Source organism: Topomyia yanbarensis, chromosome 1 (genome assembly GCF_030247195.1).
Source record: "Topomyia yanbarensis strain Yona2022 chromosome 1, ASM3024719v1, whole genome shotgun sequence".
NCBI classification, from domain to species: domain Eukaryota; kingdom Metazoa; phylum Arthropoda; class Insecta; order Diptera; family Culicidae; genus Topomyia; species Topomyia yanbarensis.
In genome coordinates this window covers 208,881,015-208,941,962 of record NC_080670.1, presented here as the reverse complement: position 1 = coordinate 208,941,962, position 60,948 = coordinate 208,881,015, and the positions used below count along the sequence as shown (strand labels likewise).

Sequence of the window (60,948 nt, the reverse complement as noted above, 5' to 3'; positions counted from 1 at the left end):
GGATACTCGACGGACATTGACCGAGGAACTCTAAATGTGAGGTACGCTGGCTGTACCGTATGTACCGATCTTTAGTTCTAAGGTTTTCGTCGAAATGCCAGGAAAAAACTCACCAAACAATTCTCTGACGTGGAGTGGACTGCCGCGTGATGTGACGTGCTGTTTCTCGACAAAGACTCGATACTGGTAATGCAAGACAGGATTGCGGGGTAGACGTCCTTCTAGCTGGTGAAAATGATGGACGGTGGCGCAACGGTTGTCAACGAGGCTAGTCAATATGCTTCAATGGCAGTCAAACTACGTATCGACCTTCAGCGTGGCGGGTTACCGTGTGGCGGAAGTGTTCCTCGCAGGCAGCTTCTTCGACGGATTAGTACGTCGTTAGTGTTATCTTCTTCAATTTACCCATACCTCTCCATTAGATGCTGCATGTCGTTGACGGTGGCAACATTTGCGACGATTAGAGCAATGGGTTGATCGTGGGAAGACCTTCCTGACACTACCCGACCATGAACGAAATTCACGACTACCACCTGTGCCTTGAATGTTCTGGAGCAGTTTATCTCCATGGAGATTTCGTTGGAATCGTGCTTCCAATAGTCACCTGTCTGCCCAAAGCGAGACTTGGTTTGACCGAGGCTTAAATTCAGACATTAGCTTTTTTGTTTCTTCAGAGTTGGACTCTACCTCGGAATCCGAGTGGGATATCTTCAACTAGTATTAATGATATTGAGTTAGTGTAGTATGTCGAAGAGGTAGCGATGATTTTTTTTCGGTTTCGTCTTTGATAACTCTTGCGCAATCCAGGGATTCCTCACACCCTTTCAACCAGACAATTGTGGTAAACTGCAAACTGTGGGATCAACAGAAACATGGAACTGGCAGCTCTCGGTTGATGTTGACGTGATTTCCTTACGAAATAGGTAGCTTCCAGACTCCTTGATCTTGGGTTCCAATCTCTTCATACACCCGTCGTATGTGCCTCTCCCTAGATTACAGACGACTAGACAGTGCTGGGTCTACCCTGAAGTTGACGACATATTTTATGTTCTTTGTTAAATATGACGCTAACTCTTCCAGCATTCGCCATACACGCCCAGCCCAGTGTAGTCTGTTGTGCTTCATCAGCTTTCCGATATCTGCAGACCACTGAGTCGTCTACAGAATTTATAAGGATCAAAATTAAATGCGTTACGGACATTCTCCCAAAAAAATAAAACACCGGCAGCTGCCCATTTCTTGTAATGTCACTTATATAATTTGTCATGTTTCAATTTGTCTGTCTCCACCGGCTACGTTCGCCACCGAGCCCGCTCCCCTGCTGCTATTGTTCCTCCGGATAATGGATCTGACCCAGATCGCGGCAAAGATTCTGATTCGTGAATGCCGTATTATAGTTGAACGATCCGTAGCCAGGTGCGTATTGAGTGTATGCCGTCGGGAAGATCAGTTCCGGATTTGCTGTGAAGAATTAAAATAAGACAAGATCAACATCACTTAGCTTTAACAGAAAAGATCGCCGATCTTACCAGCGAATTGATCGGTGTTCTGCAGAAAGGCCGAATAGTTGGACGAACAGGCTATGTGCGGATTGAGGACGGCCGCTTCCGACGGTTCCCCGCCGCTGTAGCTGCCCGTTTCGTAGCTCGTCGTCGGGAAGCTCTGGTTCTGCGATATGTTGTTGTTCATGTCGCTGAGGAATTCGATCGACTGCGCTAACGGGGAGGCCTCCGATCGTTTGATGCCGACGGCGGCGGCCGCTGCAGCAGCCGCCGCCGATGACGCCAACATTTCGCTGGTTAGAAGCTTCTCGTACCCGCTTGGCGGTTTTCCTAGCTCCGAAGGATGCTGTGGATGATGGTGGTGGTGCGCTTGTTGTTGTTGTTGCTGCTGCTGTTTACGACCGGAACTGTCGTCTTCGATGATAACGCCGACCGAGAGAGCATCCTCGGCTCGATGGTATTTGTGCGGTTTCTCACCTACAACGAGAGCGGTTAAAGAATGTTTCGGCTGAACACGTTCCAGCAAACGAACCTCGAATGGTGAAGCTGGATTGATTATCGGAGTTGTCTTCGGACATTGCCATCGAGTTGACGAAGTCCACTCCGCCAACGAACATATCGTTGCCCTTGTCCTGATCATGCGATCGACCTTCGTGCATCATTTCCGGCATGTCTTTGTGGTCCTAGATGGGTTGAGGGGAAGACACGGTTTTAGTAATTGGGATTCGAGCGAGACAGAAAAATGGTCAAAATTACTGATTGATTCCATCCGTGGGGATTCAGTACCTTATCGCGTTTGATACAGCCCAGAATACCGGTTTTCATATCTACGAAGAAAAGGCAGAACACTCGTTATTTTCAAACACAAAGTTCAGCTTCCGAAACTAACCTGGATCCTCTTTGATTTTGCGTCGCTTAGAACTGGATGCCGAGAGTGATTTCTGCGACAACCCAAGCAAGCCGTTGATACTGTAGGAAGCTGACGCGACGTTGTCCGATGGTTGCGAACTCTTCATCATATTCTCCGGTTCGGCGGACATCGCTTGCTGATTCATGCATTCCTGGGCCCCAGCTGATTGCGGTTGTGGTGTGTGACCCTGGCCCGGTTGTTGTTGTTGTTGCTGTTGCTGCTGTGATTGTCCATGACCGCGGGACATAACTCGAGGACTACTGTCCATGCTGGAATCCATTCGGGAGCTGTATTTGGCCTTCTCGGCTGCCTTGTTGCGGACAATTCTACGGAAAGATAAATTGTTAGATTTCAGCTAAAGGCCTCTAGATTCCAACGACTACAAACCTATTGATGGAGGACACACTGGGTACATTATCGTGGACACATATCCCATCAGCAAGCAGCTTATCGCGGATCTCCCATGCGAACATGGTCGGATTCTGGAGCTTGTAGGCCGCGATCGCATCTACGACGGGAGGCGTGGCTACCTTTGGTTTTGAGCCGCCAATAACGCCGGCTTTGAAGCTGCCCGTTTCGTAATATCTGGGAATCGATGAGCACGAAATTAGCTTACTTTTCGAAGCGTGACACGATCATATTCACCTGGACAGTATCTTGGATACGCAACCGTGACTGACGCGCAGTTGTCGTGAGATATCACAGGGCCGAATACCATTGTGAGCCAGTTCCACGATGCGTTGCCGGACCAGATCCGGCAAGGGACGCCCATTCACGAAGACACCCCCGAGTTGATTGACTCCACCGTGACCTGTTTGTTGTTTCGTTGGGTAAAGGGAAATGGACAGAAATCGAACAAAAACGATTGTTGCGACAGAAACAAAAAATGGGGAAGAAAGTTCGATTAGTCAACGTTTAAAATTTGGGTTGGGTTCGGTCAAATAAGCTACACTGAAAAATAATTGTTGAAATCATATAAATGCAAGCGAACATATAGAAAATCTGATAATCATTAGTAGGCATATAAAATATAATGGTTCCAATCGGTTTCCTTAACGATAATAAAAACAGTAAAAAATAAAGCATTCATAAAAAGGCGGCTAGAAATAAAAGGTCAAAAAATTATTATAATGAAACACACATACAAGGGCGCAATAGACAAGATGTTTCATTACAAAAGCATAAAATTATGCGACGACGGAAGTGAGTTTGGAGCAAAAAGAGCACCGAACTTAAACGTGAATAAAATCAACATACACACACCCAATCCGGGCGTCGTCGCCATCGTCGCGATCGCGGTGGCAACGATAGGGAACAAAAAAAAACAGGAATCAACAAAAAAGGGGGATTTAAAGTTGGAACCTTTGCCGAATCGTGCACCTCTCAGCGCAGGTTCAATGCAGTTCGTAGTAGGCGAAGGTCCCGAAAAAATATGACCATCCGTCTTCCTCTAGGTGTTATTTTTTTTGTTTGTTTCAATGCGTATAGATCAAAATCTTCACCATCCAACAGCAACGCCAACTTTGATCCGTTGATGATGATGATGATCATTGACGTTGTCTGTTGTTGTAAACCGCCTAAGGACGGTGTGGTATTTTAATAAAGCACATCAACGGTGGCGGCGGCAGGTCCCCTCACCACTGTACTGCACCTTCAACGGATCGCTGTTGGGCAGAAGGTACGAAAAAGGGAAACGAAGAAACACGACAATAACCTCCGCCGTACGTACCGTGCTTTGCGTCTGAGTTGGTGGCTATGCCTACATGTTAGGTGTCCCATTGTGGGTCGTTACATGTTTCACAATTCGACGCGAGAGTACCTACATACTTACATACATCTACCCCGGCGCATTCACACATGCGAGTACGACGAGCTTGGGTAAGACCGCAACAGGTAGTGCTATCTCGAATCTACCGCTCATCGCTCTCTATCGTGTGAGTGTGTGGGAGGGTATATGTGTTGAAGCCGGTTATGTGTAGTGTTCACGGGAGATCGGTATAATTGATACGCTGAGACTCGCAGACCAACTGACTGGGAGGAACTGGTGAAGCCACAGCAAAACAGGGGTCTCACCTTGGCCTAAAGGGTCTGGATTCGAGCTTGGTTTCGAAGTGAAGGACTGAATGGTTTTTGCAAACTGGAAGCTACAGCGAAATGCTGACAGTTTTGCAATTACTGTTCTTTTAAAGTAAGACATAAAAAACCTTGAGACTTGAATGATTATATTGAGTTTTGAATTCTATCGAATAATAAAAATATTTAAAATTTCAAAAACGTCATTGAAAATGAGGATCACAATAAAAACCGATCACTATTATCAACAAAAAGACCCTACACATTATTTGCCAGCGACCACTATGATTTTAGTCTAAAATTTTTCTAAAATACCATAGCCCTTGAGGAAAGGGAAAACTGACCTTGACAAAATCTTATTTTGCGTTTGGTGTTCAACTATTTGTAGATTTTATTTAGAATGTCTCGATTAGCTTTATATTTTCAACAAATGTTTTGTTAGACTTAATGCTTACTGAGTATCGTAGAAATTCAGTTGTTTCAATAAGTTTCTAAACGAGACCTCTATTTGGAAAGTATACTCCCTCGAAACAGATTGGATATCTGTTTTGAAGAAGAATGCTTCTGCCGGCACAAAATAGGGGCCTTGTTTCAAAATTTCGAGAAAAAATAGTAAGTGAGCGATTTAAAAACGTTAATAATATTCGTCGAACTACACGGAATTGCAGTCGAAAAAATGTTTACCAATTTTATAGTAAGTTTCAAAATCTTTCCGTAAGCAACTAACAAACCTTTTTTTCTTTCAGAAGATCTATCGAAAAGGGCTTAAAAATATGAAAATTGCCATTCCATCGGTCTCGCGCAGAACCGTCAACATGGAGCATCAAACGGAGACCAAAATTTAAAGCATTTCTAAGTCAAAAGATTTTCTTGGAACCGTTTACAAAATAATATAAACAGAATTTGAAAAGAAATTACAGTTCCCGGCCTATCTCGAGCAGGGCCGTCGATATGGAGCATCAACTGGAAATCAAAATGGTATAGTTTGAGTTAGGGTAAGTTTAAGCTTGTTTAATATTCAGCAGTGATAACATTGCGTGTCAAAAGTTTTCCATAAAAATATCAAAAAAATGAAATAGAATTTGAAAGAAATCGTTATATTTAACATATTTCAGGCAGAGTGTGGAGCATCAACCGGAAACCAAAGTTTTGTGAAGTTGTTAGTAAAGGTGAGCTGTTAATAGTGTGCAGCTGCGGTGGAAAAACATTCAAAGTAAAAATAATATTCAGTGTTGATGAAATAGAGTATTAAAAGGTTTTCTTAAATTGGTTCACAAATAAATTGAAGTAGAGTTTGAAAGAAATAACAGTAGACTGGTATGGTGTTTGGATGGCTCTTCGAGATACTGCAAAAAGCTCTTTACAACATTCCCAATTTGAGGCAGTTCCCAGCCTATCTCGAGCAGGGCCGTCGATATGGAGCATTAACTGGAAACCAAAATGTTATAAAGTTTGAGTTAAGGTAAGCTGAAACTTATTTAATATTCAACAGTGATTAAATTAGGTGTCAAAAAGTTTCCGTAAAATAGCAAAAAAATGAAATAGAATTTGAAAGAAATCACTATTCTCAACATATTTCAGGCAGAGTGTGAAACATCAACTGGAAACCAGAGTTTTGTGAAGATAAAGTGGCGCTAATAGTAGTGTGCAGCTGCTGTGTGGTAAAACATTCAAAGGCAAAAATAGTATTCAGTGTTGATTAAATAGAGTGTCAAAAGGTTTTTTTAAAGTGGTTCGCAAATAAATTGAAGTATAATTTGAAAGAAATCACAGTAGATTGGTATGGTGTTTGTCTGGCTCTTCACATACGAATAGGAAATAGAAAAGATTGAGAAATATCAGTGAAACATGAATCCTGCTTTCGTCAAAATAGTAGAATTAAAACTTGAAACGAACTTTCAAGTTCGAAGTATACTGGTAAGTGATTGAATGCTACTAGCTCTCTTTTACTCAATCTCGGTTACGGTAGATACTACGAGAATCTCTACAACATTTCCACCAGGTAGTCAAACAAGTTTAGGGTTTTCTCATACTAAACGAACACAGATGTTCCAATTTCTGAATCAACTTTATTCGATATAGTGTTCTGCTCCGTTTTGTTGGACTACCCTTTTCCTTCTTTTACACAACAAAGATATGTCCCAACAGTAAAACTAATTTTTTTTGAGCAAAATACGATTTAATCGTCAATTTTGCAGTCGTCTATGAGAGCTCATTTTTTTAATCACTGTTGTAGGGGAGAGAGGGTAACAGTGGATCAGCAGGAACTATGAAACATTTGCAATAAAATCATAATGCATGATCAGAATCGTCTCATTCCCTAATATCTCACGATTTCTAATTCTTTACACGTGTTGCTATATTTTGGAAGAGATCTGCTAACTCTATCTCTTTTAATGGATATTTGTTTGTTTTGTGATAGCCAGAGTAAATTTGCAATGAAAAACATTCCATTTTTGTGAGTTACAATTCATTGAATAAATGTTTAGTCTATTGCTATTTATAGCAAATTTTATGCTCAACATTTGCCGCGAACAAAGTTTTTTGGTAACTTCTCATGGTTCAATTTCACAATTTTCATGAATAGACCCATTGGGTAACTGTGAAACGATGGCGTATAGGAAACAGTGATTTTTTTGTTTTTGTGGTCTGTCTTAAAAATGTGAATGGGTTCCGATTTTCCACAGTAAATACTACTCATATAGTGCAAAATTAGTAAATTTGGGCAAGTTTTGTAGAAATTGTCTCTTATTTCAGGATTGTAGCTAATATGCATATATGGTGGCTCGATGTTACGCGATGATATAGTGGATTCTTTCGTAAACAAACGACTTTCGCCTCAATATAACTTTAATTCAAAGAGTTAGGATCATTCATCGTCAAAACAAAAGAATAAAATTTATAAGTAGAATATTTCACTATAGACGACATCGTGTTTCATAGTTCCTACCCATGGGGCACACTGATACATTTTACCACTGGCTGTTCATTATCCAAAAAATGTTATTTCCCAAGAATTTTACCAGCTGGAAAAAATATATGTATTAGTTAACAACAGAGTGGCACTACGTATTACTTTTGGTTACACAAATAACATGTATTATCATCAAAATTAAATTGTAGAAAAAATGTGTTTCATTGTTACCTTCTCTCCCCTATACTGCATGTAGCATGGATATGGTGCCATCAGATTATCATTAGTTTCGTTCGCTACAATACTCTCTTGATGGAAAAAAAATTCTCTCCATAGTCAACTTTAAAACTCACTTAAATGAGTACTTCGACTAGCAATTTTATAATTTGATAGTGGAATATTAACTTTTATTAAAAGAATAAGAAAAGGTAATAGAATAAACACAGCGAATACTTGGATGAAAAACAGTTTTTCTTGACATTGAAAAATTCGTGCTCATTTCGTGTGACAAAAACTCTTAAAACTTTTTCGACTACCCAACATAATTACAGTGTGCTTGAATTTCACATTAAAAGTTCAAAATTTAAGGAAAATTAAAGAAAACACTATCTTGCATGTTGCAGTGCAATTTTGTTGAAAATTTCTGGTAGTCGCACGTTGGTTGCCCTGTAGCAAAGGGTCAGTCAAGGAAAAATGTTTAGCCCGACTAGTGGTGAAAGCCTTGCTTGCAAGTAGAAAGGTACACCATAGGGTTTTATAACTATTCGTTCACACAAATCACATGTTCCGTTCAGATTATTTGTGTTACTGGTTAACAAAATATTCGATTTTCGGAAACAAGTGTAGCACTTTTCATGTCGCTTACTTGGCCGAACAAAAGATTTTGGCCCAATTCTGTACAACGTTCGAGTTTTCGGTTAAGGCTCCACATCTCGGAAGGAGCTGACCAAAATTAGTATTTCATGCCAAGGTTAATTAATTTTATAGAATTGTTTACAGCTAGTTGGAAGGGACGTACGAAACGTTTAAACTCGTTGGCGTAATTCTTCACAAAAAAGAGTTCAGCTACAATCGGTCTCAGGGTATTGATTCTTGAAAAAACTAGGAAAATCTTGGAATATCAGGGTATTCCATTTGACCTGGGAAAACCTGAATTCATTAAAAAAAATTCAAACCGATGTTATTTTTTACACAGAAAACTGAAAACTTTTTACCCAACAATTCTATTGGACGCATACTATCGTCTTAACAGATTTTCTTCTAGAGAGAATAACAATATTCAATATCTCTGGTGTTTGTAATTTCTCACAATAATATTCATATATAGTAAATGATTTCAATACCGGGCCGTCATATCAGTCTTGCAGTGATTGGTCTTAATCTGCAAAGCAAACACGTGTGAGTAGACTTTTTGTGCACAGTCCGTTTACTTTAACATGGATCAATTTGTTAGCTTAACTGAGCCGTGGATATTTTCTATATTTAACAGAAAAAAAATGAAAGGTAGGCGAGTAATGTGAGACAGCGCACGAAGTGATATACAATACACTTAAGATTGGTAAATCAAATATATCCTACATTGAAAATTAGTAACAATATGCAAAAACCGCAAAAAAATATCGTCAATAAATTCTGTGGAAACTGTCGTTTCTGAAAACAGTCGTTTTTCACGACCGCGTAACAGTATATCACACTGTAGCGGAACTTTTGCTTGGCGGCAGCCTATTTCCTGCTTATACAGCCAACTTTTGGGTTTGAATGAATTTGTTCACAACGGTGCAAGCTTCTTTCAATCCAGTTCTCTCATGTACCATCTGTCGAATTAGTTCTTAACGCAACGCGGTTCCATTCGTGTTCCATGCTGTTTTATAGTGGCTTAAAGCCACGCACGGCCTACATTCTTCTCCTACGCGCACCTTGGTTGCTTCTGTACTTCGTCTAAAGATGAAAAGTCTTCTGTCACTTAAGGCCTCACGCATACCTGATCCGCAAAGATCGTTCCGCTGTTAAATTACCAGATAGGTTCATAATGATAATTACTAATCTGCTGAGGCTGTATCAAGTTTGACATCCATTTTGCTAGGATTCTATTGAACTTCACAAGTAGTATCCCACGAGATCAGGCATCCAAAATAGCTGGAAATCTGGTTTTCCAAATTCAATCTAATCTTTTTGGAAGGTTTTAAAAAAACATAATTTATTGATTTCAAACTATCTACAAATATTTGAATCGGTTAGAAATTTATATAGTTATAAGCAAAGTTTTGTCAGCCTGTTCTAGGGTACAAGCAGCTAACCTAAGTTGCACATTTTTTCAATATTTTGTGATAAACAAATTATACAATATACTTCTAATATAGCTTGATATGTTCTTAGATTTTTAAAATATTTCATGAAAAATTTCTCTTTTAAAAAATCTGCATATTATTAATGTGGAAAATCGTCCAATATTTGCACGATCTGGCATGGAAGAGATGTTAGATGTAACCCTCTGCTCCGATAGTATTACGCATGAGCTGGCAAGCTGACTAATATAAACGTCTCGCTAGATATCGGCACAGATCGTAATCCCAAATCTGCGAGCCGGGACATCTACGAAGAAGACTTGGTGATGGTATTTTCCAACGACGATTGAATCTTCAAGTGACTTGGATAAGGATATGGATGAAGCAAGCTCACTCATAGTAGCAGCATACCAAGAGACTTGTTTGTTTCGAGTTATACGTACTACTAGAGGAATCTCGACTTGCTAGACTCAATTTAGTTAGAAAAACTTGGAATCGCTGATACAGAGATGGGTCAGAGGTATTTAAGTTGGCTCGAGAAGCTTACGGAAATGTTCGTCGAGCATCTGAGCGAAAGGGTTGGAAAAGCTTTTGCGTAATTTCTCAACGAGACTAGCAGATTAAATAAGTTACTTTCGAAATCGAAAGACTTCCATGTCAGTTCGATTACAACTGCTTTGAATACTCGTCTGATGACGATGAAGTACTCAAGTAGTCTTTTTGAAACATACTTTCCAGATTGTTTCATCACTGACAACTTCAAGCTCTCACTTGTGGTCTTGCTACAAGATACAAAGCACCTGTTGCATGCAATGCAAATCAGTGAGGAGTTTTAAGGTGGCAACCTTTTTACATAATCCATTTTGGATGCAGCTCGAGGTCATGAAGTGCTTTTATATATCACCAACTGGACACACGCAATGCTTAGCAACCGGCATCTGTGCTTATCGTAGAGATGAGGTAGAGATGTGTGTGCGGATACCCTCGAGGTGGTATGCTGTCACATATTTTATGGATTCTGGTCGCCGAAGGCTTGTTGAGGAAACCTAATGAGCTCTGATTTCCGACATATGGTTTCGGCGATATTCGCAGTAACACCCTTTTTGTTCTGAAGTACTTAACAAGTTACCGATTAGTCTGAATCGCGCTTTGTTGGTACTTTTTCGTTCAGGGAAGTAAAAATAATCCTCTCTTGATTCTGATATAGTAGCCACAAACCAAAATGGGATCTTAAATTTGACATCGATTATAGAATTAAGACAGGTGGCAAGGTCTTCGACCAATACAGACAAGCTCTCTGGAAATCTTGGGAACTCAAACCCAAGCACCTGTATTGCATTTACAGAAAAAAAATCTAGAGCAATATAAGCATACGCTTTCCTTGTATTGTGGCAGAAAGCTGAAGTCGCAACACTTCGAAGCTAAACTATCTTCAGGGAATTGGTCTGATTGTGATGACTGGTACTGCTGCTTGGAGACTGAACTGAACAACAAGGAGCACTTTCCTTAACTCATCGTCTTAGGGCAGTAGGGCTCTGAACCGGTAACCCAAAAGATCCAGCAACTATCCATACGCGATTCTCTCAGTCACCTTACGCTCAAGTCTAGTTTCCATTTCTGAAATCTTCTTTGTTGAAGTGTCAATATGGTTCTAGTGTCTACTGTCGTGAAATAAGCTTGAAGTAATCTTATTCGCTTGGGAAGCACTGCACACAATTCGCGCACACCGAACTTTTTGTGATTCAGCACACAAAAAATCATTTCTTATTTATTTGATACGGCACAATGCGTGAGCCTATTAATTTTCTAGTCATGAAAACGTAACGAAAGATGATTATGAAATTCCCGACGAAATTTGTTAAAAATACTGTGCTTTGTAGTGTTGAAAATAACCAAGATTTGTTGATGATCAAACGAATCATTTAGCTTAAATTCAAAATTACACCGACCTTCCCACCTTTGTGTCAATTCCTTTCCCATCAGGAGGCTCAGATAATTTTAATAGATCAAGTCTAGCTACCGGACCAACGTTCGTGAAGTTTATATAGAACTCATCGACAATATGTATGGAAGAAACGTACTTGTTCACATTGTCGCCACTAGATGGCACTCCGGGCTGGGCTTCAAAACATCACTGAATTAAGGATTCTGAAAAATAGTTTTGTTGTCTACAACTTTGTCTGCTAATCGGTCTAAAACTATTTGGGGAAGTTATTAACGTTTGAGTTATTTTTGCACAGGCCCTTACAGCGGTTTTAGTTCAGGAGTCAAATACCATGAACTTACTTCTTTAGCTATAAAATAGTAAAATTTAATTGAAAAGTATATTCGTAAGAATTTTAATTCATAAAATGCGTCATCTTTGAGGAAGAACATTGAAGTTCCAAATCTTGCAACTAAGAGGACTCTAACTTACATATGGAGTAAGATAGAAAGTTGGTGTCTTCTACAAAGTTGTATAATGAGCTTATTGCTGTAATTCTTCTGAATATGCATCATGCGCTCTAAGGTCCTTAGGAAAAGTAACTCAGACAGTATTTCATTATAAATTTAATAACACCGCTGGCTGATTTTAGATCGATTGACAGTCTTCGACAAAGTTGTAAGAAATAATATTATCTTTCAGGGTCTCAATTTCAGTAAAACTTCGATGCCTACAGTGCCGCCTAGTGGTAGTAATGTGAACAAATAGTTTTTAGTAGTAAAATCTCATACAAATTTTATTATTGAGCAGGTAAAAACATCAAATTTAAAAGCAAATTTTGTAGATGTTGTAATGATCACTACCAATCAAAAGAATCTCTTCTACATTTTAGAAGATAGACTAATTGACACAAGAAAAAAACACGCCATGTAACACAAAACTCCGGTCTCCGGCGGCGGAAACCATCGCCACACAGACGCATCAGCGTAAAGTTCAAGACCCTATAGCCCATAAAAGCCTCACTAATGACCGACGCCCCCTTCAAACCTCTCCCCTTCCCCTATCCTCACACACATTCGGTACCGCACGGTTTCGACTAGTCCCCAGGTGGGACGTGCAGTATGCTTACCGAACTCGCGATAGATCTACCACTCGCTCGGAAGAAAAAAAACTCCTACATAGTACGATCCGTCGTACAGCAACAGAAACAACAAAAAATAGGCGAAGGGGCCTTCATCAAAGCCCCCCCTCATCAGTAGCGCAACCCGGAGAAGCTCAATATGTATGTATGAACAATCGAAACAGAAAGAAAAAAATCACTTCTCCGACAATGGTGCAGAAGATGGAGCAAAAAAAAAACGGCTTCCAGCTTAGCTCTAGAGCTGCCACACTGTGCACTTTGATCGGGTACTAGAAGCGGTAGCAAAAGGAGGCAGTGGCAGCGGCGGCGTCGGCGGCTTAGCATTAGGATTGTATGGACGGACCTTGAACTTGTAGCTGACCTGTTGATTCATCCACCAGCAGAACCAGAAGAACGAACGATCGCCTCGCAAAACCGAGAAAGGATTCGTTTCATGTACGTCGCAAAATGCAATATTGTTTCTTTATTTTTTCTCTCACATGTTAAAAGCAATATTTAGACCAAAATGTAACATTTACTAGACCTTGTTGCGCCGAGAGCAGCCAGGCCGCGGCTCACGCCGCAGCCATATGCAAATTAGACCACGAACAAACGAATGGAAATGGCTTCCTTGTGGTTGCAATCTTGCCGTACGGTGGAATCCCACGCTGGCGGGCACTTTTTCGCACGCATTCCGTCTCCTGTCAGTGGCACTTTTTCACACACTCATCCTGATTGTGGCAAACACAGGAAAAAAAACACGCACGCACGCACGGACCTGCTCGGTTCGAATCCCATCGAATTGGATCGGTTTGGAACGGATCGCAGTAGTAGGCTATAGCTAGCGGGAGCACAAGTACCGAAAACGCAGCAAGCGGAACGAGTGAAGCGATCGAGACTGACGGAGGGACTGCGCGAGAGCGAACTCCGAAGGTACGCCACGGACTGATCGATCGAAGGTGTGCTAAGATGGCGCTCTCAGCTCACACCTGAAATGCGCAGGTAGCCGTTGCTCCGTTTGGTATAGATAGGTACTCAACTCATCCCAATTCTCACACTCACGCACCCACTACCACCACCAAGTCAAACAACCGTCGCATGTGTGTGAAGGTATTATTAGGCAATTAACGGTAACGAAAGAGTAGTTAGGAACAAAAAAAAAGCATCAACAGAAGGTGGCTACAAAATAAGCGCGGAAAATGTTGCATATATTTAGTTGGGTGAGTAGGATCCATCGGGCAGGTAAATAGGACACAAAAGTCCGTTGGGAAAAAGAGCGCGATCGAGGGTCCTTGCACGAGAGGAATACAAACAAGTGTGAGCCATTCACTTGTTGAAACCCATCGTCTTTTAATTCTTTCATTTCTGTTTCTGCTCGGAATAATATACGTACAGGTGTAGTACTCCAGGATGTTCTGCTTACAATTGAACGAATTGTAATGCATGGTTTGCAGCTGTAAATGAAAAGAAGGGGGAAATTGTGGTTGACTACGAAGCTGTGGTGTGGGATAGAAGGGATCAGACGCGTTGATGTCTGATGTGCCCCGCTCCCCACGGATCAGACTTAGAACCTCAACAGGTACACACAGGAAATCGGATATTTCTCGTGTCGTTGACTTGCAGGGTACCCTCTGGGAGTGTGTGCAGTTGCGAGCTAAATGCGAACGAACTGAAATTTAAAGGGACGGTAAGGTTGCAACAGGTTATTTACAGATGATGTTTTTTTGGTGGAAGCGAGGATCAGCGAGTTTTTTTTCGGTAGTTGTTTTTGAAACAGTTCAAGTAAAGCTTTTTATCTCTTGCTAGATTGTGGGCAATTCCATGTAATAGCCTAGATAATTATTTTAATAGTTGATAAATGATCAGTTTAGCATACCAATTTTTTTTAATATCACACAATTTTTATCGTTATTTTTATTTTAATTAGAAAGAATACATACGGCATTCACACAGGGAAGCCACCCGGGATCTACCATAATTCTTCTGTACTTGAATGACACCCACTAATCCACTACAATGTGTAGCTGTAATATGCTTCCGACTTAATTTTTGTTCGCTCACCAAGTGCATTGAAGGCTTGAAGAGTTAGACTTTTTCACAAATAGGTGTGTAAGCACTAGAAAGGTTTTAAATTTAAAATAATCCGTAATCGTGTATAGAAGGCTTAGAAAAAATTGTTGAGATAGGCAAAATTCAAAAATACACAACTTCCTTAAAAGTTGTTAACATTCGATTTGGTTCAAAGTACCCGTCTTGGTAAAGTTGGATTTTTGTGTTTCGAGTTCATAAGTAGCGATTACAGACTTAGGGTCTGTTAAACTATACATCGAAAAAGTGATGGCTCGAGAAGCAAGCCCAGAAGCTTTAGTTTGCAACATATATTTTTTGCAAAGGAAAAAAAATGTGTGAACCAGTTTGCGCATAAGGGTAAAAACCTAAATCAGAAAAGTTGGATTTGAATGTTTCGTGGTCCACTCGTCAGTGACTGACGCCATGTTGTTACCAGTTAGACTATATATCCAAACTCATATGATGGAAGAGCGAATGTGAACCAATTAAGTTTACGAAGTACATATAGGAGAAATTGTTTTTGGACTGGTCAAATGCGTTTTTTCATGCAGGATGGTGTATGAACTTTATACTACGTTGTAATATTCCAGAATTAGTGTGACGTATGTATTGCATAGTGATTTAATTGTGTAAAGGTCTTCAAATTTATAGCTGAAGCGTTAAATGAGTCCCAGCATAGTATTGGCTTTATTTATTATTGTATTGTAATATTCAACAAATTCCACGACTTGGTTTTCTGAATATATGTCTATTAATAATTTAATACATCACATGAGAATGAGACTGATTCAACTCTGGAATCCAACAGCGTACTTATTTCATTAAAGAGACTCGATATTTGCATATTCAAGCACTTTTATACGCCTAAGCATAAAAGAATTGTCGTTTATGTATAATATAAAAAGAAGAGGGCATATGTGAAAGCCCTGGGGGATCCCAGAGGTGATTTCAATTGGTTCAAAAAGTATATTTTCGAATCAGGCAATTTGTTCGCGTTCTGCCTCACAAATTTCTATAGATTTCACTCAAGGAAGTCACATAAGGCAACTTTTTTTTGGTTCATTCATCAATGATCTCTGTTAACGCATCATGCCTGGTAAATCACCCCATGATGACCAGAAAATATTGAGTTTTATAAGTTTTCGGAAATGGGTCGTTCAAATTGACTTTCAATTTTGTGAACTTTTCAGATTTACAAAAATAATCGCAGCAAACCATTGAAAACAGCCTAAGATTCAGCGATTTCGCCACCTCCAAGAACATGGTCCTACAGAGCACCTTCTTCTAAAATCGTCTCCTGTATAGATGAACCTTGAGGTCGCCTCAACAAGCAGAGACTCAAGTCGACCACGCTCTGATTTGACGGACGGCACTACTAGTGATGGTTAAGCTGCGCCCAAAAGTATCCGCCGTAGTCAATGAAAGATACCGGCACCAGCCACTGTAGGGGCGAGCCATCGATCTTCTCGTGAGTGGCAAGATATTCATCCCAACTACGTCGAAAAGTATCAGGCAAGGATCCGGATCATAAGCAATTTGTGGTGTCGGATCGTCATAGTGTAACGCTAAACGCTCAATGGAGTCGCTCGCGTTCCCTACTAATTATGAAGCACCCGGAGACACCACCTGTTCTCGCTGTGGAGATAACTCTGGTACCAATACCAGATAATTTTCATTCGTTCGCCTAAAAATCGGTCCGAGAAATTCGCCAAACGGCTTTGGGTCAGGTTCAGTTCATTCGCTTTGAAGAGAATTGAGAACTACCGTTCTTTTAAAAAGAACTTCCGTTCGCTCATTCTCTTCGAAGAACCAGTTCACTTGAACCGTTCGCGAACGAATGGCCCATCTCTATACTCAATGCAGGTAATAATCCAACATTTGCTCGATCTGGCAAAAGTATTAGCCTTTTTCATCATTTCAATTATTGATTGTCACAATATCCAATGTCTTTCTCTAATATATTGTATTATACGAGTCGTAGGTCTATCTAATCTTTACTGAAAGTATGTCCAATTATTGTGTTGATTCTACTGTTTGTTTTTCACGGCGACACTCAAAAGCACATGGAAATATACAAACGACTACACGGTTATAGAAATGCATCGGTACACGCGACATATAAGCTCACATGTGATAAAAAAATTGAACAACAATAAAATACAAGCGCTCCAGCCTTTCGCGATTATACACATCCGATATTAAACGCGATCAATCACACGTTCTATGGCTACCAATAACTCTACTAGAGCTTATCTTTTATTTTTGTAATTCGTCTCAACTTGTTTAATTCAGTAAATACAACGATAAAAAAAGTTTAGTGATAAAATTTGTTATAGAAGCTGTTTAAAGACACAATGACAATAATACCAGAATAGTGAGGTATTTAGAATAATAACAGACGTCAATCCTCTAATGCTGACGGTTGCGAATTCATGTATTCTTGACCGTAAAAAAGATAATCAACAGCCAATATCGCCAGAGAAAAAGCTAACGTCAAAGCTGCCTACGCAATCGTGACCTACGAGGACATGAAGCAGGCAGAATGTTTGACCACCAATCAGTAGTAGATAACCAGCAAATGTTTCCCAACTGCGGAAAGAAATATCCACGCGCATCAGTTTGTAGTGCGCAGAATTCAAGCCAACGAGTCAAAAAAAAACACAATTTGCTAATACTCTCTGGTGCCTTGTGCGGTACTGAGGCATGGAAATTGGAGAACGCTGCCTTCTGCGTTCCAGTTGGGCAAAATTGACACTCCTGCGGCAACATCCTTTGACAATGCTGCCAGTGTCAGTATTTGATTGTGAGATATTAGATTCAACAGCATTGGCAACATTTGCATCCGAGATTGTTAATGCAACCTTTATTTTTATTTTACTTTTAAAGGTAAAGATTAATCAAAAGTGACAGTTTCATTTGAAAAATTTGGTTCACCTAAATTTAAACTAGTACAAATTTATCTTGCTTTAGGACGATGCATGTGGGTCTGGTTATCATTCGTGTGATGTGGTTAACATCCAATTACTACTCGTTTGAATGCGGATACCTATTGAACTCGTAGATAGTGGTCTCTGCACTTGTGGCGATTGTTATCACGACATCGACCATGTTGTCTGGACGTGTGCGGAATACTGCGGATACTTTCGGATTTCGCTAGAGTTTCTGAAGGTGTTGCACAAAATACAACGACGCGAGTGCCGGAGAATTAATTTCTTCTTGAAAACGATCAATATCCATAACTAGCCCTTCTCTTTTTTTTCATTCTTAGCAATCCTCTGTACCGATTTCGTCGCTGTAACAGGTATCATCGAAGGTTTAGAGCTAAAAATACCGAATAAAAGAGCTCCGTCAAACAATCGAAATAATCCTACCAACTCGGTGTGGTGCTGTCCCGCACCAGAGTTCTATTACTCGATTATTTTCATCTCTGTGCTTGTATAAAATGCACATTAGAAATTTGAAGCAGTAAAGTTGAAAGCTGGAAGCGACCTGGATATGTGGCTCCCTATAAAGGAATTTCCGGTGCGGTGGGCTTGATGTTCTTCTTTTCCCTGTCATCACTTTCTCCTGTTCTTAATGTTGTGAATGCTCTGATACTAGAGTCAAACTACTTTCTAAATGTGGATTCTCCCTTGGGAGCTAAATTGGGGTAAACCCCAGAATATAACAGCAGATGCACTACTTAAAGATAAGTTAGAGTTAGCGAGCTCCAAAAAATGATCCACAACTCGCGTGTACAGCAGAAAAAAATGTACTGGATTGATGTCCCGGTTAGTACCGAAGTTCTGATTTTACTGAAGAGGACCAGTCTCTAGCTAGCGGCCCAGTAAGCTGTTAGTTACTGACTAAGAGAACCAGAAACACTGATAACCCTAACTTAGCTTGGTAAATGACTATCTCAAGCGCAATGGGCTCTCTTGCAAAAATGAAATTTGTTTTCCCTAGTTTTAAATTAAATCATAGAATTTCTTGTTAAAGTAAATACCAAACAGTATTCTTGGTCCTTAAGAATGTTTCTAACTTTCAAGGGGGATGTCGATGTTGGAGTTGACTGAATTTTTTAAGAGAGTCCTAATAAATTTCAGTTAATTTTTACTTGTTTGTCGAAATGTAATCTTATTATCAACATTGCATTATTTCCTACCATTAATCATTTTAGAAAACCCATAAAACGTCTAGCTTTAAAGCTTCTCTCTGTGGAGAAGGGTACAACATCTATCTTTAAATCGAGAAATTTACGTTTCGAATTTCGGCTCATCAGTATCTGGTACTGACTTGGCACCAGATTGACGTCGTAATTAAGCAGTTGTTTAGTTGTGAACACAAATAGTGCTTCTAATCTTCGATTACTGTCAATCTGCTAAGTGCAAAGTCAGTGGCAGATTCTGATAAGTTGAAGTCAGAAAGCCCTCGACTTTTTTCAGTTTGTTATTTAAATTAACCGAGTAATAAACAAAAAAATAATTAAAGTTCTATGTCAAAAGACTTTCCGTGCATGGTCTAGAAAATATTTCGAATTACAAATTTGTTGACCAGCCTTATGCTGTAAGTTATGTTAAGTAATATAAAAAATGTCTACTTTGCATAATCTATGGAAATTTCTAAAATGAATCCAATCAATAATGATGGATTCGGATTTTGGATATAACCATGGTTCACAATCATTTTGCAATTTAAAATTTAAGTAATAAACCAACTTTTCAGTTGCAGTTTGAATGGAACGATTTTCCGTTAGAGGAAGTTTTTACTTAAAATTTACACGAGTGCTGTATTCATCAATTTGAATTATCCCTCTATTCCATATAACTTTAACATCAAAAGATTTCTCATTTTGAATATTGTATAAAACACTGCCCGTTTCGATGCAAATAGTCGACGTCCTTCACCGAGGGAAAGTTACTGGTACCAGGCGGTGACCCCTTTTCCAACGTAAATCCAAATCCTTTTGAAAACGTATAAAATATGCACCACACAAAGGATCAGTATCCCCCGTATCCCATTCATCGGATGTAATCAAATTTAAACTTTCCATAAAGGACACAGTCACTGTTGGCGCTTTCCCGCTACCGAAGGAAGCTGTGCCGTGCCGCAATCTGACAGGCGCGTACAAGCGCCAGTCAACCGTAACACGTGCTCCCTGCAGTTTTGTCATCGAACCGATTTTCCTACAGTGGAAAAGTTAGAACCTCAATCAGCAATCGAAATGAAACACAAACCAAATTCCTAAAATTTTATTCTTTAAAAACCACCAATCCAAACAAAAAAAACTAAACAACGGAACATCTTTCAAACTGATTTTATTCTCTCGGACAAATGGTCCCTTTCGAAGAGGAAGAAGGACCTTTGTCAGGAAAATGTTGCAACAAATTTTCACACCTTTGCACAAATGTGTTCCAGTTTAGGGTAATAGTTTATTTTCCGTTCACTTCACTACAAAACTACAGACTAACTTATGCCGATGGATAGATTACTGAATTTAAACAATCGGACACATTACGTGTTAGCTCGGAAAGAATAGAGCAGAGTTCACTTTGGTTACCCACTTGCTTCTTTGGTTACAGCACAGTGCTCAGTAGATCACGATGATGGGCAGGCGAATATTACGTTTCATCCTTGCTTCGCCGAGATAGCTACATACAACAGGACTGAGTGAGTGAGTTAGTGGTAATTTTCTCTCGCTCTCGTCTGATGAAATACGAACATATACGGAGATCTGTGTGTGAAATGTGCAGGGTGTGCGAGGTTTGTTTACGCTTCAGTTGCTCTACGAATCGCTTCACGCTTCGTGTGGTCTGTTGCACGAGTGGTGTGTCTGGACTAAATGCGGGCGTAATTCTTGCTAATGTAACCCGATTTCGGTTATTTCGGTTTTGCTTGGAAAATCGCTGGTAATATCAGTTAGTTCAGCGTTGGTGGCTTGTAAGGTACTAAATACAGGAAGTTCTTTCTAAGAAACGCAAAACTTCGTGCTTTATTTAACTTTTTTAATAGAAGCGTTTCTAGTATGTGGTATTATAAGAAAAAAAATCAATAATATTGTTTTTCATTTTTTCTTAGTGAAAATTAATTTAGAAAGATATATAAACAAGATATGAAATCACGTATCACGAAGTTGAGATATGACTAGTTCAAATGAAAATCACGAAATTTCTGGAAAATAGCATGAAAAATCACGTTAGTGAAAATCATAAAATAACGTGAGCGAAGGAATCCGGTGTAATTTTATTGTCTCATTTTTTAAAGTACCATGAACTTTCTGTGCCTTCCAATAAAGAAAAAATCCTTTTCGACGAATCTTTACTAAGCCCCTGCCGTTAGACCCTTATTTCACAACAAAGCAACACGATGAGTCAGGGACAAAAGGTCGAATGCCAACAAGTCGTTAAGTACCTGTAAACTATAGAACAGTAAGGTCCCGTTGCCCCCAAATGCGAGTAAAATGAGTGACCCAGAAAATAAATTTCGCTCATTACGGGAGAACACAATGGCGCTTGACTTTTCGAAGATCTCTCTTAGCCCTACAGTGTACATTAGAGTGCCCAGAAAAATAACGAATTTTTGAAAACACAATCGGCCCACCCCTGAGTCGATTCCTAGTCCCACCAGGAGTACTTGCTCCAAATTTGAAGCAAATCGGACAAGTTTAGCTACCGGACCAACGTGCCTGAAGTTTGTATGGGATTTTTCGACAATTTACATGAAGAAAACCCACTAACTCGTATTTTCGCCGCTCGGTGGCACTATATGCATCGTATTATCACTGTGAGTGAAAATAAGAAAAATAATTTAATTGCCTACAACTTTGTCGAAGACTGCTAGTCAATCCGGCTTTGGTAAAAGAAGTTAATAAACTTTTAACGAAGTGATGTCTGAGTCTGTTTTGCATGGGGCCTAGCAGCGCATAGTTGTGGATCGGTACTCGATTACCACCAACTATACGTTTTTGTGAGATAATGGTTACATTTAGCTGAATAGTATATTCACAAGAATTGTAGTACATAATACGAGTTATGTTTTGGTTAGAAAATTTTAGTTCCACCTGTAACCGCATAGAGGGCGCCAACACTAACTTTTCATAGGAGTGAGATAGAATATCAAGATGTTCGGAAGAATTATTTAAAAATGCTTGCTCTACAACTTTGTGGAAGACACCTAATCTCTATCTCTTTTCGTTAAAAAGTTAGTGTTGGCGCCCTCTATGCGGTAAAATGTGGAACTAAAACTATCTAACCAAAACATGATTCGTATTACTTACTATAAATCTTCCGAACATACTATTGACCTAAACCTAACCATTATGTCACCAAAATGTTTTGTTCGTGCGAATCAAGTACCGATCCACAATCATGCACTGCTAGGCCCCATACAAAACTGACTCAGACATCACTTCGTTAAAAGTTTAATAACTTCTTTTACCAAAGCCGGATTGACTAGCAGTCTTCAACAAATTTGTAGGCAATTAAATTATCTTTCTTATTTTCACTTTCAGTGATAATATGATGCATATAGTGCCACCTAGCGGCAAAAAGACGAGTTAGTGGGTTTTCTCCATGTAAATTGTCGAAGAATCCCATACAAACTTCAGGCACGTTGGTCCGGTAGCTAGACTTGTCCGATTTGCTTCAAATTTGGAGCAAGTACTCCTGGTGGGACTAGGAATCGACTCAGGCATGGGCCGATAGGGGTCATTTTTTTCCTGTCACTCTAGTGTACATGGCAAAAAAGTTGATGAAGATGAAAATGGAGCTTCTGCTTCCAGAAGTACAACTACATCACACGAGACAAGTAATACCAATAACATTTAACTCCTTAACCGAACCAGAAAGCTTTGCTAACGAAACACAACATGCACCATAACGTCGCATATGAAAACGTCCAAACGAAGATCTCCGTGTATATGGACCTTGGCCTGAAGGATATTCGCTAACACGATTTGGCACATCTTACTAGGACGATTAATGTCACTGTATGGAGACGTGGAATCCACCACAAACAACACTTGCAGAAACTTTCTCTAGAATTCTCAGCGATGTTCGGGTGGTGCGGATGTGGCTGAATCAAACTATATTATTTTACTTGACTTTCGAGGGCAGATCATCCCAATCGAGGTGAGCCATGCGCCAAAACAACTAAAGAAAACCCGTCAACTACAACCCCACCATCATCAAACAGCCTTCGACATTTGCTGACACATCACAGACAGCCAGCCAAAAACTAAATGCTGAACAAACAATATTCCACGGTATCCCCAAGCCAATAGTTAACAGAACCAGGGAAAAGATGAGCGAGAAAAATGATGGCTATACCAGAGTCACTCGAAAACACAGAAAGCACCAAACATTTAACAGAGAAAATCCAAGTTACTCTAGCGACGACGACCTGACCATTGCTAACCAAGACCAAGAAAGAAAATTAAAGGGATCTCCTCCTGGATTTTTGTGGAAAAAATGAAGACCGACGAGATCCGCCATTTCGAAGCTGCCATCATGAATTTTCGAAAACAAAAAATCATTTTCTAATTATCGATCAATAACGAATCAAATATTAAAAGCAGAAGTTTGTATGTCCTTTAATTTTTCCGCAAAAAATTCTCAAATATTGCTTTGATTTTCCGCCGAATCCAGGATAAGACCCCCTTAAGGTATAAAAAGTAGAGATACAAGAAATGAAAAACGCAAAACAAAGAATTACATGCCGCGCAAAAGAAAAAGAGACTAAAATAACAATAAAAATTGGATGGATCACATAGAAAATAAAAACGAGGAAATGAGGAGACGAAAAAAGGGAAAAAATGGAACTCTAACAATAATAAAAATGGACCAAGTGAAAAGGAAAAAAAATAAAATTAAAAGCGAAAAATACAAGATTAATGAGAAAAAAATGAATAAAGTAAAAATTGTATAAACAGGATTAATGTAAAAAGAAAAAAACCGTAGAAAGAGAAATAAGGAAAAAATCGGAAAAACTAAAAAGATAAAGATACTAGCTAAAACAAAAAGTAGAACACGAGTTCGTAAAAAAAATTGAGATAAAGGAAGAGAAAGATGACAAACGTAGAAGAAAAAAGGGTGAAATATAAAAAGACAAGAAAAGTGAAAAAAGGAAATAGAAATTGAAAAGAAAAAGAGAAATGTGGAAAACAGAACGAAAAAAATTATATTAGATAAAAATAGAAAGATAAAGAAAAATGGAAAACAGAACTAAGAGAATGGAAAAATGGGTTAAAGGAAAAATAGTAAACCAGTGCCAGAAATGTGCTAAAGGAAAGTAGATTTTTTTTAAAAGCATGCATAAAACTGAAAAGCAATTAGATAAAATGGCGCAAGAAAACATAGAGAAAAGGAACAAGGAAAAAAAGAAGAAAAAGAAATTTGAAGAAAGAAATAAGGAACACATTGCAAAGAAATAAGGAATTTAAACGAGAAAACGAATGCCCGTGCATTACATTATATTACTGTTACGTCGAACGAGTGCAAACGCACTGAGTTTCGATAGCAGATTAAAGATGTTGTTTTGGTTATGTATTAATCAGCTTCAACTGTGCGATATATTGTGATCAGTATGATTAAATGTACAATAAATTAATATTCCACTTACAATTTTCAGTGTTTGATTACGCTCGGCGTTTTGGTCTCGAACCAATAATAATATGAATAAATTTCAATTAATTTAATAATGTTTGATATAAGACTTGAATCAATCAAGAGAAGATCTTCACCCTTTGTTCACTCGATCGTTCATGATCGTTAGGGTTAGCTGAGCTATAAGTACACATTTGACAAGTAATTGTGTTTAGGGTGACCAGCAGCTACAACCGCGGTAACATCCCCACCCCCGTAATACAACGTGATAAAGATGTGTTACAGTTTATTCATTACCGCGGGAGTTGGAAGCTCTTTGTAACTGGTGGAGCAAGGGATGGTGTAACAGCTCACATCTCTCTATTCCGCATCGCCGTGTGAACCTGCACATTCTGCTGTTATGTTGGTTTAGGCAGCTTCTACACAGTTTCCGATCTCCAATCAATTTCCAACGGTGTTCGACTTCGAAAGATTTGAACGTATCACAATCTGCAACACGATGATTCCCACGACAAATCAAACAGTTTCTTATTGCCTCACTGGACGATACTGGGATATTCAGCACATTGTCATTACTATCGTCGTAAAAATTGTGACTTTCTGTATTTTGAATACATTCAATGTGTGTAACTTGGCAAGCCGATTTCACTAAAGATTGCATATAATTGTTCAGCGAAATTAGTGATGCAGATTGACTCCTTTGTTTGTATCGAGCCCATTCAAGCCTAATTTGCCCTGGAAGCTTTTCTTCGAGCTCTTGCAAAAGTGTTGGGTTCGAGAGATGGTCCTTCTGATCCATTGCTATAAGGTGGTCGCATAAGTTTTGTATTTCCATCCCAAAATTAATAAGACTTTGCAAATTCTCTGTTGTTGGGGAGGCTGTTCCGCGCACTTTATTCAACAATGTGTTCACGATTAACACTGGACGCCCAAAAAACATTTTAAGTGTTTCCATCACACGAGGAACCAGTTCCGGTAGTAAAAGTCGACTGCGAACATACTCCAAAGCTTTTCCTCCTAAAGAGCGTTGTGAACGAACTAAATTTTCAGCATTCGTATAACCGCAAGCTTCCGTAGAAATTTTGTATTGACTATAAAACAATGGCCAATCTTCTGGGTTTCCGCTGAACAAAGGCAAATCTGTTGTAAGTACTTGCCGAGATGCGATCTGCTGAGGAGTTAGTGGATTATTCTGTTGCTGAAACGAAGTGTTCTCTTCATTACTAGAAGCATATTCAAATGGTTCTGGTAGCAGTGATGTGTCAGAAAGGCTCAACTCACAAATATCCTCCTTTTCTTCAGGACATCTCACTTTCAGCGAAAAATGTAGCTGCGCTTTCTTTATTTTGTATTCCTCATTAGCCATTGATAGCTCTAAAGCCTCACGCTCATCAATAGCCTTCATGCGGATGCGTCTAATTTCATGCAGATGGTCCAGATGCAACTTAATTTGCAAGGGTGTTATATTTACACACGACTCGTCCCAATCAATAGCTGGATCATCTGATTTTGAGTCAGATACAGAGTTCTGATTTATGAATTCATCATCGTTGGTATTTGATGTACGATCACCGGTTTTTTGTTCTTTGCTCATCCTGCTTCGCAAGTGACCGAAACGGTCAAGTGAAAATTTTGAAGATTGTTACGTCGAACGAGTGCAAACGCACTGAGTTTCGATAGCAGATTAAAGATGTTGTTTTGGTTATGTATTAATCAGCTTCAACTGTGCGATATATTGTGATCAGTATGATTAAATGTACAATAAATTAATATTCCACTTACAATTTTCAGTGTTTGATTACGCTCGGCGTTTTGGTCTCGAACCAATAATAATATGAATAAATTTCAATTAATTTAATAATGTTTGATATAAGACTTGAATCAATCAAGAGAAGATCTTCACCCTTTGTTCACTCGATCGTTCATGATCGTTAGGGTTAGCTGAGCTATAAGTACACATTTGACAAGTAATTGTGTTTAGGGTGACCAGCAGCTACAACCGCGGTAACAATTACAAAAAAGGAAAAATAGACGGAAAAGACGAAATTGTGAGAAATTAAAAAGAAATGAGGTAAAGTACTCTAACCTCTACCTAAGCTCTACCGACACCCCGAACTGCAGTCGACGGGAGACGAGTTCACGTGATACCTCGTATTTAAGGTAATTGTCTTTCATAAAACCCACTAAGGGTGCTAGGATCAAAATTTTTGTTACGTAAAGCTGCAACAAAATGAAAAATGACGAAGAAAAAAAACCAGGACAGCGTATTGCAAAACAGAATAAGAGACAAAAAAAAGTAAAAGTTGGATGGATCAAACAGAACAATGCATAGAAAAATGTGTTAAAACGAAGAAAAAAAGAAATCGGAAAACACCAATACTCATAAAAATAGACCAAACCAGAAAAAGTAAATGAGAAAATTAAAGGAGTAATGAAAAAACGACGGAGATACATCAAAAATGAGATTCGATTGATTAATGCAAAAGAAAAAAAACAGAAAGAGCGAGAAAGGAAAAAAATGAGGAAACTAACAATCAAAAGAATACTAAAACTAAAATGAAATAATCAAAAGAAGAATTAACAATTTGGGAAAAATGAAAGTAAAAAAATAAAACAAAAAGAAAATTAAGAAAATCCACAATAAAAAAGGAAAAAAACTGGAAACAGAAAATAGAAATTGAGAAAGAGAAACATGGAAAACAGAAAAAAGAGAAAAAAGAAAATAATGAAGGGTGGGCGTAGCGTTGTTGGTAAATCGATTGCCTTGTACGCAGCGCACCTGGGTTCGAGTCCCGACCCCGCACATAGGGTTAGAAATTTTTCATAATAGTTTTTTCTAACCCGAAGAGGCGAATGACCTTAAGGTTAAAAGCCCTATAATCGAAATAAAAAAAAGAAAATAATATATGAGATAGAAATATATAGAAAAGAAAAAACTAGGAAACAAAACTAGGCGTAGAAAAATAGGGTGAAAAAAATGGCAAACCAGTGCGGAGTGTGGCAAAAGTAACCAGGAAAACCAACAAGTGAAAATAATACAAAAAACTGAAAAGCTAAAAGATAAATATTGGACTAAAAGAAAGAAGGAAGACATACAAAGAAAAGGATATTAGGAAAGAGAAAAAGTCTGCATAGGAAAATAATACTAACAATAAAAGCAATAAAAGGCAAATTAAGAGAAACGGAAACGGTGAAAAGTCGGTAGGACAAGAATGAAATTGATAGACGATGATTTTACTAAAAAGAAATAAAACAAGAAAGAAAGAAAAAAGAAAAATATGCAGAATAAAAAAAATATAAGGGAATTAAAAAGAAATAAAACTGCATAAAACCCCAGAAAAATAATGAACGAAAAGACAAACTGAAAAAAATTAACACAATCGAAATGAATAAAAAAAAGAAAGAAAATAAAATGAAGAAAGGGAGAAAACAAAACAGAAAAAAATCTATAAAAGCACAAAAAATAAAAAATGAAAGAAAAACTTCAAAACAAATATAAGAAATAGGAAAAATGGAAGGAGAAATAAGGAAATGAGAATACCGAAAAACTAATAGATTACAACGAACAGTTTGGGAAAAAATGATTATAAATATAGAAAATGGAAAACGGAAGAGCGGTAAGCAAGAAACAAAGAAAATAATGTAAAAACTATCTGGAAAAGAACGCTCAAACGTCAAGGAATAAAAGAAGGGAAAATAGATAGCAAATGCAAGAAACAGTAAAATGGACAAAAGTTGATAGCAATTGAACAAAATAGAAACCAAATATTAAAGAAATAAACAACGATACAAGCAAATTGGAAAAAGAAAAGATAAAAATAGGAACCAAAGGGGAAATCTGAAGAAAACGAGAAATGTAAATCGAATAGTATAAGATAGAACGAAAGGTATGAAACGGACAAATATCTGACCTTGTATGCAAAAGTGACGTAAACGCCAAGTTTTAAGTTCGTTACGACAATCCGCATCTTTCATTGCAGGTGAGTTCAAATATAAAAGACTTAAAACGCGAAAAACAACGTGACGAAAGCATGCTTTTACCCGCATCAGGCAAGACAAAAATTGATTTCCTGAAAAATAAACTCGATGGGGTTTACGTCACTTTTGCATACAAGGACAGATATGGAGGAAACAGGGAAATAAATGAAACAAATACAAAAAGATAAATTGAAAAAAAAAATCAAATGAACGTAACAAAATAAAAAAGAAAGAATAGGAAATGGAAAAGAGAAAGGAGAAAAATTAAAAGGAAGTGGAAAATAGAAAGAAGAAATAAAAGATGAGCAAAAATAAAAAAAGGAAAAAAACAAAAAGAGAAAGTGGGGAAAGCGATCAGTAAAACATGACGCTGATTAGAAAAAGAGAATAAAAAACGGGACTAACAAAGAGAAAGTTTGAATAGAAAAGGAGTAAAGGAACAAGCAAAACCAAAAAAGGAAGGAATATATGGAATAATATGGAATAGATAAAAAAACAAAAAAAAGTGAGAACTAAGTAAGAAATTTAAAAAAAGAACGATATAGGAAGATAGTAATGAATAATGAAAGAGGCTAAAGTTTATTAACGGTGAATGAACTACAAAAAAGTGAGAAGCGAAGGCAAAAAACACAGCATTGGAAAAATATTTGAACTATTATAACAGAAACAAAAGAGCAGAAAAAGAAAAAAAGGCAGCGCAAACAAATGGAGAATGGGATGAGCACAGCGCAGTTGGCAAATCGATTGCCTTGTATTCTGCTTCCCCCCAAATAGGGCTGGTCCAGCAAAAGATTGAAACCTCTATAATTAAAACAAAAAAATTAAGAATGGAAAATAAGGAAAGCGTGTAAAATAACAGGAAAAATGATCAAAATAAAACAGAGAAAGGAAAACAAGAAAACAGACAAACATTAAATGGTTGAAACAAAAATAGAAGGCGGGAATACAACAAATGAAAAAAGAATGAGTTCAAAAGGAAACGAAGAAAAACAGTATCGATAAAGAGAAAAATAATTGGGTGAAGGGAAAAATTCACACAACTAAAAAAAATATTTTTTTAAGAAAAAAGGCCAAAGTAAAAGCTAAAAAAAGAAGGAAAATGAAGCTAAAAAAGAAGGAAAAGAACACAAAGTAAAAATATAAAAGGAAAAAAATGAGTGAAAGAAGAAAAGAAATATGAAAATTTAACAAAAAGAAAAGTATAGGAACAAAGGACTGAATTATTATGAAACAGGAAACGTGAAAACAAGGGAAGGGAGGGAAAATAAAAAAAGAAAAATTGTAAATGAAAATGAACAGTTGAGAAAAAAAAATGTAAAATGTAGGCCAAGGGAAGAGGAATCAAAAGAAGGAAAAGCGGAATAGAAAAGAATAATTTAAAAAAACGAAGGAAATGCTGTAGAAAATCCTATGAAAATAGAAAAAATAAGGATAGAATAATCTAAAAATATAAAGTTAAAGGTAACGACCAAAATGAAAAAAAGAAAGACAAGAAAACAAACGCATTTTGAAAAAAAAGAAACGGATAGTTTTTGTAAATAAAAAGAAGAGGGAAAACAAATGATAAAAATAACGTAGAATGGCTAAAAGAAAGGAAAACTAAACAAATGAAATAGAAACTGGAAAGAAACAGATAAAAAACCAAAAACAGAAAGAAGAAAGAAAAGGTGTAGACTGTGACTAAAAGTGACAACTAAAATCGAAAGTGAACGAAAGCAAATGGACAAATAAGAAACCAAAAAATTAAAAAAAAACTGCTAAGAAAGGAACAAAAATGGGATTAGGAACCTTGAGAACCCAATAACAGAATTAACCAGTATAATTAATTAATAATTACCTTTTTGAAACCAGGGAATCAAACAATAAGAACAATCTGTTGTTTTGGAAATGTGTGTAATTCTCTTCCTTCCATTCAGTTTGAAAATGCCGTATCTAAAGCGGACAAGTCAGGATATATATTCTTTTTTAATGAAAAAAACATCGAAAAATCAGTACAGTCCCCCGTTCGGTTGGTATGTTAGAGTACAACAAAACGAGCATCTCTGTGTATATGGATGACGTCAAATTTACAAAGGTACAAATACACGATCCGGCATCGCGTACTAAAAATTACTGAAAATAGTGAAATACATTACGCCTATTACTTGAAGACTCAAAATGTAAGAAATGATTAATGCACAAACCACGCTACGCACGTATCAAGAACAGATTGCTATGTACCAGTTCTGTAATCAGATGGCACACCGCGGAAAATTCAATGTGGAAGTGGCCAAGAAATTGACGGCAACTTAATCTAGCACAAACTCACAAACGGTTGCCCAACCAATAGTTACTGTTTTAAGCCATTCGATAGATGTCGCTATTGCACACGAAATTGTACGGACGATTAATTTCTTTAAAGGTAACACACTGAACAGCTGTTTGCTACATGTGGTATGATAAAATAGCAACTAGTCACAGTTGATATATTGACCCGAGTGAGCGCTTTCGCAGCAGTATGAATAAATGTCGCTGACGAGATTTGGTGACTGTGTCCTGATTTTTTTTTTAAGAATCGTCGGCTGTGATATTCGCAATGATTTTCCCCAAACACCTGTTTTTCCTATACTGCTTTATACGCTTTTCCTCTTATAATTTCATAGTTTTCATCAATAAATTAAGAGTTGAGATTATTTGCAAGGTCTGCAGGGTTGTTTGTAGTGGTAGTAGTAATAGCATTATTAGTAGTGATATTATTAACAATAGCACTCGTCGATGTGTTGTTGTTATTTTGCTTGTGTTGCTGCTGCTGTTGCTGTAGCTGCGGTATCGGAGGCGACGCCTGCTGCGATAGTTCCTTCAACTCCTTCGGCTGCTGCTGCTGCTGCTGTTGCTCCTTCAGCTGAATATTCTTCTTGGATGCATTTTCGGAATGTTGTTCACCTTTCCACAGCCCATCGGTCGAATCGTCCGAATCGTCAAACTGGCTCTTCCACTGCGAGGCCAGCGTCAGTGCCCCCTGATACTTCGGCGTCTGATGCTGGCTCGCATTATCATCGTCGATGATGGCATGCTGGGTAATGGAATAGTCCCGACAGCTTTTGTCATCCGCCACGCTCCGATACCGTGCCGATTGGCTGGCAAAGGATCGTAAACTTTTACCACCCAGATGCAACGATTGCCGTTGGGTCAACGAGTTTGCTAGTTGACCACCGTCACCATGACCGACACTACCGGAACCGCCGGTTCCGGTTGGTGGACCATCACCGGGCGTACAGCTGATATCGTCGGCTTCCGTTTTCAGCTTGGACTTTGCCTCCGACAGATTGGTTTCATTGGCCTGCGAGTGCTGGTGGAGACTTTCTATCGACGAGGCAAAGTCCTTGATATTGACCGGCGGAGCGGTCAGAATCCTTAACCGGCTACCTCCGTGCTTGGTCGGTTTGTTCACGTCCGTGTGAGCTCGGACCAGTGGAATATCCGGCTGAAATTAAATCAGAAGTTAGTAAAATAAACATCTTTCCACAAGTCGTTGAAATATCTTACCCGCACCTTGGTCGCTTCCTGACTAGCGATCAGCGCATCCTTGAACGCTTGCCGAAGCCGTGGATCCAGCGGATCTCCGACAAACTTGTCATTCTGGACGTTGTTCGGCTGGCCCCCGTTCGCCACATTCGACAGCTTCGCATTCATGCTGGCATTCTGTGGCTTTATGGACTCGATCGGTTCCGTGTGCATGATCTTAACCGAGTCAACCATCACTTTGCGTTTCTCCTGAAAGAGATAGTGGAAAACAATCACTCACCAACTGATCTTTAGCTGTCAATTTCAAACGTCTAATCTACCTCTGTTAGCTCTATATCCTTATGTTTCTTAATTAATTCACTCTTTGGTACGGCTGCGTTTCCTCCTGCTTTGGCGTCCCCGCCGTGATCGGCATTGTTTTCCTCTGTTTTCTCCCAGTCAAATGGATCCGTTTCTTTCACACCGCGTCGCTTCATACAGCGCTCGAATAGGGTTACTAGCATCTGGAGGGGGGTAAAAAACGGGTAACTTGATTAGAATTTTTCTTCTATTCAAGTGGTCCAAAGATCTCTTACGGCATAGTCCGGCTTGTCAGCGTAGTTAAGCGATTGAATGTGATCTAAGAAGTACTTGAAATCCGAAGGCAAGTGCTTTAGTAGCAAACGATGATCGTATTTTTCCTTTAACAAACCAACCTGTGCAGGAGAAATTGAGGGTGTTGTTTAACTTCTAGTCATCCATCGTTTTTAGTTTTGAACTCAACTCACCTGCTCCTTATCCTTAATTTTACGCCACGGAAGCTGGCCAGTAACAAACTCAACAAGCATATAAAACAAAGACCACAGATCATCCTGTCGACCCATTTCCCGATTTTTGTGCGCATTCAGCGAAGCATATCTGTAAGTTGGAAACGAAGACAATGAATGAAAGAGATTTGAAGAATTCAACGCGACTCACCTCACAGTACCACGGAAACCGGCGGCAGCCCGGGGACACCGAACCTCGCCGGTCCCGGTAGTATACTGTCTAGCTAAACCAAAGTCCAACATGTAGATTTTACGATTATTGCACGGTAACCTTCCAATAGCGAAGTTGCTCTGAAATTTTTTCGAAAACTCGATTAATCCACCGAAGCATAGTTTGAAAATGGCTCAACGCTGCTTACTGGCTTAATATCACGATGAAGAAACCCGACCGAGTGGATGGACTCGATCGATCTGAGTATCTGGAGGCCAATCCGGAGTGTGGTACTGAGCGAGAACGCTCCGCGAGCCTGAGATCGTCGCAGTTCGGCCAGGTTCTTACCCTGCAGCTGCATGACCACGTAGTTAAAGCGATCGTTCCGACCACAACCGATGAAGCGACAGATGTGCTCCTTACCTGCGATCGCGGTAAGATATTCAGATCAAATGATCAGAATTTCGACATAGACAGTAACTTACCCTGCAGCTTCTTCAGGACGGCCACCTCCATCTTGAGGACCTGCTTCGGTTGCCGGGCCGATTCGACCTTGAGCGCCACCTGTTCCCGCGTGATCAAGTCCTGACCTTCGTAGATCTCGCCGAAACCTCCGCCGCCGATCTTTTTAAGGACCTGTCAATGAATTACCGATTTGTTTTAGATGATCGAATACAGGGGGAAACTTCTACCTTCCATCGCTCCTTAACCACGTGGCCTGCCTGCAGCAGGTCCTCCATGTTGTTGTCCGTAATCTTGGTGCCGTTTACTTTATCCGTTTTGGCGACGATCGGGTTGAACCGGTTGCTAGGAATAGTCTGGTCTGGGTCTCGCCGTTACCAGGGGAGCGGATGGAGCGAGCGGAGGCGACAGTTGAGGCTCAGGATTCACCCGAGCGATCGGGGTTCTCCTACTGCTCAACTACCACCGGCAATCGAGTGCGGGGCTGTTTTACTTTTCTACCACAAATCCGGAATAGGAGTGTGCGTGGCCCCTGCTGTTGTTGGATGTTCGGTTGGCAGTGAAACCGATGGCGAATGATCAGGAACAACAACACGATGGTGGTAATCTTTTCTAGCGCGCTCTTGTTCTGACTAGTCGGCAAAGAAGACCGATCGGGGGCCGCTGGTGCTGGTGACGTACGGTACGACGATGATATGGCATCCAATATTCCGGGAGGAGCAGCATTTGGGTAGGGATGATTTGAGATAAAAGTTTTTGTCTATAACGCGGTGCGAGTGTATACTACTGGTGGATCACTGGTTTATTTTTTTTTGTGTTGGAATTACGTTCTATAATGTCATGGTCATTTAGGTATCACACTTTGTTGTTGTTTTTGGTTGAATTTGCAACTGTTTGCTTGCTTAACTAGATCGTTGTACGACTGACTAGAATCGGTTCAGCCCACGAGTGGCACTGTTCGAGGAAAAAAAATCAAATTGAAATTAGATAACAGAAAATGTGGTGTTTAACAAAAAATCTATTAAAATTAAATTAAAGGAACCGGAGTGGCGTCTAAGCAGCTCATGGGCAGTTTTCTGACATAAAAAGCCCTGGAAAGTCCTGCTGAAGCTTTGATTTGACATAATTGAGCGAATTACCGCTTATATAGGTCTTTTCGAAGGTGTTTGCAGTAGAAAACTGCACATCAGCTACTTAATCGCCACTCTAGCGAACGCCCTATTCGCTAATTTTCGCCGACAAATGGCGAACGAAAAACCGAAAAACTGTGAATTATATTTAAAATTAATAACAAATTCCTATTTTTCCTTAAATTTATGACCAAACTGCAAACATGCTTAGTTTTTTTTAATATTGTTCCATATTTTTGTATTTTTCCATTACTTTTATTTATTTACTATTTTCAATTTCCCTTTTTTTATTTTTTTTCTTGATGTTTTTATGTTTATAATCACGAGTAGCGTATTAGTTTTCTAGTCTAAATAAGTCTTCAGAAAAACATGTATACATAGACCTTTCCAATGACTTGTACACAGTACAATGCTATGTAGGCGCCACTCTTGTGAGCTCATTTTCATTTCCTCATTTTATTCACTATGATATATCCCTTTCTAAGCAGAAACATTTAACCAACGAAAACCAATTTTCCTTCACTTAGAAGAAAGTTGGGTTAACTCACTTTTGCGCGTGACGGGCAGAACACCTTTCGACTTCATCTCATCAGTATCCGACACTAGCTCAGTGTCAGGACTAAGAAAAGACGCACCAAATTTCTATTTCGCCACTTCTCATCAGCTTAATCAGGACTCTGTTTCTTGCGAGACATGACACTGTACTAGGAGTTTCCTCAAGAACGCATATCATGTATCTGTTTTGGGAGTTTAGCCTAGCTTAGTTCTAGCACTACGTTAGTGTCGGATTCTGATGAGCCGGACTCGCCGGATTCCTGGTCCTGGTCACAAATGCAAACAGTCCGGTAATTAAGTGAACGTTTGCACCTAAAAATTTACTAAAGCGGTCGCAAGCATCAGCCCACCGCTCGCGCAATCATGAATCGGTCACGTCCGGAAATATATGCCCTTGATCCTAGTAGCCCAAATTCATGCTTTCAGTTGAACCAATAGAAATAAAAACTAGACATGTCGTCCACGCGAAGTTATATACGCACTAGTACACGCAACAAAAACGTCAACATACAAACGCTCGAGTCCTTCGCGATCATCCACGCACAACCACATCCACGATCTCGCAAACAGGATAACACTCCGGTGACTAAGTGAACGGTTTAGCACTTATAAATTCACAAATGCGGTCTTAAGAGTAAACCTTCAAATGCCCGTGGTCGCGCGATCATGAATCGGTTTTTCTCGGGAAATTCCTTTTCGCAGCCCTAGTAGCATAATCTACTAAACTACACGTTCCATGGTGACTTAAAAATCGAATTTATACACACGAAGTCACACACACACGCGACAAACAAACATACAAATGCTTGAGCCCTTCGTGATCGTCCACGCAACCTACGACCGCGCTCTCGCAGACATGATAACATCCCGGTGATAATATGACCGTCTCAGCACTTATAAACATTCAAACGCGGTCACAAGCGTGAAACTGAACTGTCCGCCATGATCATGAATCGGTCACGTTCCGAAGTCCGTATCCTCGATTCCTGAAGTGTAGGTCCATGTCTTCAATTGAATCAATTAAAAAGAAAGTTCTCATATCCACTGGACAACACGTTCCATGGCGATATGACCGGGAACTTTAGTGATGTTTCGTTTTTTTATTTACGTGACTTTAAAAATTTTCATTCGTCACGTAGTTTTAGTGATGTGGAAGAACCCACTTTGTTCTAGATTCTGAGCCGTACACGAAAAATCAAGCATCAGATTCACAGCGCGCGCGATCATTCTAGAGCACACGCGAATGTGCGAAAGGAAAACGGTTTTAATATAAAATTTAAGTTACATACACGTTAGCTCTACAGCTGCAGTAGGACAACTCCCGACAACAAAAGAAATTGTTCCTATTTTCATATTCCATATTCATGTTCATATTAGACGAGCGTCTCGAGCCGAGAGCGTCTCATAGCGGCCCGGACGCCGGCCCGAACTTTTTTTTGCGTGGATCGATAAATCCGTTAAACACGATATGGTGGACACTTTTAAAATGGCTTCAGCCATAGTTATCCGTCATCTACCCGTAATCCCCATTCACAAAACACACATACTGAGAGTAGTCAGGTGCGCCACCTCCGGTAATGCACGCTCACAATAATTACCTGACTAATCCAAAGTGGAACCGAACACAGAGCTTATCATTTGGATGATGGCCTTGGTTCTACGATTCCAGTATTTTTCGAAACTCGTTAATGTCATTCCCAATACATCCATATTGAAAGGGTTATATAACAATTTTTCGTAACCGGAAGATACCATCATCAATTTCAAAATAGCGTCAGACATCGATTTCTGTCATCTACTTTGCATCCTTGTTTCAAAAATACCCAGCCTCTAGCAATATAGATATTTTTTAACCGGAAGTCAAAATCTTAGATTTTAAAGTGTCGTATAAATAATGTAAAGAATCTTTTTGAAGAAAATTTTGAATGAGAACTTCCCTTTAAAGAAATACCGAGCTTTCGATCATATTTTTAATTCAAATCAATCATGGAATTTGTATTTTTCAAGAAATTTTATTTCACTGGAATAAGTATACTAAAATATTATTGCTCTTAAGCATAGTTTCCCTACAAGATGTTTAAAAGTAAACAAAGAGAGACTCATTCGCAGACTGAACCTACCGAAAAACGTATTCATAAGTTATACAAAATCACCCATCACATAAGTCCGAGTATCCATCTATTCCCTTCATATTATATACAAAACAGCACTTGTTATTATTATTATCATTATGCCTATTTAGTATAGTTATTAAAATTTCATCGATCCATCCAAGGGTCCGCATCGCGCGCCACACCAATTTGCGCGTAGAACAATAAACGGTTGCCAATGAATATGAAAAACGCAAAAAAGAAAAACCTGCGCGACCTTGACCATCCCCAGCTCGCGCCGCCGCCCGCATTATTACTCCCGGCAGCGAGCCCCATCATTGCTGTTAAATAATGCATAAACTCATAATTGACTCGGCACCGGCGGCTGGCTGTCAATAGCGCGCCACCCGGCCTGCTTGAATCATCGAATTTTTAATCTCCACGAGAGCCGAGATCAGCTAACGCGCTCCGTCAATGATGCAGGTAACGAGTGGCGCAACCAAGTTTAAAACGTTTAGAATTGGTCGGAAAACATTCCATTTTTTTCGCTATAAGAAGCAAGCCATGATTAGTCCATTTTTTTCAAATCACTCGTCAACGCTCCACCAGCAATGCAGCATTCTGTGTAAGCCGCCGTTAGATGCCCAGTCAGGCGGAAAATAATACGCGAAATTTTCTATTTTGGTTCGGTTGTCAAATGATGAACGTTGCAGCAGCAGATATAGCTATGCAGTATGTCTGAACATATTCCAAGAATCAGCTGTTTGTTCAGTGATGGAAACGGAAAGAAAAAAGAAAATACCAACAGAAATATAATCTAATCGGCAGCTCATCTTCAAGTGGACTCCCACCTCTTTAGCCGCAGCGGCCACTTGAACCGCAATATCGTCATATCGTTAGCACCTACTATTTCGCTGTTATTGGCTTTTCCCTAGATACGGCGTACCTATACGTATAGTAAATCGACTAAAGTGGAACGGGAGACTGCCGCCCTCGTCTTCCGCCTTCTTCGTCTCTGGTGTGTAGGCGGTGGGTGTATTTGGATATTCACGCGTAAACCATCGGGACCACATCTTGTTAAAGTTAATTTTTCAGGTGAGAAAATCGGCTGCGATGTGCAATTCTCTTAAACCCCCACATACCGAACGGTACAAGACGATGATGACGGTGTCGAATGGTGTGCGACTTGGGAAAAAATGTCTGCGGGGGTGTATGTTTTTGTGTGTGAAATTGTGGAAGCTGGTGGTTTTTGTTTTTTTTTGGTTTTCCTGAAATTCTGCGCCGGCGACGATCTTAGTTTATCTCCTCTTACCGTTGCGTAGTATACAAAACTCTTAGCAGCTAGGGTGGCCAGATTGTGTTTCGCTTTATCGGCAGTTCTCAGTAGGCCTTGTTTTTGGTTCAAAGCCTGAAGTCAATAAAGCATTTCAAATCACTGAGCACCGGAAACAACGAAGGTTTCTTGTACCGTAAGAATCTGTAGTTTTCAGTAGAAATGAGAAAAAATCCGTAGTTTTCGTGTTGATTGTCTTTCAATCTGTTGGAATGTCAAGAATCGGTGGTACTACAAATAAATCGGCACGTCTGGCCACACTGTGTGGTTGAAAGTGACGAAAAATAACGACGGGTGGGATCTAAGCGGAGTGTTTGTAACTACACTGAGGGTTGATAATTCAGTAGTAGGTGAAGAATTGAATCATGCCAATCCTTCATTATATTTATTTGTAAAATCGTGAGACTTGTATGCTTGTCTACTGCCTACCTAGCTTGCCAATGGAGTCTTTTGTGTTTTTTGTACACATTTAAAAATTCAATACGAAATTGTTGTAACTAATTAGGACCTAACACAGCAACCAATATGCTATTCCGTCTAGTACAACGAGAGTAATATAGATATTTTTCAACCGTAAATCATAATTTTGTATTTTTAAGTGGCGTCAATCATCGATTGCCATCATCTAACCCTGATCCCCATTCCGATTACATTCATAATGTAACTATGAGGGGCTTCCATTGAAAAAAAAACGGAACGGATTAAAGATAGGCGAACCTGTTCAAATCCCCCTGATTCCTACCCAAACTCGATCGAGTAGCTTGGAGACACAACTGCTACGTTGCTTGGAAGTCAGTCGAATCCTACTATTGTACAGAGTAGCCAATAAACTGATTAAATCGTCCCAGTTGTGGCTTGTGATCTCGACTCCACAGTAGATCTTGCTGTGAATGTGCCCTTCCGAGGATGAGGGCATCCCCTCTGTTTCAAGTCAAATGTCGGCAGATGATGGTCCGAATAAAACGTGTCCTGCTTCTTTTGCTATTTCGTATGAGGGGTGCTCAGAACTTTCGGTACCTGACGGAAGAGAATCAGTATTCCACCTAGTTGCAAATTGCAACAATAAGCGATATCGTTAGCCAAGTTAAACCCAGCTGTTTCGACCTATCGACCGATGGCGTTTATCGCAAACTGAAGATTTTGCTTTATGAAGCTGTCCAAGTTCTGGTAATTGCTTGACCTGGAGAATCTGGATATCACTCATATGCTGCAACGAGAAACTCCGGAAGATTTTTTTGAGCTGAAATAGAGCTGCAGCGTAAATAACTTGCACTTGCTTCTCAATTTCTACGGCTTCACATTAACTGCGTTAACACTGTCCAGGAAGCCGTCGACGTAGCGGTTCTTTGTTACCGCTTCTACTACCCTTTGATACCGATTCGGGTAATCGAGAGCATTCCAATTGTTGACAAACTGACGAAAATTGGTGAACGTGGTGAATTCGTAGCACCGAGGATCGCAACGTTGATAACGTAGAGACCTACGTTTTTATCTGAACTGCTTCTCCATAGATAGCATCAAGACAGATCTATCTCCAACTGAGGTAAGATGTCGTGAAAACTTTTCCCCGTATATCGGAACCCACCGCCACTTTGCCTTGTCTGCACTGCAACAATTAGTCTACAAGCGACACTAGTAGCTACCGTTCCTTTAGCAGTTCTCTATACATTTCTGTTTACAATCGTTTCATGGCGCAGTTGTTGGGATTTTCCGAGACGACAAATACCCGTGGTCACGTCTTCCTTCGGAAGGGAAGTAAAGCTGTTGGTCCCAGTCCAGGTGTTGATGGGTCGATATCTAGGGTTCATATGCTGACATCGTCCGGCTGGCGTAGGTGATCGGCACTAAATGCGGATAGCTATTGACGGGAAATAAATATTAATTTTTTGGACATCACGCTCAACTAGGTCTTTGCGCTGGAACACCGGTTTTAGAGCTAGCGTCAATTCGTCGGTATCTTAGTCTTGGTACTGGGTAAGTGTCTGATATGACGAAATCGAAACGCAAATTTCTAACTAATAACTAATGAATAAAAAAGACCGTTGAAGCAGGCTCCATTAGTCTTTGCGGGTGCATTACAAACTATCCTAGTTATACTAAATTTCATGGAGTTAACCACTACTTCCAAGAGTAGGTACCATTCTCGCTGACGTACTGTGCGAGTTCGTCGCATCCATCATTTCGTTGTGGCTCTAGATCCATGGCTAGCCGCTTTTCTAATCCCAACAATACCAAAGAGTAGCAGCAGTTCCAAAGGCCCCAAAAGTAAAACAGATTTCATATGTTCCTAAGATTCCAAGAGTTCTATGTTTCCAAAGGTTCCAAGGCTTCCAAAGATCTCAGAGTTAAGATCCCAAGTGTCTCGAAAGTTTCAAGAGTTCTTAAGGTACCAAAAGTTCGGAAGGTCTCAAAAGTCCCGAAGGTCTGAAAAGTTCCAAGGGTCCCCAGAGACACAAAGGCCCTATAGTCACAAGGATCAAAAGGTCCACAACTCCCAATTATTCCAAACGTCCCAAATGTAACGAAGGTCCCAAGAGTTCCGATGGACCCAGTAGTCCCAAAGATACCAAATGTTTCTAAGGTTATAAGGGTTTCAATGGTCCCAAATGTTCCAAAAATCCCAATGGTCCCAAGGGTTCCAAAGGTCTTAAAAGTTCCAAAGGTCTCAGAAGTTCCAAAGGTCCTAAGAGAACCAAAGGCTCTATAGTCACAAGGATCCAACGGTCCAAAGCTCCAAAGAGTTCAAAGGACCCAGTTGTCCCAAATGTACCAAAAGCTGCCAAGGTCATAAGGGTTTCAAGGGTCTCAAATGTTTTGAGTATCCCGAGTTCCAAAGGCCCTTATGATCCCCAAGGTCACAAAGGTCCCAAGAGTTCTAAAGGTCCCGAAGGTTTCGTAAGTCCCAAGAGACCCAAAGATCCTATAGCCACAATGATCCCAAGAGTTCCAAAGGCCCAAAGTTCCCAAGAGTTCTAAAGGCACCAGTGATCCCAAAGGTCCCAAGGCTTCTAAAGATCCCAAAAGTTAAGGTCCCAATTGTCTTGAATGTTCTAAGAGTTCTAATGATAAAACTTCTGGTTATAAGTGTTTCAAAGATTCCAAATGTAACGAAGGTTCCAAGAGCTCAAAAGGACCCAGTAGTCCCAAAAGTTCCGAAAGTCATAAGGATTCCAAAAGTCCCAAAAGTTCCAAAGACCCCAAGAGTTCCAAAGGTCCCAAATGTTCCACATGCCCCAACAGTTCCAAAGGTCCCAAGAGAGCCAAAGGTCCAAAACGTTCCCAAAGTCCCAAGAGACCCAAAGTTCCTATAGTCCCAAGGATCCCTAGTGTTTCAAAGATCCAAAGCTCTCAAAAGGTCAAAGGACCCCAGTGATGCCAAAGGTCCCAAGGTTTCTGAAGGTCCCAAACGTAATGAGAGTTCCAAGAGTCCTAGATGATCCGGTAGTTCCAAACTTACCAAAAGTTCTGAATGTCAAAGGTTTCAAGGGTCCTAAAAGTTCCAGAGGTCACGTGAGATCTAATGGTCCCCATGGTCCTATACTCGCAAAGGTCCCAAGAGTTCCAAAGGCCCCAAAAGTTCCGTAGGTTTCAAGAGACCCAAAGGTTCTAAAGTCTCAAGGATCCCAAGAGTTGCAAAGATCCAAAGCTCATATGAGGTCGTAGGTCTCAAAAGTCACGAAAGTCCCCAAATATTCCTAGGGTCCCAAAACTTGCAAAGGCCTCAAAGGTGCTAAAGGTCTCAAGAGTTTTGAAAGTCCCAAATGTTCCAAAGCTCTCAATTGTCCTAGATATCCCAAAATTTGCAAAGCTCCCAAAGTCATGGAGGTTCTAAGAGTACCAAAATACCCTGTGAACGCATTGCAAGAGCAGCAAAGATCCAAAAAGTTCCAAAGGCCCCGTGGTTCCAAGACTTCTAATGATCCCAAAAGTTAAGGTTCTAAGTGTCTCGAAAGTTCCAAGAGTTCTAAAGGTACCAAAAGTTCCGAAGGTCCCAGATGTTGCAAACGTCCCAATTGTAACGAAAGTCCTAAGAGTCCCAAAAACACCGTAGTCCTAAAGATTCTAAAAGTTCCAAAGTTCATAAGGGTTTCAAAGGTCCCAAGAACCCCTCGGTCTTAAGAGACCCAAAAGCCCTATAGTAAGGATCCCAAGAGTTCCAAAGAATTCACTGAACCCAAAGGTCTCAAGTTTTTTTTGAAGGTCCCAATTGTAATGAAGATCCCAAGAGTCCCAAAGGAATAGGTAGTCTCACAGGTACCAAAAGTTTCGAAGGTCATAAGGGTTTGTGGCGTTCCAAAAGTTCCAAAGGTCCCAAAAATTTCATGGGTCCCAAGAGACCCGAAGTTCCTAGTCACATGGATCACGAAAGTTCCAACGATCCAAAGCTCCGAAGAGTTCCGACAGTCCCACATGTAACGAAGATTCTAAGAGTCCCAAAGAACCCGGTTGTCCCACAGGTACGAAAAGTTCCGAAAGCCATGAAGGTTTCAAAGGTTCTAAAAGTTCCAAAGGTCACAAGAGTTCCAATGGTCCCTATGGTTCATATGTCATAAAGGTCCCAAAAGTTCCATCGGTCCCAAAAGTTGCGTAAGTCCCAAGGGACCTAAAGGCCCTATAGTCACAACGATCCCAAGAGTTCAAAATGTCTAAAGCTCTGGCCTTAGCGATGCCAAAGGTCCCAAGGTTCCCAAAGTTTTCAAATGTGAAGCTTCCAAGAGTCTCGCAACTTTCAAGTGATCTAAATGTCCCAAAAAATTCTTGGAAGTCCCAAAAGTTCCAAAAGTCTCAAAAGTCGCGAAAGTCCCCAAGAATTCCAAGGGTCCCAAAAGTTGTATCAAAGGTGGTGGTTCCAAGAGATTTGAAGGTCCCAAGTGTTCCAAAGCTCTAAAATGTCTAGATGTCCCACAATTTACAAAACTCCCAAAAGTCATGGAAGTCCCAAGAGCGCCAAAATATCCTGTGGACGCAAAGATTTCAATAGTAGCAACGATCCTAAAGTTCCAAAGGCCCTGTGGCCCTAGGATTTTTGAAGGTCCCAAAAGTCACAAAGGTCTCGAGAGTTCCACAGGTCCAAAGGTTTCAAAGATCCCAGAAGTTTCGAAGGCCCCAAGAGTTCCAAAAGTGCCTAATGTTCCACGTCCCAAAAATTTCAAGACGCCAAAGCTCCCAAGAGTTCAGGTTCCTAGAGTCAAAAGATCCCAAGAGTTCAAAGTTTCTAAGAATCCAGCAGTCCTAAGAGTTCAAAGGACTTGGGAGTCCAAAAGTCTCAAGGGTTCGAAGGTCCTCAGAGTCTAGAGATCCCAAGAGTCAAAAAATCCCAAAAATGAGGAGTCCAGAGTCCAAAGGTCAAAAGGACTGCAATGATCCGAAGAGTAGTAATGTGCCAACAGTTCCTAGGCCCCAAGAGTTCAAAGATATAAACAATTCAGGAGTACATATGTTCCATAAGTACAAGGATTCTAAGAGATCGAAAGCCTCAGATGTTCCCAAAAGTTTCAAGATTTCAAGAATTCAAAGATGACACCAATTCAAAGATCCCGTAGAATCCAATCACGAGTCCCAAGAGGCAACCATTCAAATGATCCCAAAAAATCTAAATGTCCTCGGAATGCACGTGTCTCATGAGGCTAGGAACTAAAAGGTCACAAGTATTCAAAAGTTGTTCTTTTGGACTAGCTCCAATAGTTTATATGTTCCAAGAATCAAAATTTATCCAAATCTTCAACCCAAAATTTTGTAAGGATTCACTGTGTTTCGTCTATCTTGAATTTAATTGTGTCCTGAGTTCAATGGAATTTTCTTGCATTTCTCAGAACTTTCAAGAACTACGATGGGCGTCTTTGAAATTCGTAGGACATTCCTAAAGCACGCAGAGCAGCCTGGTAGTTTGTAAGAGTTTCCAGACTCTTATTACAATTCCATAAAACTCTTAAGGCCTCCATGAAGGACCGGAGATACGAGAATTTCGCAGAGCTATAGGACTATTGGTTGGACTCTCGGCTTATCGCTGCAGTTCGTAAAGCTACAAGAGATGTCCTAGAACATTCCTAAAGGTTCTAACAATTGCATTGCACTTCGGCGGACTTCCCTTGAAATTCGTCGAAAATTCCTGTAGTTGGTTGAACTTCTCAGAACTTCAACAGCTATTACACAAGCTTACAGGACTTTCCAGCGATAGTTCCTCGAAGTCGTAGGATATTCTTGCTGCTCAGACAACATCCCTGAAATTTGACACATAATATATCGGAAGATCGCAGAAACTCTCAGTGGAAATGACCTGAAGTTGATAGAACTTCCCTGAATTCCGGATAAATTTTTGAATGTATAGAAGATCTGAACAATTTCGTTTCTAAGCTTTCTACAATAAGGTTCAAAGTTTAAAATCTCAACACTACCAGCAAACTCGAGGTCCAACAAGTCACAAAAGAACCTCGGAAGTTCCTAGGTATGTAAAGAGATTACATGTTCAGCAATCTTTAAATTTGATGCCTCGAATCCGTTTTAATCTCTCGTCTTCACAGTCTCGAAGCGAAGTGTGGCAGCATATATTTTTGGTCCGTGAGAATGGATTTGAAACGTTTGGAACTTGTTTCTTACCTCTATAGAGCGTTATTGGAACATATCGGAATAGCAAAAAGGACTTCACGTACATTTGACATAAATTCTTCTGCCCGATGCCCAGAAACGCTTCAGGTTCAAGTGGCTATCGTTTCCGCAGTACGTATAGACTTTTGAAATATTCAAATCAATGACAAAATGCCCAGCTCGGAAGGGAAGGTTTTTTGTTCATACGGCTACTAGAAAAGGGCAAAAACAGGCTAGGAGCCGACTGTGTGCAGCGGCTACCCGTTATAATAGAGGACGGGTCAAGTAGCTGGAAGTATCCCATAAAATGTACGCTCAACGTCAGAGGAAAGTTAGTTTATATGAATATTAACCATCTATCATTCCAAAATTTAGTCTAATAAAAAATCGTGAGTTGAAATATTGCCTTAGTCCTGTTCAACAACTTTTCTAATCCGCACTTTCCTGCATATCCGGATTATCACACATAACAGCCCATTCTATTCTCTATTTCAACCCAAAAATGGATCCTCTTTAACAAATGCGCAAATTCCCTCTACCACCATCCCATCTCGTTAAGGTGCTCCAGTAGTTAACCTTGATCTAATTAAATACTCCCATCGCCCCTTTCCTAGCTGTTTTTTTTCTGCCGTTGTTGATATTGACATGATTCTACTTATAAGCCAGTAAGCAAAACATCGCACAAAAAGAGCAAAACACGCAGAGAACGGTAATCCGATCCCCCTGCCTTGCTTCTGATGACGACGACGATGATGATATATGTATGCATGAACATATATCTAATGGCCGCCTAACCCTCCTCCGGACTGCGATAGCGCTTCGGGCTGCACATTAGGACGGGACGGCCAAATACAAAGTATCACAACGACAATTCAACTATTTGCTGAGCGACGATGAACGAGGATGGTAGGAAGTGACGAATACAACACACGATACACCCGATTAGTCAGAAAGGGGCAAGATAAATCAATAGACGCGATACAAATTTAGGACCAAAAGCTTCGGCAGAGAATGACAGGTAGATGAAAATTGAAACTGTCGAATCAATAAATGGCGTTAAAAGAATTTGAATTCAATGTTAATGAAATACACGATTAACAAACGAACTTGATTTGCTAACTCTATGGTGACCTTCACTAGAACAAGTTCAGCTCCATTCGGTACTAACTTCATACTTCAGCTCCACTGGATCTACACTGGCACAGCCACAACGTGGCACTTTCACAATTTTTTTCACTGTGCTTGTCACTACTTTGTCTCGTTATTTCGATATCCTCACAGTAATACATTAACACTTATGTCACAATAACCCCGGAGGCTATGACTATTCTTTGGAAGACACTAACTAAACAGTCCGGATTCTTCGACGTTTCGGCTCACAACCAACTACACGACCAGCAGCAGGGTCTGCTTTCACTTTTTTTCTCCAGCTGGTAAAACTTTTTACGCCCTTAGGTAGGCAATCCGAACCACAGCCAACTCATCCGCCTAGTGCACAGGTGTGCACGGTCAAAATCAATAATTCTGGAGCCTGTCTCTAGGTTGCACGGGCTTCCTTAACTTTCTCATATGTGTTACTTTTCAGCTGATTCCATTGTCCTGAAGAAAGCCTACGAGGAAACACTAAACCACGTTGCCTATCAGCCTGCCTGGTTGCTGCAGCTTTCTCCGATCACAAAGAACTCTTCGACTGACCGTGGGATGATGATTTGCACACTTGTCAGAATTTTTCGACACAGGAACAACGAACACTTCCCCACCCAGCGGTTCGGTTCGGAAAAATCTGGCTGCTAACGTCATCCAGGGTGGAAAACACCCTTCGCTCCACACACGGACACTGCTTCGCACTCACCGAGGGCTGGCAGGACTGACTGTACGGGAGCGTACTTTCTCTTGCTCACACACACACAGTCAACCGGAGCATTTCCTTCAGGATGTTAATGAAAAAACTACTCTAGCAACAGGAGCAGGGTTGAGTCCACCGTTTGAAAGGACTGCTGAAAAGTTGCTTGGCAAATGCTGAAGCCAATGCCAAATAGCAATACGGCAAGACATTGGTGTATGTGTTAGCACTCACTCTCGTGGCTGATCCTGCCCAGTTGTATCCAATTAATTGATGGAAACTCAGTGGGTGAATACGATAGCCACATGTGTCAAACTGGTGGTGTAAGAACTCCTTTAAATGAGAGAAAGCCAACACAGTTGCAAAGCTGCCGACAATTCTCTAGACAAATTTTAAATTTATAAACGAGAAATAAAATACTACGAATCAAATTTGATTCCGTTGAACCGAAATTACGTCAGCGAAATCAGTTTCGGGCATTAAAAATGCCGCAAACAACATTGCACGACACTCCTGCCGATTCAGACAATATATTTCCCCTTCGGTAGGGTGTTATTTTTGGACTCGACAACATTATCCATTATCGAGAGATAAAATATGTGACCGGCAAGCAGCGATATTTTTAGCTTGTTTTGCAAAAACATCCCATCCATTGCCTGACCGTTTTTTTAGAGTGCAACCACAGAAGAGTTCTTCAAAGAAGTAAATTTTCTTTTATTTTGCCTTGCCATATCAACATCTCTCACGCAGAAGCACTTATTCCTTGAGGCACATTTTTCACCTTTCACACAGCACTCTTAGGCGCTCACTTTTTCCTATGACAGAATTTGCTCTTACGGGGGCTGACACTCTCCTAGTATCGTTGCAAAGCACTCGGCACCGCACATAATCACCAGTCGATTTTTTCTTCTCACCCGCTGACAGCCCATTCAACGATTGAATGGAAAAATGTATCGATTCCTTTCTGTTTTCAACCAAGGCAACGCCAGTAGCCTGCTGCCATCAACCGTGACAAGGCTCTCTCTCACTCTCTCCCGATCGCGGTTTATTGCTCCGAGCAAGGCAAGCCGATAAAAGCCAATAAGCCTGCTGTTTCTGTTGAAGGTGGAAAATTCATACCACCCCTCCAGTATCCCACCTACCTCCTCTTCCGAACGAATGTTCCTACTATCAGACACTTCAGCGAATAGAACGCGATAGCCTTAACTTCACTGACCGTCAAACACAAAGAAAACTCCCTAATCGAAAGTTTTTTTTTCCTCTAGTAACTCCCGAAACAGGACGACGGTACCCCCCGCCCACAGCTAGCTAGCTGCCCACTACAGAACTCGCGGAGCCAGGCAGCCAGTCAGCTGAAGCGAAAAAAGTGAAATTCTCACTGAATCACATCGCGAAACTGGTGGAAAACGATGACCCGTCGCAGATCGGCCCATTCCGAACCGGTACCGGCACCGTCGAACCCGGAATGGACCGTCAGTTTTGCTGGTGCAGAAAGCTAAATAAAACGCTAATTACCGTGCCGTCCTTAGACCATTTCGAGAGACACTTTTCCTTGCGCAGCGACCGCAACTGAACGACAGGCGAATATAGGGACGGACGATGGACGGTCAAAAAACTTGAGAGAGGGAGATAGACTAGATAGAGCATCGCGTGAAATTTTGAAGGGTGTTGAGAGGTGTGCGTGAGTTTGCATCTGACGTACGGGGCAGTTTTAACGAAACTGGTCGACGAACATAACGACAGTAGTGAGTGGAATACCTTCTTTTAAGGTAGAGTGATCAATTATAGATATTTGTCATTCATAAAATATATTTTTCATTTGAGTCGTATGAATGATACCAATGAATTTCTTATGACGCTTGTTCGCATTCTATTAATCAATGACAATAAAAATTGAGGGCTATCGGAAAATTTATTTAAAAAATCTACAATCGTAGACTGTTATATTGCTTTAATCTGAATTCAATTACAAAACAGACAGTAATGAGTGTGTCAGTGTGTTCAAAAGATACATTTTTGGTGAATGAACTTTATCCACACAAAAGGCAACAACGTTAAAAAATGACCATTTCTTAGATATTTTTTTTAAAAGTAGTTTAACTTTTCTTGATAAGAAAATGCTTGTGCGGTGCTTATTTTTATAAGAGTTTTCATTTGTGTATATAAAATGTTGCATAACACATTATTTCGAACCAACACTCCGTTTTTGATAACAGTCCCATTAAATAAAATAATTTTACCTCGAGAGCATAGTAGATCCTTCTTTGCGCGATTTCTTTTTACGTACTTTTTCTACTTAGATCTCTTTCTCTGCCTTTTGTATTGTATTGAAGAATATATTTGGATCTTCAACAGAGGGGCTCCGCTTCAAAATTTAGTCTTATGAAAAGTTCAACTAAAAATTTTTCAAATAAATCACCTAAAAAAAATTCAAATAAATGGTGGCTGATTTTCCTATAATTTTTGTAGCATTTCTATATAGGATACTGATTCATAATTTTAGTATAACAGTTCTTATTGTGTTATACATGCATACGAAAAACTACCTAAAATTGAGTTTTTAAATTCAATTTTGTGGTATTGTTGAATATGTTCAATTCAGGTACACCAAGTTGAAGGTAATTTTCATTTTACCACGGCACAAATCATTGCTTATTGATAGGATTGTTAAACTATACCTTAGGTTATGTAAATTTATATTTAAGCTAGATTTACCTTATTTTGAGTGTATCTAAAACTACACAACGGAAGAGATCGATTAAGTCAAACCTCTCCTTTTGTTTTTGACAACACTAATAACTGAAAAATATCTAAATTTAAGCTAAAATACCCTATTCTGTGGGTTGTTTTATTTTTCAGAGAATCCACTCTTGTAGCATCAGACTAACCGACATAAAACTCTAAAACTATTCATTGTCAGCTTTAACGGACATGGCATCACTGACATATGCGCAAATATACGGGGGAAAGACCACTAGTGAGGAATAGTTTCCGATCAGAGGGATATCCCACTAACAAAATGAGTGTCTGGGACCATAAATAAAAAGGTGGAACTAGTGTTCTGGCAAAATGAGCTGAACGATTTTTTTTCAAGAAATTTACTCATAATATATCTGTTTGTCTGTGCTATTTTCTATTTACCTAATTTTTACTTTTGATTGTTGGATTGACACGATATACGTGCGCCATTGATCAGTCGCATAATACTCGCTGTTATGTGTTTGTCATCATCCATCTCCAGATTTCCAATTCGATACCCAGAACAATTTCAGGGAAATGCTACGTTATTTACAAGAGGGAGGTTAGAATTTTGTGACAAAATGCTGCGAGGGAGGAGGGAGGTGTCGAAAATTTCCGAAAAAAGCTACGTCAGTTGTGTACGGTTCCTTATTTTATGCATTTACACCTATTGATCAATTTCTAATTTGCAGTTCCCATTGAGTGCGCTTGCGATCTTCAATCTTTTGAGCAATGAGCGATTTTCAAAATTGGTCGAACTGCGTCGTCACTTTTCCCGCAAATCACAATATCGTCGATCAAAGCAACTGTATTAAGGCAGGACATCTGACAGGATCGATTCCATAAGCTTCTGAAAAAACTCGGCGGCATAATTTATGCCGTACAGTAGTCCTCCATAGCAATACAGTCCCCATTTTCTTTTCAAAAGAAGTAATATCCCGACTCCCTTCGTCTAATTCAATTTGGTGAAATTCCTGTTCGATATTCAAAATCGTGAACAATTTTGCACCATTGTATTTTGGAAGCTTATCCTCAAAAACCTTTCTTAGTACTTTTTGACGATTTTTTTTATAATTGTTTAATTAGGATGGTCCTTCTGGTTAGCGTGTTCATAGTATCAACTTTTAGATATGTGAAATTAGGCTACGTAATATTCTACATAGTTGTAAAACAATTCAATTGAAGCCATTTGCTGAATGAACCATATGGCTATTTCTTGGTTTCCGTACCATGATTTTTAAAAATTTTATGGGGAGGGTGAACCTTGAAAAAATAGATTTCTTTTAAGGAGCTACATCACTGTAGTTTTTTTTTAATCGAAATTGCTTTATTAGTCTGAAACGTGCTTCAGTGTCTTGAAAATAATATACCAAAAAATCTAAGGCGACAATAATTGTTCAAAATTTCAATTCTGCCGCAACGCCTCATATGTAGACCCGAGCGCGCTGAAAACTTTAGTCGTGTTTTTCGACCATATTTTTTGAGCTGGCAGAATATAAATCAAACAGATGATTTTTGATCGCTTTGAAACTTTCACAGTATATTCAGAATTGATTTCTCCAGCGATGTACGAAAGATTTTTTTGGGTTGATTTTTAATCAACAATTTTGTGTCGTGTGACTTTTATGACATTGACAGCGTTTCTAAGGAGTTATAAATGTTGGGATGCGGGAAAAAAGGGACATGTTTGAATTTTTGTAAAGGTATGTAGCCATATGTTTATGAAATACTTGATATTCGTCTAGCGTAGCACAAGGTCCAATTTGCAAAATCTTAGCAATTTCCGCAAAATCGCATTTTTTTTCAAAGAGGTTCGCCGTGACTACGATTCCAGTCCAACAGCTCAACTAAAAGCGTAAAGCTAAAAAATCATTAGTATATGTATCTGTGGTGTCCTTGAACGACTCATTAAGAAAATTCTTCTTTTTGGAAACGGGGACGTTTTTCCAAAAGAAAAAAGTGTTTTCACTTGAAAAAAATAAATTAAAATTCCATATTTTCGATAACCTTCCGTCACTTGCGTTAATGCACTGGGTGCACAGTGCTCTGAAAATCTAGCGAAATCGTCTTAGGGCACCAGCGGGTCTAATTCAGAGCTATCTGCGCGGCGAGTTAAATCTGTAAAGAATACTAAAAATTAATTTCTATTTCATAATTTTCAGTTCAGCAATTCAAGAGATCGTGCTCACCGCAAGCCATGAAAAATAGACTACGTTGTGAAGCGATGGTCACTATTTATTAAAAAATCACGGTTAAATAAAAAATAAAACTATTAAAAAATTTCAAATGGTTTATAATTTTCACAAACTTATTAGGAAAAATTGTTTAATAAGCTTTCGTAATATTGTGTAAGAAAAAAGCTGAAAATTTCAGTATTTTCTCTATCTGCAACATATAAACCCTTAAGTATACCAATTAATTGGTATACGAATTGGAATAGGTTCGCCAAATTTTGGAAGAAATCTATAAAATAACCCCTTGAAAACTACCTAAAAATTGTTGTAGTTCGATGCAATAAAAAAAATCCCCAAAAACGAAATGTACCTATTAATGTGAAACACAGTGAATAATACATACAATAAAGACCCATTTTTATCAGTCTCATGGTGTATTTTAGGCTGACAAAATGGGGACATTGACTAAATCGGGCATTTTTTTTCTTTATAATAAACTGAAGCTGTTAAAATATTCTTCCAGTCCCTTGATGTAGTCTGATAAATATTTCTGATTATGATGAACTTTTTATTTTTGCATATTTCCATCTTCATGATAAAGAAAACATGCGCAAGAAATAATTTACTCGAATTTAGTCTTGTTCGTCTGCTAGAGCTCATCAAACATATGTTCATATTTGGCTGATAAAATCGGGGTTTCAATGTATTAGAATAGATATTCAGCATTCGAAGAAGTTTCTTTTGAACGAGCGTAGAACGACTTTGTTTCTACCTACTTGAAGTCAGCGGCGTAGCCAGAAATTCGGTTTGGTGGGGGTTTGGTGAAAATCAATCATACTGTCCAAACGGCATAATTCCGAAACCGTAATTTTTGAAGTTTTAAAATTATGCAAAATTAATTTTTCAGAAAATAGTAACAGAGTTCGTGTCTTTAGCGAATTTGTTGAGACATTATTGTAGTCGTGAATATTAACCTGAGAAAATTCACCATAAATACTTCTTGGACGATATAGCGTCAAAATTATTTTATCAAATGATGCGCTGTTTAACGTTTGTAAAACTCATCGAAGATACTAAACCTCCGAAATTGGCGGTTTCAAAATGATGCTATCTTGACCTTAAATTACTGTTTTTAAACATTTGACCTATACATATAATTGGTCATACAACAAAAATCAAATGCTCATCAAAATCTATCAGAACCTGCTAGAATCGAATGGAAATCGTCATTTTTCATAAATTTCTCTCTACATTCGGAAAGTGTTATCCTCGTTATTAGTCATATTACGTTTTCGTCTCAACTCGACGCATTCTCAAAATAAAAACCTGTTTAATCCACCTAGTGGTGCAATTGTGCTTGTCTCATTTCTCCAGACTACGATTCCATGGCTGGTTATGTTCAATACAATGGTGGAAATTAATATTACATGTTCAGTACGATTTGCACATACATACAATGGATCGACAGCCACGATCTTGAGATACTATGTGATACTGAAACATCGCTTGAAACCAGCGGCGGATCATGGAGAAAGATCCGGGAGGTCCAGGTCCTGCCAAAAATTTTCAACTTGTTAAGAAATTTTAAACTAGTTTTAATTTTAAAGTAGCAACCCCTCACTGCATACTCCCTCCGGGCCGGTATGATTGTCGATTTTTAGAGTGATTGCATAACCTTTCTATATGAGAAAGACAAAAATGTACCAAAGTCCAAAAAAGTCAATTTTTGTCAAACATCTCAATGTTTCATGCATTTTAAAGTCATTTGGCATCAAAAATACAAATTTGATTTTGAAAATTTTTCATTCCAGTTTATATGGGAATTTGCTGTGTGATTGCACTCTTGAACTCGTAACTCCGGAACCGGAAGTCCAATCAATAAAAAATTCAATAGCAGCCGATGGGAAGGTTGTAGCTTTCATTTGAGACTAACTTTGTGCAAATCGGTCCAGCCATCTCTGAGAAACAGAGGTCTCATTTTTTCCCACATACACACAGAAAAAAATATTGGTAAAAATTAAAGCTTTTACCTCTTAGCAAAAACAACCAACGCATACTCTTAGTTTGACAATAAAATTATTATTGGGATTAAAATTCTTCATTGAATTAAAAGGAAAACTTTTATTTTGATTATTATTCTTCATTAATTTAAAAGTTTTACTTTCAACCCAATAGTAGGCGTTGGTTGTTTTTTGCTAAGAGCGGAACACTTTTACTTTTACCAATATTTTTTTTCTGTGTACATACACACACAGACATTTTCCGATCTCGACGAACTCAGTCGATTGGCATATGACACTCGGCTCTCGGGTCGAGATTAGATTGACGAATTTTAGAGTGAATGAGAAAGGCAAAAACATTTTTAGCAAATGTTGAAAGTTATGCATTTTTTTGGTGAGCAGTTCTATGTTTCATAGACATTAAATCAATTTTAACTTCGCTTCCTATTAAATAAAGACCCTTATTACAGTACCTCTCTACAAAAGCGAGCTCAATTTTAAAATAAATCTGAGGATTATGATTGATTACAGAACTCTGGAATTTTCTATTGGAATGTTTTCAGGCAGGAATTTGATATTGATGCTATTAGACAACTGTGAAATCAAGACCAATAGATCAATTACATATCAGGACCCCATTCCGACAATTTACCAAAAATCCTCCTGATGTTTACAACAACAGGATATCAATCTACGGATCAGATAATTGTTATTGTAATATTGAATTAAATCAGTCTGCGTCAATACATTTTCAACTTCAATCCAATTTTTTTTTTTGGTGTGGTGAGGGGAGGGGGGGGGGTTGTATGGTGTTAAACCCCTAAACCTTATCTTGGCTACGCCGTTGCTTGGAGTTATTTATTTCGCTTTTCATTTTCCGATATGTTTTAGATCGATCCGATAGTTACAAGTTAGAAAAATTGCAGTCAGAAGGTTCGCACAAATGAACATTTTTGTATTGATAAGTTATCAAGTTCCTTCCAGACAACTTGGAAGTGTTCGGTGATTATTTCTAGCGGTTGTAGATAGTAAAATGAAATACGAAATTCGTTTTATCGAAATAATGTTTAGCTTATTTCAATGGATTATTACTATATTGAACAATAAATAGGCGACAAACAGTAATCCACAAACAACAAGCCATAACTTTTAAAATATTCAAAATAGATATTTGAAGTTTTCAGTAAAGTTATTCGCAAAAGTAAGAGCTACAAATTTGCTGAACGCATCATTTCGATATAATCACTTCCAAGAAAATTTGTGAAAATATCTCACTCATAGGAGGATTAATCAGCAAAAGCACAATACCAAAAGAAAGGGAATATTGCCTCCATTAAATTCTCCGAAGATACTATTGACCTTAAATAAGCCGTTTTGACGTTAATAATAGATTACATGTTTTTGGTCATATTTCTGGCAATGGGAAATGATAAAAATCTTTCGTCCGCATTTAATGTTAAATATCTCTTTTGATAATAGTCCGATTTCAACAATCTATAGCTTGTTCGAAAGGTATTCGTTAAAGCTGTCTAAAACATAAATTTTTAATCTATATTGTCAATTTCGGCAGATAATTTAAAAAAAAACTGCGAAAACGCCATTTTTACGCATTCAAACATTCATATCTTGGAAACTAAATATCAGAATCAAAAACAAATTAATAGCGTTCATACTGTTTTTTAGTTCTTTCATTTAAAATTGGTTTGGATAAGATCGGTTCAGCCATTGCTGAGAAACACGAATGAGAATTTGTCCGTTACATACACACACACAGACATTGTCCCAAATCGTCGAGCTGAGTCGATTGGTATATAAGACTTGGCCCTCCGGGCCTCGGAAAAAATCTTGAAAGTTTGAGCGAATTGTAACAGGCCGATTCTTTTAAAGCAAAAATATATAGCGAAACATGAATTGACGAAATTTCTTAAATACGATAATTCCGTTTGATTTTTTTCCCATTACTCGCCTCAGTACTTCACCATAAAATTATTGCCAATACCGGATGTATACGTTAACATTAGTGGCGCCTGGTGTAAAGGCCGCTTATCATTCATCTACATCGAATACCTTCTTTTCCACAGCAACGAATGCAGCTAAAAATCATATACACATATCCAATAAGACTATGTTTGCTATGTTCGCTCCACGGATTCTAACCTTCCCGCTCACTCCCACTAAATGGGATGTGGACAACGTGCGATCAAAACAAGAACCGCACGACTATCGATTCTCACTCTCCCATGCCGCGCGGCGAATCAGAAAAAGCGATGACAAAAGCAAGGGAGAGAGAGTGAACCCCTTCACGCGCTATCAGTTCGGAATGCGTTCACAGGTTCACGTTAGATTCATTGTGTGGTTCACTCATCGCCTGTTCGCATATCACAACCAGCCAGCCCATCATCATCATTCGTATGCTCGCGGGCTGAACGTTAAACAGTGTGCTGCCCTTACTGCTTCAAATTCGGGAAAAATGTGCAATTAGCAAATGTGTAGTTTTGGTGTCGGTTTTCGGTGTTAAATCTGTTACCTATCACTGATCCCGAATTCGTGTATAGTTAGTGTAATTAGGAGAGTAGTGTTTTGTGTCGTAAGTGTGTGGAATCGTCGGTCCGAGGATTGGAACGGAAATCGTAAGTATTGCTAGCCGTAGAGGGAGAGCGTTTAAACGACGAACCTGATTTGGTTTTTCGGTTTAAAATGCAAACATCGAAAAATGGTTTTGGGGTTTTTTGGCTCAATTTTTTTTTTTTTTTTGGGAGGTGGCTCCCTGGTATGTTTTAACGATTGTTTCAATAGTTGAGATGGCCTTGTGATAAAAGTTGTGTTTTGTACTGGATAGCGGAGGTAGTTTCCGTTGAAAAGTTCCCTTGGAATCAGCAGTTAGGTATCGAAGTAGGCGCGTAAAAATTTTAGGTACTAGTTTCAAAGTGCGTTTTAAAAATTAGGTCATGCAAATAAAATTATTTTTATTAAAAATTAACGAATTAACGTTAATTAACAAATATTTACTATGGGAAAAATTTTGCATTAATTTTTTTTAATTTAGACGCTAAACTAAATGTAATATTTTGTCTAATTTAAAACGGTAAAACTTGCAATTTTTTTAAAACGAATGTAAAAATTGTAATTATTAAATATAACACTTTAAGCTTAGTGATAAATTATGAGTGAAAATTAGGCTGCCTACTAGCAGCGCCAGTCAAGTAGCATCCTCGGAGAAAGTACTCCAAAATCGATGTTGGCATTTCAAACGATGAAATTTATTGATCATTGACACGTCGTTCTACACCTATCCTCTGGGGGGAAAAGATTATGGTAGTTCATCATCCATACATATTCATGTGATTATGTTTCTGTTGGTGAAGAAGTTGATAAATTGTTTGAGAAAGTAAATTAGTTCGGGAATTTTTAAGGGTTTTATCTGTCAAGAACGAAACATTCAGGTTACATGGGTTTTATTTGAAATAAAATTAACAACAATTTATTGCATAAATCAGAGAAGTTCAGAAATAGAATTCTAAACAACTGAATGTTTAGATATTTATTGAAACTTCCAAGATCAGACGGGAACTACTACTAGCCTGCTAAGCAGCTTCTGGTTGGTGTTCCCTGGATCTTTTCCCCCTTTTTGTACCCATTTTTATACTAAGGGGATATTATTACCCCTTCCAAAATTTTATCTAATTACATTTAGTCAATAAGTTGAAGTTGCATCTTTTGCTTTATGAAGAATTGAGCCTCAGAACAGTCTCCTGAATACTAATATTAATATAGTCTCTGACAAAGCCTTGAATTGGAATGAAGTATCGTTCTACCATCGCCCCTCGAACACTAACTAACGCCACGCCATCTTCCCCCTTCCAGCACTATGTTCCCTTTCTCCTCGCTGCAGGTCGAGTACAGCAACTTCCACCGTTCGTCGCAAATCATGTCCAACGCGCTGAGCATGACCAACTCGGGCTTCCCGCACTCCTGGATCGTGTCCGGGCAGGACTTCTGCCCGATCACGTATTCCTCGATCCAGTCGCACAATTCGGCCGTCTCCAGCAATCTGGCGACGGTCGAACCCGGCCTGATCGAGCTGCGTAAGGAGAAATCCCGGGATGCGGCTCGATCCCGGCGGGGTAAGGAAAATTATGAGTTCTACGAGTTGGCGAAAATGTTACCCCTACCGGCGGCCATCACCAGTCAGCTGGATAAGGCTTCCATTATCCGGTTGACGATCAGTTACCTTAAGCTGAAGGAGTTCAGTGAAAGTGGAGTACCTCCGTGGAGCAAGGAACCGATTGGGTTTCAGAACTATTCCACTCCGCAGTACAGTTACAACGAGATGTTCGAAACGCACCTCGGAACGCACATTCTACAGTCGCTGGATGGATTCGCACTGTCCACGAGCGTGGATGGCCGGTTTCTGTACATCTCGGAAACCGTCTCCATCTATCTCGGACTTTCGCAGGTGGAGATGACGGGTAGCAGTATCTTCGATTACATCCACAAGAGCGATCATGCCGAAATGGAAAACCAGTTGGGGATCAAGAAAAATTCGGAGTATTCGTACAGTTCCTATTCGGACGATCCGCCGGAGAAAACCGTTCTTAAGATGGCGAAAGAAAGTAAACCACTTCCGGGGGAAACCTACGAGGGTGAAGATCGAGCTTTCTGCATCCGGATGAAGTCTACGCTGACGAAACGGGGTTGTCACTTTAAGTCGTCCGGTTATCGAGTAATTCTGCTACTTTGTCACCAGCGGAAGCGGAACAACTCGACGGATGATCACAGTGATAAGCAAACCGCGATCGGGATGGTAGGGATTGGAATAGCACTTCCGCCACCTTCGCTGCACGAGATAAAGTTGGAGTCGGACATGTTCGTGTTCCGGACCAGTCTCGATCTGACGATCATTCACTGCGAGAACAGGTAGGTCTCCTCCTGTTTGTTTCCTGTTTGCTGTTTTAAGAACAAATCTTTGGCATTTTGCAGAATCTCCAGCTTCCTGGACTACACGGCCGATGAGCTGAATGGAAAGAGTGTCTACCTGCTGTGTCACGGGCAGGATGCGCACAAGTTGAAAAAAAGTCACAGCGAATGTAAGTATAGTTCCGCAAGTGGAATGATCCATTAACCATGCGTTACCCTTTTCCAGTGATTCAAAAGGGCCAAGTCCTAACCCCCTTCTACCGCATCCTAAACAAAAACTCCGGTTACTTCTGGATTCAAACCTGCTGCACGATGGTCTGCCAGACGAAGAACATGAGCGATCAGACGGTGATCTGCGTCAACTACATCATCACCCGACCGGAGAAGGAGAACCTAATCATGGACATTTCGCAGATGCCGAACATTGGCCTGACCGATTACCACAGTGCAGGGAAAAGTAGTGTAACTAAGAGGATTCCTTCGGCGGCAGCAGTTGCCGCGATGGAATACGAACTGGACGTAAAGGCGGCGGAAATGGGCGGTGGGGCTCATCCAGAGGGAGCTGCGTACATCGATTCCCATTCGCACGGTGATCATAAGGACCTGCTGGACAAGTCACCCCATCGAGCACTGGGGATGGGGATGTTCGATGGGAAGAAGGATTCGTTGGAGTACAAAGATAAGCTTCTGGAGCGGGAGAAGGGGTGCAGCAATAGCAAGGTTAGAATTTATTAGTTAGTATTTTGATCCTATCTCAAGATTTCATCCGACAGCAACAGCGACTGAAGGCCGGTAGTCCGATCCTGAGCGTTTCGGCTAACGAAAACCAAGGCAGTATGGAGAAGAAGACTTCCAACGGCAAGAAGAGCATCTCTAATCGGGCCAGCGTGATTCGGGTGCTGAACAAGACTTCGTCGAAGAAGATTCTTCAGGAGAACCACTAAACCCTAGTATATGTATAATTGTTGTAGGTTAACTCTTAGAATCGCCATTTTCCTTCCATCCCCAAACTCACTGTTTCCCCTCATTATGCACTGCTAGACAGTAAGATAAAAAAACGTATTTATTGCTTTAACCGACATCTTAGGAAGAATACTCACTCACTCTCTTACTGTATCGATTGAATCATAACTTGATTCTGTGTAGGATTAGTGCATGAAACACATGCACATAACCAATGTATTGTTATTCGCAGCCGTACTTTAAAAGGTAACCAGTGTCAGTATTGTATATTCAAACAGGAGTAACTGAATAGTGTTTATGGCTATTGAAGACTAGTAAAGCAAATCAAGTAGATTGTAAGAAAAGTATTATGTTTTTGGTATTATTAAAATACTCCAATCTAAAGGGAAAATATGCTTCATTTTCTTTCTCCAATCTTAGGGGAAAATTTGCCCCTGCGACCACTATTCAGGTAATCTTTGTCTTTCAAAACTCATAATTTTTCCGATTTCGAAAGCAAAAAAAAACATTAGGCGTAAAAGATCGCCCGTAATTGCTCTGAGCAACCGGCTGCCGAGAATTTGCGAAATTTTAGCTTTTATCATATTAATACAATTGGCCAAAAAATTCTTCCTGCTGATATGACTGACAAAAATCGATAACTGACCTTCGATCCCTCTCGCGATTCTCAACCCTCATACAGGACTGAAGTCATCACTCCACTCAGACAATACCATGCGTCCTCCCAACGCATACCTAATGCCTCGTGGACTAGTTCCCTAGTTGGTCAAACCAGCTCCAAACAAACACAGAAATCAGTCTGCAGCAATGTCTGTCCAATTGGAATCATCCTCCCTTACAATGCCATCAGATTAACGAACATTCAAAACTGCATACGACAAAACAAGTGCAACCCTGAAACAATAACAAAATGATGACTACTGCGCTCGTTTGCTTCCGACAAGAACGATCGAGGATGCACCAGGTGTTTATGCGCAACGACCCATTATTTATCAACGAGGGGACTGATTATCTACAAGTGTATTCTAACAACGCGTACGATTCCGTGAAACAGAACAAATCACGGTAGACTCTTAGAACAGTATTTATGGTCTATTTCTACCACTTCGAACTATGATGACTGTACTGTACGTTCATACCGGAAATTAATTTATCGTTCAGATACCCGAAATGTTGTCTTTCGCCACTTTTGTACTACATCCGGAGGGGCCCAAATACGTTGTATTACAATCACCATCATGGCTACAGCGGATTGGAAAAACTGTACCTGGTACATGCCCCCATAACTTCAATTCCACGGTCTGCGAAGAAACAATTTATCCATTTTGTTTGAGATTTG

General features: G+C 39.6%; 4 protein-coding genes across 15 annotated transcripts; 1 reads left to right on the top strand and 3 right to left on the bottom strand.

Moving 5' to 3' along the window:
- Nucleotides 1–1,235: 1,235 nt before the first annotated feature.
- On the bottom strand, nt 1,236–20,358 carry LOC131690416 (paired box protein Pax-8). 3 transcript variants are annotated; one of them, XM_058976155.1, is made up of 9 exons: nt 20,175–20,358; nt 14,122–14,182; nt 3,058–3,223; nt 2,800–2,997; nt 2,392–2,738; nt 2,259–2,329; nt 2,035–2,185; nt 1,530–1,979; nt 1,236–1,461 (listed from the first exon to the last, which is right to left on the bottom strand). In XM_058976155.1, exons 2-9 carry the CDS (start codon nt 14,171–14,173, stop codon nt 1,325–1,327), a joined length of 1,572 nt encoding a protein of 523 aa, XP_058832138.1. In that variant the 5' UTR covers nt 14,174–14,182; nt 20,175–20,358; the 3' UTR covers nt 1,236–1,324. The 3 variants fall into 3 exon arrangements, with proteins under 3 accessions (XP_058832138.1, XP_058832150.1, XP_058832157.1); XM_058976167.1 differs by having other exon boundaries at nt 2,289–2,329; XM_058976174.1 differs by lacking the exons at nt 14,122–14,182; nt 20,175–20,358 and adding an exon at nt 13,273–13,687.
- Nucleotides 20,359–24,235: 3,877 nt separating this feature from the next.
- Nucleotides 24,236–26,383, bottom strand: LOC131690433 (uncharacterized). 2 transcript variants are annotated; one of them, XR_009305579.1, is made up of 3 exons: nt 26,162–26,383; nt 24,396–26,102; nt 24,236–24,336 (listed from the first exon to the last, which is right to left on the bottom strand). XR_009305579.1 is itself a non-coding variant. In XM_058976186.1 (2 exons), the coding sequence occupies exon 2, from the start codon at nt 25,971–25,973 to the stop codon at nt 24,666–24,668; it is 1,308 nt and encodes a 435-aa protein (XP_058832169.1). In that variant the 5' UTR covers nt 25,974–26,102; nt 26,162–26,383; the 3' UTR covers nt 24,270–24,665. The 2 variants fall into 2 exon arrangements, 1 of the variants encoding a protein (XP_058832169.1); XM_058976186.1 differs by having other exon boundaries at nt 24,270–26,102.
- A 4,570-nt stretch (nt 26,384–30,953) lies between these two features.
- On the bottom strand, nt 30,954–48,432 carry LOC131690322 (tau-tubulin kinase homolog Asator). Of its 7 annotated transcripts, XM_058976053.1 has the most exons (11): nt 46,142–46,914; nt 34,068–34,234; nt 33,511–33,949; nt 33,304–33,454; nt 33,027–33,241; nt 32,819–32,958; nt 32,629–32,758; nt 32,437–32,556; nt 32,182–32,364; nt 31,883–32,110; nt 30,954–31,820 (listed from the first exon to the last, which is right to left on the bottom strand). In XM_058976053.1, the coding sequence occupies exons 3-11, from the start codon at nt 33,556–33,558 to the stop codon at nt 31,014–31,016; spliced, it is 2,022 nt and encodes a 673-aa protein (XP_058832036.1). In that variant the 5' UTR covers nt 33,559–33,949; nt 34,068–34,234; nt 46,142–46,914; the 3' UTR covers nt 30,954–31,013. The 7 variants fall into 7 exon arrangements, with proteins under 7 accessions (XP_058832036.1, XP_058832027.1, XP_058832011.1 ...); XM_058976044.1 differs by lacking the exons at nt 34,068–34,234; nt 46,142–46,914 and adding an exon at nt 48,332–48,432; XM_058976028.1 differs by lacking the exon at nt 46,142–46,914 and adding an exon at nt 48,332–48,431 and having other exon boundaries at nt 33,511–34,234.
- A 7,697-nt stretch (nt 48,433–56,129) lies between these two features.
- On the top strand, nt 56,130–59,988 carry LOC131690387 (protein trachealess). Of its 3 annotated transcripts, none has more exons than XM_058976133.1 (5): nt 56,130–56,359; nt 57,594–58,646; nt 58,719–58,816; nt 58,873–59,366; nt 59,420–59,988. In XM_058976133.1, exons 2-5 carry the CDS (start codon nt 57,598–57,600, stop codon nt 59,588–59,590), a joined length of 1,812 nt encoding a protein of 603 aa, XP_058832116.1. In that variant the 5' UTR covers nt 56,130–56,359; nt 57,594–57,597; the 3' UTR covers nt 59,591–59,988. The 3 variants fall into 3 exon arrangements, with proteins under 3 accessions (XP_058832116.1, XP_058832108.1, XP_058832100.1); XM_058976125.1 differs by having other exon boundaries at nt 58,710–58,816; nt 59,426–59,988; XM_058976117.1 differs by having other exon boundaries at nt 58,710–58,816.
- The last annotated feature ends 960 nt before the right edge of the window (nt 59,989–60,948 follow it).

What these genes read in the sequence shown, in the direction of transcription:
- LOC131690433 (XM_058976186.1), bottom strand. Translation starts at nt 25,973, where the DNA reads ATGAGCAAAGAACAAAAAACCGGTGATCGTACATCAAATACCAACGAT.
- LOC131690322 (XM_058976044.1), bottom strand. Translation starts at nt 33,558, where the DNA reads ATGGAGGACCTGCTGCAGGCAGGCCACGTGGTTAAGGAGCGATGGAAG. An exon ending in AAATTAAGGATAAGGAGCAG is followed by an intron (nt 32,557 to 32,628) that starts GTGAGTTGAGTT and finishes TCTCCTGCACAG; the next exon opens with GTTGGTTTGTTAAAGGAAAA. An exon ending in AGGAAGCGACCAAGGTGCGG is followed by an intron (nt 31,821 to 31,882) that starts GTAAGATATTTC and finishes ATTTAATTTCAG; the next exon opens with CCGGATATTCCACTGGTCCG.
- LOC131690416 (XM_058976155.1), bottom strand. Translation starts at nt 14,173, where the DNA reads ATGCATTACAATTCGTTCAATTGTAAGCAGAACATCCTGGAGTACTAC. An exon ending in GTATCCAAGATACTGTCCAG is followed by an intron (nt 2,998 to 3,057) that starts GTGAATATGATC and finishes ATCGATTCCCAG; the next exon opens with ATATTACGAAACGGGCAGCT. An exon ending in CCCACGGATGGAATCAATCA is followed by an intron (nt 2,186 to 2,258) that starts GTAATTTTGACC and finishes CAACCCATCTAG; the next exon opens with GACCACAAAGACATGCCGGA.
- LOC131690387 (XM_058976117.1), top strand. Translation starts at nt 57,598, where the DNA reads ATGTTCCCTTTCTCCTCGCTGCAGGTCGAGTACAGCAACTTCCACCGT. An exon ending in GAAAAAAAGTCACAGCGAAT is followed by an intron (nt 58,817 to 58,872) that starts GTAAGTATAGTT and finishes ACCCTTTTCCAG; the next exon opens with TGATTCAAAAGGGCCAAGTC. An exon ending in AGGGGTGCAGCAATAGCAAG is followed by an intron (nt 59,367 to 59,419) that starts GTTAGAATTTAT and finishes TTCATCCGACAG; the next exon opens with CAACAGCGACTGAAGGCCGG.